The 58,560-nt window shown below is 42.0% G+C and overlaps 2 protein-coding genes across 2 annotated transcripts; both read left to right on the top strand.

Annotated features, from left to right (window-relative positions):
* Positions 1-13,275: 13,275 nt before the first annotated feature.
* On the top strand, positions 13,276-17,938 carry LOC108799098 (keratin, type II cytoskeletal cochleal-like). Its single transcript, XM_018570923.1, has 9 exons — positions 13,276-13,509; positions 13,866-14,074; positions 14,570-14,630; positions 14,745-14,840; positions 16,087-16,251; positions 16,332-16,457; positions 16,843-17,063; positions 17,290-17,314; positions 17,813-17,938. Exons 1-9 carry the CDS (start codon positions 13,276-13,278, stop codon positions 17,936-17,938), a joined length of 1,263 nt encoding a protein of 420 aa, XP_018426425.1.
* Positions 17,939-22,173: 4,235 nt separating this feature from the next.
* Positions 22,174-43,451, top strand: LOC108799097 (keratin, type II cytoskeletal cochleal-like). Its single transcript, XM_018570922.1, has 14 exons — positions 22,174-22,300; positions 22,888-23,000; positions 24,247-24,398; positions 24,669-24,843; positions 31,350-31,415; positions 31,564-31,622; positions 37,357-37,594; positions 38,276-38,484; positions 38,557-38,617; positions 39,486-39,581; positions 39,673-39,837; positions 39,937-40,062; positions 41,958-42,178; positions 43,415-43,451. The coding sequence occupies exons 1-14, from the start codon at positions 22,174-22,176 to the stop codon at positions 43,449-43,451; spliced, it is 1,845 nt and encodes a 614-aa protein (XP_018426424.1).
* The last annotated feature ends 15,109 nt before the right edge of the window (positions 43,452-58,560 follow it).

Raw genomic sequence — 58,560 nt, 5'->3', positions numbered from 1 at the left:
CTGGACGCCATCTCCCTACCCACTTTGACCGCTGAAGACCTAGACTCTATTAATCATGACATCTGTCCATTGTAAATCACGGAGGCCATCAAACACCTCCCGTGTTCCAAGGCCCCTGGACCTGATATTTTTGCCCGCCGAATTCTACCGCCTCTTGTCCCCTGACATATCTCCTGTATTGGGGAACCTTTATATTTTGACCAATCACAACTATCCCCCCACCTTCAATGATGCATACATTAGCCTGCTTCCCAAAAAAGACAAAGACCCTCTCCACCCAGGCTCTTACCGTCCGATATCACTACTAAATCTAGACGCCAAGTTGTTGTCAAAAATTTTAGCAAACAGGTTGGCTGCCGTGCTCCCGAGCTTATCTCCTCTGACTAGGTAGACTAGGTAGAGCTGCTGTATCTAATGTACGCAAGGTTCTTCTGGCTCTCGAAAGCCGCAGATTGCAAAAGCCTTCTTTGGCACTATTGGCCTTGGATGCGGAAAAGGCTTTTGACAATGTGAATTGGGAATGGTTATATGCTGTTATGAAACGCATGGGTATTGTAGGTACTTTTCTTGATTTTGTATCCACCATGTACACCTCACCTAAGGCCCGCATACTTACCTCCGCCGCTATATCACCACCCTTCTCCCTCCACAAGGGGACGAGGCAGGGTTGCCCACTATCCCCCCTACTCCTTAATTTAGCCCTGGAGCCACTCTCCCACTCACTGTCCTCCTCCCCACTCTTTCCATGCCTTAGTGTGGGACCGGATGACCTTAAAATAGCTTTGTTTGCAGATGACATCATTCTCCTGCTCTCCGACCCCTCCTCCCAAGTACCTAAAATAATACAACATATCACTAATTTTGGCTCCTTTTCGGGGCTGAGAATCAACTTTCATAAAAGTGAACTTTTAATGCTACCCCACAGTGCCCCCCTCGATACTTCCACATGGCCTTTGGATTGCACTATCAAGCTTCAGAAACACTCTGTTACATAATGTGGCAGTGCATGGCAATGCCACGGCGTTATCTCCATTCCTGTGTCCAGAATCTGAGTGGCCAGCGCATGCTGATGGCACAGGTGTGCGCAGCCTTTAAATTAAAGTTGTTGGGAAGGGTTCAAGACTCCACCTGGGAGACAGGAAGGCCCACCCAGGAGTCAGAGTGGAGTCCAGTGCAGCAGGGTACTGCGGATTGGGAAGAATCCCCCAGTGTGCAGGTTAGCACATGACTGAGGCTGTCTGGAGGAACAGACAGTGGGCTGAGGCCGGAGCAGCGGTGCTGCAAATGCAAAGCCAGGAGGCTTGATGGGCATGTGCTGCCATGAGATGCTAAAGAACCCCTGCGAGGGTAATTGTTCTGTTTTTGTGAACTTTCATTTAATAAAAGTGGGCAAGGAAGCCCTTGAATGAAGATTGCAGCAAGTGGATGCGTCCTTAATGCGCTACCATTGGAAGCTAAATCTCACAATACTTAGGCATTCACCTATCCGGAAATGCAGCGGAGTTATATCGCCTTAACTATGAACCCCTGTTTAAAAAGATTACTCAAGAACTACATAGGTGGTGGGATCTACCGCTTTCTTTGCTAGGGAGATGCCACCTGATCCGCATGATCAGTTTCGCAAGACTGTTATACCCGCTACAGACCATACCCTCCTCCTAAAGCATAAAGACATCAGCAATTTGAATACGGGCTTCTCCAAATTCATTTGGAGGGGGAAAAGACCTAGAATAGCTTTCCGCAAACTCCAACTTCCTACACAGCTTCTGGGGGCCATTTTACCTAATATTAGGTTGTACAATCTTGCTAGTCTGTTCAGGCATGTGAGGGACTGGATACAAGACACTTCGTTTTTCACCAATACACCAATAGAACAACATGCAGTGTCGCCTTGGACGCTCTCACACCCCCTGGCAGGCCCTTCCCCCCTACATTAAGGGGAACATTTTGTTGCGTGACACCATACTTGCCTGGAGGGAAGTGAGGAAACTTCTTAAGGTCCCAGGGGTAGTGTCCCCGTTGATGCGCTCACGTCCTCCCCGGCATTCCTCCCGGGGAAGGGCTCTAAGGTCTTCTCTATGTGGGAGTCCAGAGGCATTAGCAGACTGGGGGATTTACTAAATTCTAGGGGCCTCTGCAAACCATTTGAACAAATACGGGCCAGATACCGGCTACCTTCCACACACTTCCTTCAATATGCACAAATCCGACATTTTATCTCCAAGAACCTCCCGCTGCCCTGGTCATTGCCCTCTTCAGATCCTTTCCGGTCTCTGATGTACTCGCCAACCATGAAAATGCCCCTGTCCACTATTGTTCACACCATCCGCTCCTCCTACTGGACGAACCCTCCTGCTACTCTACACACACACGTCGTAAAATGGGCTGCGTTTCTTCAGTTGCCACCAGAGGAGGCAGACAGCTTGCTACTTTCAGGCTGGCTGGTGGTGCGGAAGGCTATAATTAGTGAAACTTGGAGGGAACTTCAATTCAAAATCGTACATAGAGCTTAGTACACCTTTAACTTAAAATACAGGTCCACCCCTCCTGAATGGCTACAATCTTGTCCTAAATGTCATGTCCCCTACCCTAATCTGGAACATTTACTCTGGTTATGCCCACACCAGTGGCTTAACTAGAACCTTCAGGGCCCCGGTGCAAGAAACCATGAAGGGCCGCCCCCCCCCAACTGCCATGGCACCGCATGGTTAACAGGAAGGCTGCCGAGGTCCCCAGCAAGCACGGGACCTCAGGCAGCCGCTTGTTTAAAATTTTAGTGCCGCTGTTCTGTGGAGAACGCCGACCCAGTACCTGCGTTTACGTACAGACGGGATTACTGAGGAAACCGACATTTATTTACAAAGTATTCGTTTGTAATGGTTAATTGTGACTGTTAATAATATGCCGTCCGTGGCAGTACATGGACAGAATATTATTAACAGTCACAATTAACGATTTAAACAAAATACTTTGTAAATAAATCCCGGTTTCCTCGATAATACTGGTCTGTGCGCAAGCAGACGCTGAGGTCAGCAAATTCGACTACGTCGGGGTTCGACAGAATAAGTGTGAGTACTCGTGAAAATGCCTAGTATTAACACTGGTGTATTCCTACTTAAAAATATAATGCATTGCTGGGACTTGTAGTCCTACATAGTTCCTTCCTTGCAACAACTTACAGACCTACTTAATAGGCTGATGTCGATGGACAAACTCGATGCTCAATACCACTGTACTTACACAGAGAAATTATTTGATAATTATTTGATACCTGGACCCCATACATAGTGTCAACCTTACAACCAACTCAGTTGAAAGAGATGGTATTCTTGTTTAAAGATACGGTATGGTACCACACAGCCAAACTGAATAGATCTTTGGGTGCCCTTGACGTCTTTTAACGACTCCCTACATTGTCAGTTCATGTCTGATATAGCAGCTAAAAATCCTCTTAACATCCTGCTACCACTTCTGAATATGCTGGGATCCCCCCTGTTCAGTCTGGTCCCATCTAATAGAGGGTGCGGAGGATCCTGCCAAATATACAAGGTGATTGCGAGACTTGCCTGTTGACGTTGATTCAAGCATGTTATATTCGTACCTTTGCAATGTTATCGTTTACACTACACTTTTGAATAGGTAACTTTATACCAATGTACTACTGTATCGCATCTCGTCTTCAGATATGTATCGCAGAATGGCACGTGTCCATGATGGGATGCAGAATGTACTTCGTCATATCTTATGTTATGTTTTTTATGAAAAACTTGAATAAAGACTACATGCTTAAAAAAAAAAAAAAAGACTGGCCTGTCAGCCGAAAATCTGGGTCTGAACGTGCAAATTGTGGCCGTCAGCGACTAGTCAATGTTAGGGCAGAACGGAGAGTGGCAAGACTGGTACAAGACAACAGAAGGGCAACAGTGCATCAAATTACTGCAGATCTTAATCAGGGATCCTCTCAAATGATCTTTGAACGCACTGTTCACCGTACACTGCATCATATGGGATATGGAAGCTGAAGGCCTGTTCGAACACCTTTGCTGTCTGCAGTTAACAAGATAAAACATATCCAATTCGCACAGCAACAGAAGGATTGGACAGTCGAGCATTGGAATCCGGGGACACCACTGCACACACACACACACACACACACACACACACTACATTGCCAAAAGTATTGGGACACCCCTCCATTGGATTCAGGTGTTCTGTGAAATTTCCTTGCAACGAAATATTCCACGATCAACTGTTGTGGTATTATAACAAAATAGAAGCAACTGGCAGCAACAGCAACTAGATCACGTAAAATGACAGAGCGGGGTCAGCACATGCAGCCAGGCCTTCTCGTCCAGCATCAGCACCTGACCTCACAAATGCGCTTCTTGAAGAATGGTCAAACAATCCCATAGACACACTCCTAAACCTTGTGGACGCCTTCCCAGAAGAGTTGCAATAATTTTGCATACTACTGGGCTCCTGTGTTTCAGGGGCTCTTGGAGATATTAGAGGTTAATTTCTACAAGTGGCCTATTATAACAAAGGAACCATAGTATCTACTGCTCCACCATTTCCTGGCACTTCTCACTTGGATCGGGGCATGCTGAACAGTCGAAAACCAGGGACCTGGAACAAGGGAGCCGGAGCAATCATTGAGCAGCTCGAGACAAGCACCGTCCAGCCACCACTGTTAAACCTTGAGAAGTGGCTGTGTTAAAGCAGCAATGGCAAGGTCTGGCGGGCCCAGGGGGTAGGAGACCCGCGATGAAGGGTACCTCTGCTAGAAGTGAGTGAAAGGGCAGAGGGGGCTCGGTGATGGACCCAGGGCTATCTTTAATATTCACTGGACCCTGGGCAAACATTTTCCTGGGTCCCCCTGCCCAGCCCCACCCCTGCCAAGTCCAGCTGCTTGGCATTACCTTTTTTTAGTGTCATGTTACAGTTTTTTTTGTGTGGTACCGTATCAAAAGCCTTTGAGAAATCCAGATATACCACATCTACCGGCCTCCCTCCATCCATATCTCTACTCACCCCCTCATAAAAAGTTAGCAAGTTAGTTAGGCAGGAACGGTCTTTCCTGAACCCATGCTGATTGTCATTAACTATCCCGTTTTCCTGAACAAATTCTACCAGATAATCCTTTATTATGCCCTCTAGCATTTTACAAACTACTAAAACAATAAAGACTAACAATTTTCGGACAGTGGTGGAGAGCCAGGGCCCGGTCGCAGCTACAACTGCTGCCACCCCTCTAGTTCTGCCACTAACTCCAAGCTGTACATTGACTACAAATCTCAGAAATATATTGAACAGCAGTAGAGAATACCACCAGCAATAGAGGACTACAGATCCCAGTGATACATTATACAGCAATGCAGAATACCACCAGCTATAGAGTACTACGAATACCAGCGATACATTATACAGCGACGCAGAATACCTACTACTACATAAAACAAAGTGCACCGAGCTATCTCCCACCTCTGCAGTCCTTCCCACATAAAAAAAACAGCGAGGGCTTGGTATATTCTAATCCAACAAGTGAATATAACTATGAATATAAAGTACCCCAAAATATGTCAAATAGTCAATACATGTATAAAAAATGTGATACTATTGACATAAAATGCTAAAGTTCATTACAATTTTCATGACATGCTAAAGAATTCAGGAATGTGATATTATCATAAAGTGCCACAGTTCATTAAGTGCAAAAAAAGTTAATAAACACAGTTGTATGGTTAAATCAATTCCAGTTGAAAGGTATTTTTTCTGTGCTCCACCTTCTTGTAATCAATCTTTCTTAAGGTCCCCACACACCTTACGATAATCGCGGGAAATCCCGCGATCGTACGATTATCGTAAGGTGTGTGGAAGCCGTGCGACCTCTACTACTGTAAGGTCGCATGATTTTTAACTTACGGACATGTTCGAGAACCCGCCGAGCATCGTACGATGTTCGGCGGGTTTGTGGCATGTTCGTACGATAAAAGCCGTACGGGCCGGTGTGCGCAATGCCCGTTCGGCATTGCGGTAATCGGAAGCCCGCCCCTCAGGGGGCGCGGCTTGCGATCATCGCAAGTACGGTCTGCCTATGCAAGATAGGCAGATCGTACGTTTTTTTAAGTACCTTACAACCATCGCAAGACAAAAGTCTTGCGATGGTTGTAAGGTGTGTGCCCAGCCTTAGCCACTCACCAGATCCTGCAGATTATACAGGCGTTCCTTAGAATACCTCCTCAACTCCTCTTCCTTTCAGTATTTAGATCTCTATCAAGATTCCACTTATTTTCATACGATTTAAAAAATGAATTGATTCATCCCCTCGTCTCATTGTGAGAGTGATCTCCCCACCAGAATCTCACAAATATTAATACCGATCAAGTTGTTGTTAATTCCCAGATATGTAAAAATCAGAGAAACCGCACATAGAATAAAATCCTTAGAATAAAATCCTTAGATACATTTTCTGTGCAAAAAAAACTACAAAACAAAATGACCATCTCCAATATATACAGTCAAACCTCTCAAACTTTCCACAATAAAGTCACACTATCACTTAGATCATTTGCAGGTAAGACAACGTGAGTGCTCATATCCGACGCGTTTCGTCCGAACGAACTTATCAAGGGAGGCAGGGCACTGTAGCTCTGTCTGTCTCCAAAGCACAGGGATCAGAGCCTGTAATGTTTGCTTAGACTGGCTGGCACGCCTACCCACGTCATCAGTTGCAAGGCCGAGGGTGGGTAAACAATTGTCCCAATCTCTGCTGTCTTTCTGCAAGAAACTCCATGAGTTAGACAGTGGCGTGGGAGGAGCAGTGCAGTGAGGCTCTGTCTGTCTCCAAATCACGGGGATCAGAGTCTGTAATGTTTGCTTAGACTGGCCGGCCCACCCATCCGCGTCATCAGTTGCTAGGCAGGGGGTGGGTAAACAATTGTCCCAATCTCCGATGTCTGCTGTCTTTCTGCAAGGAACAGCAGGGGGGGAGGAACAAGGGAAACCAGGAGGGAGATGGGGGATGCGATAATAGCATCCTGCATCTCCAGGTGGGATTAGGAAGCAAGCAGACTGGCCCCCTTATGGCTGTGGGCTCTCGGACAGTGCCCAAACACCCGAATGGTCAGTCTGCCCCTGTTAACCCTTGTAGGAAAGTCACTGGTCTTCAATCAGTATTTGGCAATAAATGCAGCTTTATTGCATGCAACGTAAAAGTCTCCTTTAAACAAACAATTTCCAGCAGAACTCAAAAGCAACACAAATAAAAAGGCCTACTCCACCTTAGGAGGCTAACTAAACAGTAGTGTCCCTCACTACGTCTTACTGGAGCGGCTAGTCCAGCTTCCAGTATAAAATAACAAAAACCACAGTCCAATACATACAGCTGTTCTGGCAGACCTTATTCCCCAGATATGCAGACACTCTCCAGTCTGTGTCCATCCAGTGCAGCCTGGATCTTGCTCTGAGCTCTCTCCCCCTCCCAGTCACTATCAGATGCAGGCTAATTAATAGAGAGAGAGAAGGTTTACCTGTTGGCCAGGCTTAACCCTTTCCTATACAAAGAAAAAGGGGATTAACTCGTTAAAAGGTAACGAGTCAGTAGCGGTCAACTGAGGGATCCGGACAAGCAGCCAATATGCAAAAATTAAATTTATTAGAAGAATACATTGAAACAACATACATTAAAGACAACACCTTCAAAACACCTCTCACCATTAAAAAACTCTTTGGTTACAGACATACATAAATAATTGCGGATCAATCCTCATAAATGATTAACCTAAAAACCCCCCGATACAGAAAAAAAGTGCTGAGTGCTTCTGCCTGTCATCTTCCATAGGAGCTCCCTGTAGAGCGTACCCTGATTATGCACCTGTAAACGTTATAGGATATAGAGAAGGAGGAGACTGCTCAAATCAGTAGATATCATTCACTTCGAGTGAGACATTGTAGCCTCATATAGATTATGTTAACATGCTGTTTAACAGTGAAGAAGTCTCGTTCTCAGTTTACAGAGTGTGCTTTCTTTTATTTGATCCCAGATTCTCTTTCTTAAAGATCCTTTATAAACTTGAATATTCCTTTGTATTCGATATTAATGTCGCCGGCACATTGGCCGCATGAATCATTGATTCCTTTTGTTCATAAATAATGAACTGTGACCACTTAGGAATAATCAGACGTATAACTGTTCGTTTGTTTAAGGAGAAAAGGAGAGATGGGTGATTATTTAGGGACGGACTGTCACTGTGTTAGACTACAATTCACTTAAACACCGGATCACTTTCCTTTATCTCCAAAGTGATGTAGAAATTATCTTGCAAAGTAAAGTTCAAACAGTGTCCTCAACGGACATATGTAACATAGTTCAATCACTCACGTTATTGGAGTTTCTCAAGGTCCAGGTAATTCAGAGATTTTTCAGTGTGATCCAGTGGTCCCACATAATTGGACCACTGGATCAAACTGAAAAATCTCTGTCCGAATCCGAATTCCGAATCCGAATTGACTTTCACACCCGAATCCCGAAAAACGAAATAACACAAATCCGAATTCAAAACGAAACGAAACAAATTTTTTGGCAGTGCACATGTCTAGCACTCAGCACTTTTTTTCTGTATCGGGGGGTTTTTAGGTTAATCATTTATGAGGATTGATCCGCAATTATTTATGTATGTCTGTAACCAAAGAGTTTTTTAATGGTGAGAGGTGTTTTGAAGGTGTTGTCTTTAATGTATGTTGTTTCAATGTATTCTTTTAATAAATTTAATTTTTGCATATTGGCTGCTTGTCCGGATCCCTCAGTTGACCGCTACTGACTCGTTACCTTTTAACGAGTTAATCCCCTTTTTCTTTGTACATGATTGTTTGGTCACGGATCGGTCTAAATAAGCAAATATGCAAACCTGAATTAGGGCGTATAATTAGTCGGATCTCCAGGTAGGAACACCAACCCCTTCTCTCTTAACCCTTTCCTAGCCAGGGAAAGCTGCACTTTTCAACCGCTCACTGACATACAAAGAATCGTGTACCCTGTCGCACCTCACTACACATGCATCTAGATGTTGGTAATGTAAGCATGTATTGTATATAGACATGCGCATTTCGTTTTGGAAAGATTCGTTATTTGGACAAATTTTCCTTATTCGGAGAGTCAGATATATCTGAATGACCGAAATTATGAATGCAAAGTAACCCAAATTTCTGACAGCGAAAATTTTGGACGAAATTTGTTAGTGGTAGTAAGTACGAATTTACATTCCAGACAAATTTTTGTTGCAGCAAAGTGACATTAGACAAAAGAAAAAAAAAGAAATTTTTTTTTACCGTCCGCAGAAGAAAAAAAAAGCATGAGGTTCCCCTGCCGATTCATACTAGACCCTTTAGCTTTGGTAGGAATGTTAGGAGAGACCCCCCCCAAGTTTGGGGTTCCCACCAAAAACCAAACCAGGCCCTTTAGGTCTGGTACGAATTTTAAGGGGGAATCCCAACCCCAAAAAATGGGGAAAAAACAGGGGGTCCCCACTGAAATTCCTACCAGACCCTTGATCCGAGCACAGGCGTGGAAGGGCAGGAAAGGGGGGCTATCAAGTGGTCCCCTATCCCTGTGCCTTACCAGGCCATGTGCCCTCGGCATTGGGAGGGTGTCCCCATGCTGATGGGGACAAGGGCCTCTTCCCCACAACTCTTACCCGGTGGTTGTGGGGGTCTGCGGGCAGGGGGGCTTATTTTCATAAGGGTAACCCTTTAATTAAGGGGGCACCCAGATGTCGCCCCCCCCCTTGTGAATGAGTAAGGGGTCCTTTTATCCCTACTCGTTCATTAAAGGGTTAAACCAAATGTAAATAAACACACCACACTTTTAGAATAAATCCTTTAATTGAAAAAAAATACAGTACATTTTTGACAATTCCTTTGTTAAAAAAAAAAATGCTCCATCAATGTAATCCAGCGTCAATCACAGGTGATACTGAATGCTATTGTGGTATTTGACAGCTGAGAATGTCAAATGGGTGGAAAGAGCCCCGTGATGTCCTGGCTCAGTCTGGCCAGAGATGTCATTTTGCCACGAGTCTTCATCAGGTTCGTACGAGTCGTTGTACGGCAGGACTTTTTTTATTTCGGCATGCGTCGTGCATCGTGATTGACGCATTATGATTTTTTTCTAAAAGTGTGGTGTGTTTATTAACATTTTGGTTTAACCCTTTAGTGAATTAGTAGTGGTAAAAGTACCCCTTACTCATTGACAGGGGGGTGGCATCTGTGTGCCCCTTGATTAAAAGGGTACCCCAATGCAAATAAGCCCCCTTGCCCACAGACCCCCACAACCACCGGGTAAGGGTTGTGGGGAAGAGTCCCTTGTCCCCACCAGCATGGGGGAACCCTCCCAATGTTGAGGGCACATGGTCTGGTAAGGCACAGGATGGGGGGCCGCTCAATCGTCCCTCCCCTTTCCTGCCCTTCCGGGCCTGTGCTCGGGTCAAGGGTCTGGTAGGAATGCTAGGGGGACCCCCTTTTCCCATTTTTGGGGTGAGGTTACCCCTTAAAATTCCTACCAGACATGAGGGGTCTGGTATGGCTTTTGGGGGGAAGCACACACACTTTTGTTTTTATTTTTAACTTGAGGGGGTCCATCCTAACATTCCTAGCAGACTTAAAGGGTCTGGTATGAATCAGAAGGGGAACCTCAAGCTTTTTTTTTTGTTCTGCGAAATGTTATCTCCAACTATATCTCCAACCTGGTCTCAAAGTATTACCCTAACCGTCCCCTCCACTCTTCACAAGACCTCCTGCTTTCCAGCTCCCTCATCAACTCCTCCCATGCTCGCCTCCAGGACTTCACTAGAGTGTCTCCCATCCTATGGAACTCTCTACCCAAACCTGTCCATCTATCTCCCACACTGACTGCCTTAAGACTCATCTCTTCAGGGAAGCCTATCCCACCTCAACCTAACCACTGAACAATACCTTTCTCAAACAATCATCCCCGAGCAGCTACCTCCTCATGTATTACTTGCCCCTCCCTTTTAGATTGTAAGCCCTCACGGGCAGGGCCCTCCTTACCATCTTGTCTTGAATTGTATTGTGACTGTAATGTCTTCCTTATATTGTAAAGCGCTGTGCAAACTATTGGCGCTTTATAAATCCTGCATAATTATAATAATAACAATGTTAAAAAAAAAATATTTTGTCTAATGTCACTTTGCTGCAACAAACATTTGTACGGAACGAAAATTCATACATAATAACACTAACAAATTTCGTCCGAAACCCAAAACAAATTGACTTTCGGGCCCGAATCCCGAAAAACGAAATATCAAAAAATCAGAATGAAAACGAAAAACAAAACAGATTTTTTCACCAGTGGACATGCCTATATGGTAATGTAAACTCCATTCCCAATTGTAAAACTTCACTGGGGTAAATCCATGCCAAGAAGGCAAACCCTGTCTCAGGGTGGATATTGTGGGATTGATTAAGAAAAGACAAATAGGCTGTTAACTTTGGAAGGGAATTTGCACTTTGCAGGGGAAGTTGTCCCTTAGTTTAATGAATGAGGTAAAGCTCCTCTGACTTCCGTTACCCAATCGTGCGCAAGCAAAATTCTTTTTTTTTTTTGTTTCCTTGCACATGATTGAGTATTCCTTGCAAACTTAAAATTCCCTACATTCACTAAGGGAAACTTCCCCTACAAAGTGCAAATTCCCTTGCAATGTGTACATCCTCTCACACAGGGATTGGGGAACAAATTGCCTGGGAGCTAAGTGACGTAAAAAATTTGGATTTGAACTGTTTGGGATATATTGAGTGCTTGATTTTTTGAATACTTGTTTTCTCCCTTCCTTTTAGACCCTTTTTTAGTATTTAAAAACTCTTTTTCCTTTTCTGTCAGTTTTTTTAAACTGTTCCCTTTTTTTTCCCCTCAGGTTGCAGTGCTCTTGTTAGGGGGAGGGGTTAATTGAGCTCAGGTGTCTCTCATTGATGGTACTCCTAGAATGAGATCCTAATAGGTTGGACTTGATGGACTAATGTCTTTATTCAACCTCAAATACTATGTAACTATATCCTATTTGCCTTTAGTAAATTAACCCATGTCCCAATCCATAGGAACTATGATAGGGTTGTCATAGAATGACTAGAATCAAGTCTTGTGGTTATTTTAGTCTCAGCAGGTATATTCAAATATAATTGCTATTACTATCTATCTTTTGTGGTACTTATCCATATAAAGAAGGTGGACAAGCCTTCTATTTTTGACCAGATTTCGATAGACCTGGACATGGTGTCATGTTGGAGCTCACACATGGCTATGAATGCCCAATAGCCCAGTGGTATAACATGGAGTGAGCCTTCTGCCCCTATAGGAGATCAGTAACAGGTATATCTTTTGGCTACCGACATAATATGGAGTGGTAGAGGAGCAAAGTAGGGTTAGTATAAGCTGCTTAGGAGGGCTTCATGTTATGAAATTTATATATAAATCATATATAAATCTCTAGGGGAAGTTTTCAGTTATAAAAAAACACATTTTATTCTCACAGCTTTAAAAAACTTTTTAGGGATTAAAAAAAAAAAAAAAAACTTTTGACACCATGTCCAGGTCTATCGAAATCTGGTCAATAATAGAAGGCTTGTCAACCTTCTTTATATGTTAAAGCAAGCCTGTTGCATTGCCCTAAATTTGTCCCAGAAATGGTATGCTTTAACTTCTTTAGGAGCCCATTAAGAGCTTTTACTCATCTTGTATTAATAATGTTAAAACACCCTGCACTAGTAATGCTATTCTTGGTAAAGACATGTTTAAATGGGCTTTATACTTGTTTTGAGATTGCTTATTGCTTCTAATTAAGTATTTATAGTAACAGTAAAGGTACGTTATATCATACACTATGACTGTTTTATGTCATATGAAACAAGGAGGATCTGATGCTACCTAGCTGGAATCGCAAGATGTCATAACAGGCTATGATGTTATGACTACACCCATTGCAGGTATAAAAAGGACCAGGCATCTGTTCAAAGACACAGCCTTAGGATCTCAAAGCTCCAAACACACTGCACCTTACATCCTTGGTGAGAAGATCTATCATGTCTCATCACTCCATCATGGCCTCCTCTGGACACAAGCATTTCAGCTCCTGTTCTGTTGCCTTACCCAAACATTCTTCACACAGTATCTTATCACACTCTTCTAAGCAGGCTGGGCATGGCCTCAATATGCAACATTCCTTCAGTAGTGCAAGTGCCCATAATATTGGATCAAAAGGACATAAGATGTCAGTCGGCAGTTATTGTTCAGGAAAAAGTGGACATGGATCTGGATTTGGTATTGTTGGGCTTGGTCGTGGATTTGGAGGTCAATGTGGAGGAATCACCCCTGTTACTGTGAACCAAGGCCTACTAGCTCCTCTTAATTTGGAGATTGACCCAAGTATTCAAAGAGTAAGAACCGAAGAGAAGGACCAAATTAAAGGACTCAACAATAAGTTTGCTTCCTTCATTGACAAGGTAAACCTTTTTTTCTCTAATCCTAATGGCTTGTGGTCACTTAATTTTAAACTATTTATAATGCTCTTTGGTTACCAATATTTAATCCCCCCGCCCCCCTCCCTCATTGTAAAGCTCTGTGCAAAGAGTTATCTACTGAACTGATTACCTGGGAAGGCTGAAAACCCCATTCTTTCCATGTCCACTTAAGATAAAATGTGATTCCAAAATTTATAGTTTTTCAAAGTTGCTGCAATGCAGTTGAAGCTCTAGTGAGCCATAACTGATTTTCACGTACCGATTATAAAAATGCAGAAAGGTATAAAGGCATTTTTTAAGATAGATTTTGTAGAATGATTGTGTTTTGTTTGATTTAGGTGAGATTCCTTGAACAGCAAAACAAGATGCTAGAGACCAAATGGGGTCTTCTGCAGGAGCAGAGGACAGCCAGGTGCCAGATTGACCCTCTGTTTGAGGCTTTTATCAGTAACCTCAGGAGACAGCTTGAGAGCCTGGAATGTGAGGGGGCTCGTCTGGCGGCTGAGAGGAACAGCATGGAAGGAACTGTAGAAGAACTGAAGAGAAGGTATGTCACAGAGTAAAAGTATATGTCGAACAATGCAAAGAGTTACCAGAATGCTTATTCTATCTTCTAGAATGTTTTTTTTACCCTTAACAATACACCATCATCAACTAACATAATCAAGTCTGAAAATAATGAAATGTAAGCAATAAGGTAAATATGTATTAAGCACAGCCTAAACTACACAAATCTTTTTTTAAAACATATTATTCAATAGATGAGTAGCTCATTCTAGCTCATTCTAGCAACAGACCTATGAAAACAGGTAGTCTAAGCCTAAAATGGATAGTAATTTACATTAAGACATCACTATTGAAGACTATTTTGACTGTTAGCAATTTCCCCTGGATTATGTTGGTTTCATATAATAACTGCATACAAAGTCTGTGTATGACAGCCACTCATTGTGTTTACATATTATCACATATGCAATGCTAATCTAATCTATGCAAAATAACTTTTTAGCATAGTTTTTTACCAAATGTGATTTCATTGCAGGTATGAAGATGAGGTGAACAGAAGAACAGCAGCAGAGAATGAATTTGTATCTCTGAAGAGGGTAAGTGATAATGATTTATTCCAGAATCTTTGTAATATACATTAACTAGAAGCATACATAAGCTAGAAGCATGCATTTCTTCAGAAGGAGATCATGACTGACATTTTATTGTAGGATGTTGATGCTGCTTTCATGAACAAAGCTGAGCTGCAGGCAAAGGCTGATTCCCTGACTGATGAGATCAACTTCCTGAGAACACTTTATGATGCGGTAAAATAAACATATATTCATATTTTAAAATATATTAACCTTGCTTTTGAAATGTGTAATTTACATTATTTGATGTTATAAAAACAGACCCTGTTTTATTTAAAAAAATAATTATGGGGTAAGTGTTTTTCCCCATAGTTCTCTTAAGGATCACGGGAGAACATATACTAACCGCCTCCCGTGACCCAAAGCTCACTATATCACGAGCTACAGCTCACGGTATACTCAGCACGCCGCAGCCGGGACGCATCCCGACAATGCTGTTGAGATACACCCAGCTGCATGAATGACAGCTGGCTCTGCCTATCTAGAGGCAGAGCTAGCTGTACCCGCCCCTCCCCATCCCTTCCTCCAGTCAGCGCTGGAGGATCGGAGCAGGGAGCGGGGGAATCCTTGCGGGGAGCCGTGACTGACAGTCACCGCTCTCTGCAGAGACATGATCAAGAAGTGAGCAAGTGACGGTATGTGTTCGCTCACTTCCCTATCTATTGAGCCGACATGTGACAGTTTCATTTTCACAGGTCGGCTAGAACTATGAGGATGAGTGATCACTCACCTCATAGTTCTCCTTTAAATGTTAAGCTTTAATTTATTTTTCTGCAACCATCACTATGTACACATGTATCCACTTTGGCTCATATTAGTTTCAGGTGGGGTAGAACCTCTGTTAACTTTCTATTGCTATCTGTGTCTATATTGGAGAGATTTATTCTCACTTCCTGCCCCAATGACTGTTATGACAAGTGCATAGATTGGTGGGAAATCCAAAATTTAGACATTGTCACCGGACCTGGTATAGAAAGGATATCTGCCACTAGAGACATCTGTCCCACTGACTTTTTTAATATCTTTTTAATTCCTGCTATGCCTTCAAGACAGAAAGTGTGGAAATCACTCTGCAGCAAGGACACAGGCACCAGTAAACAGCTGACTGAGGTTGTAACCCTTCCTTTCCTATCCAAAGCACAATTTTGTCTGGAGTGCTTATATAAGAGTGAGCTATTCATATTTACAGGCAATGGTTCACTCTCCACAGATGGAGCCTCTGTTTGATTTTACACTTGAGGTTTAGCAATTTCTTTCTGTAACTCAGCGGAAAGAACTGGCGTGAGTACATAGGACTGGGGAAGGAAAGGGAGCTGGTTATATATTAATTATAGGAAATGTATAATTAAATATTGACTGCATTTATTTAAAAAGCCTGAAAATGTCAAACTAATATAATATTAACTATTGCAACTTGCAGGAGATTTCTCAGCTCCAGGCTCAGATCTCAGACACTTCGGTAGTAGTTTCCATGGACAACAGCCGAGATCTGGACATGGGCAGTATCATTGCTGAGGTCAGAGCTCAGTATGAGGAGATTGCTAACAGAAGCAGAGCTGAAGCTGAGGCCATGTACCAGTCACGGGTGAGTGGCAATTTATCTCTTGGCACAAAGTGGCCATGAAAGTAGCCTGAGTTATTGATTATTGACTGTTTTGCAATCAGTTTGAAGACATGAGAATGGCAGCTGGAAGGAACGGCAATGACCTACAGAACAGTAGAAACGAGATTGCTGAACTTAATCGAACAATTCAGAGACTTAGAGGAGAAATTGAGTGTGCCAAATCTCAGGTATGGGATATTATTCTAACAACCTTTTTAACAACCATTTTTCTTGTTATATCATTTAAAGTTAACTGCACTTTTGGTATATTGTAATTTTGTTATAGTTTGCTTGTGTTTTAGTATATTTTCAATTAGTTAAAGTTTAGCTTTAGGCAGATATAGAGTACATGAGCTTCAAAGAATGCAGTTATGTTTTTATGTGAGGGAGGGGTAGTACTAAGAGCCAATCAAGTGCCTGTAGTGTACAAGTATTGACAAGAAGCATGCAGATACGGGGAGAGGTAGGAGGGGAGAGCAGAGAGGTGACCTCATCAGTCTGTGTAAAGTCAGGTTTATAATGTTTTATAGGAAATAAACTTTGGAAACAGTATCCCCTTCTCTTTTCTTCCAGCGTGCTGCACTGGAATCTGCCATCAGTGAAGCTGAGGAACGTGGTGAAGCTGCTGTCAGGGATGCAAAAAATAAGCTGGCTGAGCTGGAGGCTGCTCTACAGAAGGCCAAGCAGGACATGGCTCGACAAATGAGAGAATACCAGGAACTGATGAATGTCAAACTGGCTCTGGATATTGAGATTGCCACTTATAAAAAGATGCTGGAGGGAGAGGAGTACAGGTAAGTGTGATATTTCTTCAAATAATAGCAGTGTAAGGCAATTGAAAATGGTAAGAAAGAGAAATAAAAAAATACATAAATAGGTCATAGTAATTAGTAACATATTTAAATAGTAAATAGAAACACATTTTAAAATGTAACATTTTATTTTTGTTTAAATATTTGTTGGACCTTGTTAAAGTATTTTAGATGGTAATCCTGTTTATTATCATTATTTATTTTTCAGATTGGCTTCTGATGGTCATGTTAATGTTTGTAAGTAACCTTATAAGACAATATGAATTATTATGGAGATTTAAGTGACAGAATGCATTTTGGACAAACGCTACTTTAATGCACACAAGATTACATTAACCCTATGTCTGGGCAAAAGTTGCATACAATGAAATCAGGTTTAGGTTAACTGCCTATTGCTTGTGGTTTTTTAATTAAGTTTCTAACAAACAAACTCAAAGCTATTCTGTATATGATCATAGGTGTTCATAAATTAGTAAGCAGCCTATTTATTGGCGTGGATCATTCTCTCTATACTTCTTGGTTTTAAACTCTGGGCTACTTTAAACTGAATTATGGCCTGGTTAGTGTAAATATAGATTTGGTTTTTAGGCCCACATTATTCTGTGGAGTGCTTATTGCAATATTGTCCCATCAAATACTAAAAGATAGAATATTAGTTTTGGAAGCTTTTTAGAGCAATTCATAATTGCTTCCCACTGAATCCTAAAATGCTACCTACTTTATTTTTCTAGCTGTTCTACACTCCAGCACTGGAGGAAAACACCATTCGGGGGGACACCATGGAGGACACCATGGAGGACAACAACATCACCATCATAAAGGAGGATTCACCTCGGTCAGCCATGTCTCCAAAATGAAGCACCACTCTGGCCATGGGCACCACTGTTAAAGGGTCTAACCATGCCTGTAAATCACGCTTAAAGGACCAATAAACCTAAAATTAAGTTGCCTTGTATTAAAAAATATAATAAAAGAAGGGACAGAGAAAGATGGGGTTTTTTGGTGGCTCTAGAAAGAACAAGTCCAATAAACTTCAGTCTCATAGGTATATAAAAGATATACATTTATTGAACAAATATATACAACTTTTTATATTATATTTTCATTTTGTATACCTCAGAGGAAAATACCTCATGTATTTTCCTCTGAGGTATACGACTTTTTATATTATATTTTCATGCATATGCAATGCTTTTTTTTTTTTTAAACTATATATTTGTTCAATAAATGTATATCTTTTATATACATATGAGACTGAAGTTTATTGGACTTGTTCTTTCTGGAGCCACCAAAAAACCCCATCTTTCTCTGTCTCTTCTTTTATTATAATTTAACCAGGGGTTGGCCTCCAGAAAGGAAGGATCTGTGCATCATAAAACATTTTCGCTTATATTAACAAATAACTGAAAATATATGTTTATACATTCAGAAGCATATGCAGACAGGACATTCGATTTTAAATGTTGATTGTTGGGTAAATGTTTTCCCGTAGAGGTGACTTCTTCCTCAGTAATTCCACTGAAGAATAGAGCAATCAGCCTCTCCTAAGCCTAAAATGGCAGAACAAAGCTGTACTTTACCCTCAATTATATAAGAAATTAGAACACATTATTATATATGATGATTCATTCAGACTGTAAACATTTACATATATTTCTAATTGGTTTACGTTTATGTACGCCAACATTTTATATTTAATGGTCCTGTGAGACTCATACATATATTCATTTTTGCCACAGTTATATATGCTTGCTTATTTAAATCTTACCACAATGCACATCTAAAGATTATTTAGGAAATGGATGGTAGAGACAGTGCAGTCTACTCCTCTAATTACTTATCAGTCCACAGCAAAGATAATTGAAATGTTGTTGTTATTATTATTATTATTATTATTGATATTAATATTATTATTAATAAGAAAAAGAACAACAGAGCTTTAGATAAATATAAAGCCCAGTTAGAAAACAGGATGCTACTTTTAGTCAACAAATAATATGATTTTTTTTTCTAATTTCCCTCTCACATGATTGGGTATATAAAGTGAACACAAGTTCCCCCTATTTGCTATCAATCATTTTGCTAATTGAACATCCTTAATATATGGGCATTTCCCATCTTAAATGCTTTAAAAAAAAGTTATTCCATATTTAAGGATAATCAAAAGACTAAGATCTTCAATCCCACACACACACACACACACAATACTACTGATATACTGCATGGCTACAATGGGTCTGATTCACGTTGGCCACCATCTTTACCCGTGTTGTAATAGTATTCTGCGTGTAACAACTGTCCACAGCTTCTTTAGGCAAGTACAGCTAGGTAATTACATTTCTATTCAAAAGGGACAATGTAATGTATCTGCTGCTGTAAAGATCTTTGTGGTACTTGCGGTATTTTCAGTTTGTATTCCCTGTTTCAGTCAGGCTGTGTATGGTGACATACAGTACCATGAAAAACTTCAAAATGCTCTTTAAAAAGATAAGGGAAATACATAATCACTGTTCTAAACCTTTACCTGTCCAGTACCTTGGCAGATTTTCCTTCTTTAAAGACTTTAAAGCTGTGCCGATATATTTGAATTAATTCAAATTGGTTATTATATGTGTAAGTTACCAATGCTGTGCAACTGTTGAAGTAATTGTCATGTATGGGTGTATGTCAATAAATTTCTCTCTTTCACTCAATTCTGTCTCTTGTTTTGTAAATGGTTTAACTGAAATGTATACATTGAGCAAGCCTAGTATTAGCACCTTTTATTAAAACACAATATTAAAACATTAAATCTCACATAAAAGATCTAACACTATCATCTACCACTGCTTTTTTTTTGTTTTTTGTTTTTAGAGGGCTGGTATTCTTAGATCGCAATATCTTCAGTGAAAGATCATTCTAGGCACTGCTGTCTCTAAGTGCTAGTCTCAGGAGATGTAGGGTGAGATCATTACTCTGCTGCTCTTTGTTCTCCTCAGTGGAGAAGCAGCTGTGCCTGAAGACCTGCAGTGGAAGAATCTCTCTGCTTCTGCTGATTTTTAATAATTACCCCACTAGTGATTAGGTAGACACCTCGGACATCAGATAGCTAATCCCTGCTCCTCTACCAAGATAGCCATCTCCTCACTGTAACACAATGGAGAACAAGCCATGGTAAGTAATACTGGTGACTAGTCCTTTGATCTCTGCTTACCTTTTTGGGCACACCTTCCACAGTACTGATATTCTTTAAGGACTGGTAAGAATAAAATCAACTAGCAACAGAAAGCATGCATTGTCCTTAATTAGTCCAACCAAACACAATTATTGTGCTATTATTTTACATAAAAATTAGCAAACATAAGGAATAAGAAAATATGGCTGTCCACATGCGCATATATTTAAAAAAATAGAAAATAACTAGAAAAAGAGTTTTAAAAATCCTAACACACATGGGTCGGATCATTTCCATTAAAGCTGAACCCAGGCAAACATAAAAAACAAATCAATGCAGTTCTGTATTCATCAGTGCATCATTAAATGTATTTATTTTTTAAAGAAAGAACTGTATTAGCAGTCTGTTGTGCTGCAAAGTTCAGAGAGGGGGAAGGAGAAACAGCACAAGGAGCTGATCAATATAACAGTATAATGAGTTCTTTTAATAAAGACAAGAGTGATATCAACCAACTCAACCATGAGTTCTACCTAAACCTAAGCTGTTCACTGTTTGCCAGATGGGCAAACTATTTGGCCAGTTTGCCTGCCAACTGAACCTCCCTCCTAGCAACCAATGACGCTGTACGGGACACACAGATAAAAGAGCAAAAGTATGCAGTTCTTCAAAAGAAAGTCTTGGCACAATATCAGCCACAGTTTTAACATTCAGCTCAAATTATTTATTTTCTTTCCATGAATTCTAAGTTTAAGTCCCTTTTATACATCCTTTTACAGATAAACTTTCTATAGGAAGTAAGATTCTCATGACCATTGCTAAACATTTTTTGAAGAACACTGTATTAAATATTGCCGTTTCCTGAAAATTTAAAAAAAGTTGTCAATCGTTTTCTATTTTTATATTCACAATTAGGTTTCCAGCCATTCTAATTTATACATCTATCATTCAGACACTTGCTTTAAAGCTTGTGGCTAGTGGCTTGATGCAGCAAACATTAACATGGAGGCTCCAGCTGTATCTTCAATTTCAATGTACAGTATCTTCTTCGGGTATGAAACACTAACAGGGTTATTCACAAAAGGGTGAAGAGTTTGGAGAAGGCAGGAGAAGTGAATAATCTGGAACAACATAGTTGAAATGGAAAGTGAGCTGAATTGGAGAATGTTTCCAAATTTGGTGCCATTCATTCTGAATGAAATCTCAATGCACCTTGCCAATGGCCATGTGTTACAGCACAGCACAGCACAACTCTCAGCAATGCATTAATGCGAGTTGCAGCCCAGTGAGCTGCCAGAAGAGGCACATGCCCATTTTCTGCCATGTTGAGGTGCATTTCCAGCGCAATTATCTTTAGGGAACTCATTTTAATGTGCAAAAAACACGTATTACAAAGCATACTTTAATACAACACATATTAACAATGCAGACTAATTTTATGACAAAATGACAACTCTTTCCTGCCCTGAACTTGCCTCTTCTCTCTACAATAACTCACTCTCATCCTGTATGGACGCACTTGCCCCTCTCACCACTCACAGAATCAGGCCACATCCACTACAGCCTTGGCAGACAGATGACACTAGAAGACTCCGAAGACATTGAGCGACAATGGCATAAATCCAAATCCCAGCAAGACACCAAATATAAATCTGCCCTCCAAAAATACAGTAGCTGCCTCGACCCAACCAAACAGACCTATTTTTTTTACTTTTCAAAGTATTTTATTGATTTTTGACATTTTTTCAAAGAAAAAAAAAGATGTAACATTGATACATAAGCGTTTACATAGACATATACATACATTAATGTCTTATGCATGTACATACAATAGTATAACAAAACTGAACTGACAGTCTTGGGACAGCCACCATGGGAACCGATCGGTAGATATGGCAATATATACATATAACATCTCTAAGTGTCTGTCCGAAGAACTTAATGAAGCAAAAAGATCCAGAGGATCTTAAGGTGGGTCTAGGAAAACTGAGCAAAGAGGGAGAAACAGTGGGCAGCAGAAAGAGCGGGGGGGAGGGGAAAAGAAGAAAGCTTCCTACAGGCTTCCGTGGTGAGATCCAAATTTGATGTAGGTAAATTTGGAAAAACCTATCATTAAAGGGTCAAAAGGATGGAGGGAGGAAGTGAGTAACCCACGAGTCCCAGATTTTCTCAAATTTAGGCATGGAGTCCTACATGCGTGCAGAGAGCGTTTCCTTATAAAACGTCCAATGTATTTGTTCTTGACTTCTCCAAACAGACCTATTTAATCACACTCATTAACACCCTCTCATCTAGTCCTCATCATTGCCCAATGAATAAAATTCAGGATAATTTTAAAAACTGTTTTTTTTTTGTTTTTTTTTACTGTACTTTGACTGCTTACAAGCCCCCTCCCCCATGTGATAGCAGATGGTGGTGACAGGTACTCTTTAAGGTGATGCTGGGGGTCCAAAAGACCCCCAGTGTCAGCTTTACACTAGAAATAAGCTATTGAAGTGCAGATTGCACTTCAATAGCTTATAGCTGGGCTGCAGGAGCCCAGAACTGACAGCCCAGGGACCGGAAGTGATGCAATCTGCATAGCTCCCGGTACCATGGAACGGGGAGGGGATCGATGAACGGAAGTTCGTCGATCTCCTCCCCAGCTCCCCGCAGACACCAAGGAAGCCGGTCCTGGGGCCGTAGGAGGGGCAAAGGAGCCCATGAAGCACGGCGGGGTTGTCCGGCGGGGGGCCCTTCTACGGGACAGAGAAGCGATCTGGCGACAGGTAAGTCGCCAGAATCGCATCTGTTGTAAAGCCGACAGTCGACAGTCGGCTTTACAAGTTTAAACAGAGTCCCGGCTTCTGTTTAAACACCCCCGACGCTGGCGATGTACACTGTACGTCGTCAGTCACGAAGGGGTCAAAAGAAAGCACCTGGACGAATTTCGGTACTCGACCACACGTATTTTCATCTGCGCATGTGCAGTGTAAATCATACGAATTTTGACGTACGTAGATGCCACCAACCTTGCGAAAAATTTAGACGTATGTAAGTAAAAAATGTTTATTGTCCTGTCCAGTATTTTGCATAACTTAGATGATAAGGAAGGCCAGTTCCAACCAAATCTAATAATTTAGGTTTACATAATTATAGTAAACAAACTAAAAAACAAATTAATAAAAACTAACTAATACCATTTATCAATGTGTTTTAACTATGTTTATATGGATTCTTTTAGTAGCCAACCAACGGAATTGTGATCACTAGAAGTAGAGATCAAACTACTATAGAACAAACAATAAAAGCTTAATAGCGGACAATGAGCAGATGTAGTAATCATACATAGGTAGTGTTAAAAATGTGTGATTACTCTATACAATGAGGTATTACCTAAATCACTTTTGCAGAGATTAAAAGCAATATCTGAACTCACAAAAATCCAAATACATTAAGCCATAAGGTGAGTTGAATGTCCTGTAAGATAATTGAGAAAGAGGGTGGTCCCCTGAATATACATTACCTGGCAACAGTGATTGAAAATAAAGCTTGGAGCATAAGAATGGATTTGCTGATTCAGTACCAGATAATGTACAATAACACCTACGCCAGGTCCCTTCTGTGGAAGTTGTGCTTACTGTGGTACAGAAGCATTGCCAATGGCCTTGGCTGTCACCTGGCATACTCCCTTCTTCTCCCACGGAAGCATCTTAATGCTGGCAGCATATGGAAACTTGTGAGTAAAACAATTGCTTACAAGATATGCAAATAGGGTGTAAGCACAGTATTAGAATAGGTAGACATAATTATTTTATCATATCTTGAGGGTAAATCAGATGTTAGCTTCTTATACCTATGGGGGGATCCAGCAACAGGATACCCATTACCACACATCTAAGGTCTAGTTCACAGAGGCTTTAGCTTCTAAATTGTAATCTGAAGAGCACAAAAGACATTTAGAAACATTTCAGCAAGCTTACATCAGCTTTCTTAAAAACTCTTAATCCCGGCCATCCACATTGCAATTTTCAGGCAATTCCAATCACCTTCAACATGACTGGTGGAATTAAAGCAACCTGGTATGAGCAGTTTTGGTGGTTTAAAACGGCCGGCCCGGAGCTCTCTAGATCTGAGCGGGCTTCTTTAGGGCTTCTGGGCGCGCGCAAGCGGGAAACGGCCGAAATGTAAAAACAGGTTAAGTTCCCCCCCCCCAAAAAAAATGTAAAGTAAAAAAAATGTTTAAGTCCCCACCCATACATACACGCATGCACGCACGTATTTGCTCTTCCTTTGCCCTGGTGGTGTAGCGGGTAGCCCAGCAGCTGCAGGCATCAGAAAATGCAACCACATCCTCCACAGCCCTATTATATTATTTTTTTTAAATATACTATTTATAAATTATTGCCCTTGCCCAAGCTGGTTAATGATTTAATTATTACTGCCTGGCCTGCCAGTGCCACAAAGTGCCCAGCTCTCACCTGCCTCAGTCTTGTGACAATCTCTGCCTCAGTCAGAGCTTTCCGGATTTCACGTCTGACACTCATAGACGTGTGTGAGGCAGCCGGAAGGAACGGCGATATTGCCACGGGACGTCCACCTGTGAGCTTGCGTGAGACCTATCATGTCACGGTATGCGGGAAGGGGAGGAGCCACACGGAAATGTAGTACAGACTGTACTATGCGATGGCGCCGATCGCATAGAAAAATACGTTATGGCAGTGCAAGTTTCTGCAGGCTCAAGGGGCAGCTGGTTTGGGCCCCACAACAATGACTAGGCCCCGGGCAACTGCCCCTTTTGCCCCGCGTTAAAGACGGTCCTGCTACTATTATATAACAAAAGATCAGAGGGAGAGGGGAGAGTGGGCATGTATCAGAGTAAAGGAGAAAGACCAGAGAGGAGAGCAGGCATGTATAGAATCTGAGGAGAATCAGCATAAATGGGAAGAGAGTTGGAATATATGGGACAGGAAAACAGTGACCATAGAGAGAAAGGACATGGGTGAAAGATGTTGAGAATGACAAGAAAGGGGAGGAAAGTTGTCATGGATAGAAGAGGAGAAGAATGACATAGATTTAACAAGAGTGGGTGTGGATTTAACTATTTAACTAGTGGGTGACTATAGTAGGGATGGGCAAAAGAGGAGAAGAATAAAAAGAGAGGGGAAGAGACTTGTCATGGATAGAAAATGAAGTAAATGACCTAGGCTTAGAGGAAAGGAGAGCGCGAATGATTGAAGAGGAGCAGAATTACCATAGGAGGGCATGCATGGATGAAAGAGGTGGAGAATGATGAGAGAGGAGGAGAGTGAGCATAGATATAAGAGGAGGAAAAAAACAGAAAGTAGAACAGGGATTGATAGAAATTTAGGAAAATAAACAGAGATGGAATTGGAAGAGAACGAGCACAGAGGGGAGCAGAGTGGGCATTGAAAATTGGCTAATTAATGGTGCTCAGAGCATTGAACAATGAGACAAAGCAGCATAGCACTGAATGGTAATACAGACAGTGGTGGAACTACCGCCAGTGAGGGCGGTGCCGCCGCACCGGGGGCCTGAGGCTGTGGGGGGCCCAGTGGGTTCAGGTCCTGGGCACCCCCACAGTCTCAGTGGGGTCCAGTCCTGCAATATGGGGGCAGTGCAGGGTCCCAGTGTTAGAACACCGGGGCCTTGCACTGCCGACGGGCTTCCCAGTGAGAGGGCGGGTCCTGTGACTCACCTCCCCTCCCGGCTGCGTCCATAGTAACAGGCAGCGGGAGGGGAGGTGAGTCACAGGAGACGTGTATGTGTCACACATCCTGCCCCGCCCCCTGCAGTGCACATATCGACACATGGCTGCTGCTATCCTGGCAGGGTGAGTCCGAGCGGGGGAAGGGGGGGGCTCTTACTTCATATAATTAGACAAATGGATTATAATGGGGAATATTACACTGTAATGTTCCCCATTATAATCTATTTCTCTGATTAAATGATTACAGACAGGCCTCTGTTCTATCACAGTGTAGCGCTCACCCCCGAAGGAGCCGCTGGATGATCGGGTCTTCTGTTTCACCTCTGTGACACACCATAAGCAATGAACCCACAGCACATCAGCACACCTTGTGAAGTTTTATAACAGATTTAATGACTATGGAATAGAACAAACACTTAACGGCTCCCCAATCACATGTAATAAAACCAATAACAGGATAAGGCAATCTGTCACGCAGCAGCAATCTATTGCATGCAGGAAAGCCTGCAATGTCAGAATGTCTCATATAATACACTTAGATTGAATGCAATCAACATTAATATCTTTACTTAAAAGTATCTATCCCACTCTAAACTACTGGCCATTAGGACTGTCCTAGGCTAGCCAACGTTGGGGCCCTTGCTGTATAGCAGATGTAGAAAAGTACATTTGTTGCAATGGCCAGAGGCCTCTCACCACTTCCAGTGTTCCTTTGGGAAAAGGAGGATGATTGTCTGTGGAAGGTGAATGTCCCTCTTTCCTCAGACCGACATCTGTGAGATGGACGCAGTCTTCTAAGGCCTCCGGCAGGACATCTCAGCTCGTCTAGGGGCCGTCTAGGGTACCTGGCAATGAACTCAATCAGCTCCGTCGGCTCCACTCACTCTGCTGGGCAGGCTGGATTACTCCGGTGACTGGATCAACCATGCGACCAGGCCTCAGTTCGAGCGCTCAAAACACAGTCTCTCTCTCAGCAGGCGAACATCAGTCTCTCAAAGCACTACTGCATAGAGCCTGTGTGTCCCTATGTGTCAGTGACGACCACACAGCTCTGTAACACGCAGTCTTAAATCACCCTGTAACACAGATCTATCTTCTCCAGATGACTGTCCCAGACTGAGGCTGCTCCGCAGAGGCAACCCATAAACCTCCTGTTTCCTTCCCCACAGCCTCCTGGGAAACGCAGTTCTGTCCTCTTCAGTAGAAATGTATCCATATATCTGCTCTGTACTACAATCTCCACAATCTGTGCTCTCTGGTTCCACCTGCAGCTGTAATATATATTTCCTCTTAAAGGGCTGAAATCACAACAGGGCTACAACAGTTTGAGACTACGTTAGAATGTGTGACCAGTGACGTGGTCACACATTTAAACGTAATCTCGCCTAGTTTTTGGGCGGTGGAATAGGTGAATTCCAAAGCTTTCTCCGCTGTTCCAGGGCAGATCAGCATCGCAAATCGCATGTGCAGGGAACCGATCTGCCCTGGAACAGCTGATCGGTCCTGAAATGTCACTTCTATCCGACTTTGTGAGTGCGCCCCCCCTCGGCTTGGGAGGGGGGCCCAAGATAAAATCTTGCACCAGGGCCCTTTGGTTATTAGGTCTGCCACTGAATACAGATGTAGGACTGAATAAGTACTAAAGAAGGAATTGAGGAAATGATATGTCCCCATTGGTTCTTTCCTCCTTTGAGCATACAGTATGATTAGAAAGAATGGTGAAGGTGGATACCGTCAGTGTCATTTATTCTTAAGGAGAGGTAGATCAGGAAAGGTTTTTTTTTAACTGAGCTGTTGCCTGGTTGGTGTCTTATCACTCTGGCTGGATGAAGCTAATGTTATCTCATCTGTATGGGCTGCTTAATGTACACCTATCAATGCTAAATGCTAATACACTAATTCCAAGACAAATATGCAGGCAAGTATTGAGCACTGATGCATTTGTAGTAGCTCAGTCAAATCCTTCCTATAACATAAATATAGAGGATGGTTTACGATTTGGGTCCGAATAGTAGGTGCCACACCCATAGAATTTAAATTCAACAAGGACAGAAAGTGGGGTTTTGAGAGCACCAAAGGAACTTACTCCACAAAGAAATTCATATAGAAGTGTTAGTTTTAATTAAATTCATTTAAAACAAAAGCTAGATATACAATCCAAATTAAAATCAGCTAATTAGATAGCTCCCTGTGTGCTCTCTCCATATGTACCCTTCCTACAGCATGATTATAACATAACAAAATAAGTGTATAGTTTAGGAAACAAACTGATATTACAGACGATCAAGGATAAGGGATACCAATTCACTAGAAGCTTAAATGCTGTATGGAGTTAGTGGAGGTTCATAAATGGAGGAGCTGATACGACGTTTCGCGCACCCAGGCGCTTCTTCAGGTACAGCAGGTATCTGTGTGATTTGTAAAATATGAAAATCATAGTGAACGTTCTTAATTCTCTTTAGAGTAAAAATATAGTACATAGTCAAATTAACTTTTGCCTACCAATTTATATGCTCTGATGTGTGTATGTGTCTGGGCGGGTCTAGTCGAGCTACGCCCCTGCGTAGTCCCCCCTAAAAATAGGAGGGGTACTATGTCGGTCAAATCCAAATATTGAGTTTTAGGGGTAAGAGAAAGGAAGGAAAAAACAACCTAGAAGAGGAAAAAAGACAAGGGGTATGATGATAATAGGCCACAGTCTAGTTAGATTGGGAAAACATCACTCATAGGTGGAGGAATACTCCTTTCAGTTATACTAAGATGTATATGTATAAGGCACGGCGGCCAACGTATACTTACATGAAAGAGGTGTTTGAGTCAATCAGGCTGATGGCCACACAGTTTGAGGAAGCGAAAAAACGGAAAAGGCATGGACCAAGCAGAAGTCTCTGTCTGCTTGTCTTCCAAAATTAGGTCCTCCGATTACCCCTACGCCACCCACATCTACTACCGCTGCCTACCGGCCGCAGACTGATGTCGGTGGGTCACGCGGGCGCTATAACAGTATCTGGCGCGATGACGTCAGTTAAGTCGTTGCGCCGTCTGGGCATACTCCTCCCACATGATACGCCCCTGGCCGAGAACTAGGAAGAGGGAGGGACCTCTCTGTCTCGGCGAGTAGACCGAGAGAATGATTCAACAAATCATTGGATGATGATAAACAGTCAAACACCATAGGTGGAAGTATAGATTTGGGAGAGAGATGGTCTATATGCCCAGAGGTCTGATACCGGCCGGCCAGAATAAAAGGTTATTGGTAGGCAAAAGTTAATTTGACTATGTACTATATTTTTACTCTAAAGAGAATTAAGAACGTTCACTATGATTTTCATATTTTACAAATCACACAGATACCTGCTGTACCTGAAGAAGCGCCTGGGTGCGCGAAACGTCGTATCAGCTCCTCCATTTATGAACCTCCACTAACTCCATACAGCATTTAAGCTTCTAGTGAATTGGTATCCCTTATCCTTGATCGTCTGTAATATCAGTTTGTTTCCTAAACTATGCACTTATTTTGTTATGTTATAATCATGCTGTAGGAAGGGTACATATGGAGAGAGCACACAGGGAGCTATCTAATTAGCTGATTTTAATTTGGATTGTATATCTAGCTTTTGTTTTAAATGAATTTAATTAAAACTAACACTTCTATATGAATTTCTTTGTGGAGTAAGTTCCTTTGGTGCTCTCAAAACCCCACTTTCTGTCCTTGTTGAACTTCCTATAACATAGATAAGGAAAACTTAGCAAATGACTACCTACATATTGCCACATTAAAAAAAAAACTCTCTCAATAATTACTGTCTAGGTTTGTAGAGCAGTAGAGCAATCAGGGGCATAACTAGAAATCACAGCAAACCATAGCAAAATTTTGTAGGGGCTCAGCCAAAGATGAGTTCACTCCACCACTCACTGCCCACCATAGACCACACACAGACTACCAGAGACCTTGCAGAGCTAACCGGAGACCCCGCACAGCCCACCATAGAGTGACCCCGCACAGCCCACCTGAGAGTGAACCAGCAGAGCCCACCTGAGATCCCACAGAGTCTACCCGAGATCCTGCAGAGACCCCACACATACCAGAAACCCTGCACAGCCTACCTAAGACCCCACACAGCCCACCTGAGAATGACCCTGTTGAGTCCACCTGAGACTCTGCAGAGCCCACCATAGCCCCCCCCAAAGCCCACCTGAGACCCTGCAGAGCCCACATTAGGCCCTGCACAGCCCACCATAGACCCCTAGGTGCCCACCTGAGATCCTGCACAGCCCACCTGGGACACCGCACATACCAGAGATCCAGCCCACCTGAGACCCCACACAGCCCATGTGAGAGTGACCCTGCAGAGCCCACCTGAGACAAGGAAGAGCCAACCTGAGGCCCCACAGAGCGAACCTGAGGCCTGCAGAGCCCACTTAAGACCCCGCACATAGCAGAGACCCTCCACAGCCCACCTGAGACCCCACACAGCCCACCTGAGACCCTGCAGAGCCCACCTGAGACCCGGCAGAGCCCACCTGAGACCCGGCAGAGCCCCACTGAGAACCTGCGGAGCCCATCTGAGATCCCAAAGGGCCCACCTGAGATACCACACAGCCCACCTGAGACCCCGCACATACCAGAGACCCTGCACAGCCCACCTGAGAGTGACCCTGCAGAGCCCGTCTGAGACCCCGCACAGCCCACCATAGACCCTGCAGACCCCACCTGAGATCCTGCAAAGCTCACCTAGGACCCTGCACATACCAGAGATTTAACGTGTTGTTATGCTCTATAGCACATGTGTCAAACTCAAGGCCCAGGGGCCGAATCTGGCCCACCAGGCCATTTCCTAGACTTCTACTTTCAGATCTAGGTATTAAGTTATTACTAAAACCAGTGATAATCGAATGCAGAGGGAATTGTGATAAAGATTAGATACATTTATATAGTCTTACAGGCCCTTTGAGGGAAACCATAATGTTGATGCGGCCCTCGATTAAATTGACACCCCTGCTCTATAGGTTTTAGTGATTTCTATCAGTGATTTTTTTAAATATCCTAATGTCTAAGACACATAGCTGAGCATAAGTCTAGTTTTATATAGTTGATATAGGTGTTTATGTGATAGATCAAGTGAAAGATGAAAGAGGGAATTAGACAGACCGGACAATATGGGTAACTTTAAGAAATTAAGGGTATGTTGACATTCATATAAATATATTCTTGCTTGATGGAAGATCAAGTGAAAGTAGAAGAAGGATACCGGACTGACCAGAAAGTATGGATAATAGAGCAAGCTGACATCACTGAACATTTTTAGATCACGCCCTACAGGTACTTGGTGATATAAAGGCAGGATGTATTGGTAACACAGATTTATCTCTTTAAGTGCATTTGCATTTTTATTCCTGTTTTAAGGCTGCCCTGAGCAAATACTTTGACCTGATGTCCTCAAGATGGCCAAATCTTATGAATGAAGAGGAGGTGATGTAAATCACATCCTGTTCCTTCATTTATAACTGGGGACACATAGTACTATGTGTCCCCAGTTATTTACAAACACTGGAGTGATCAGCCGATCGCTCCAGTGTTTGTCCTGCACAGAGGATTGGTACATACTACTGACACGTACCGATCCTCTGCCGCTCGTCCACGCACGGGGGGCTGCAACTCCTCTGGATCCCCCTGCTCTCCCGGGCAAAGGCAGCGGGGGATACGACGAGCCGCGGGGGGGGGGGCGGAGCCGCTGTGACAGAACGGACGAGCAGTGAGGGGAGAGAGAGGCGCCGGCTGTCAGATCCTGGCCGAGCGTCTCTCTCTCTCTCTCCTCACCGCTCTGCATTAGTTCTGTGACAGCGGCTCCGTCCTCCGCCCTCCCCCGCCGCCGGTTCCTTCACTTCTTCTCGGATCCCCGCTGGGGAGAGCAGCGGGGATCCAGAGAAGCGGCGGGAGGAGAGGACATGGCGATCTACCAGTGATCGCTACGCGATCGACTGGTAGATCGCGATCGACCTTGTGGGCACCCCTGATCTACAGTATATGGGTACTCGGGAGGAAGAAACTCAACCATTTAAAGTTCAGTCATTCTTCCATTTCCTTTATATACTTTATTGGTATCCATAACTCCAAATCAAATAATAACATGAGTAGAAAAGAAACAAATAATAAATATGTGTTTAAATGTTGAAAAAAAATCTTGTGTACCCCTCTTTATTAACTTACTCTGCTTACCCTACTACACTTACTTTAATTACTTGTACCTCCCAATGCCGAGGGCACGTGGCCTAGTAAGGCGCAGGGAGGGGGGGCGCTCGATCGTCCCCCCCTTTCCTGCCCTTCCCCCCAAATTCATACCAGACCCTTTAGGTCTGGTAGGAATGTTAGGAGAATGCCAATTCAAAAGCAAAGGAAAAAAAAAAACTTTAAATAAATATTAGTTGACTTGCACGGGTTTTGAACCTGCAACCTTAGCTATGGCAAGCCTGTTCTCTACCCGCTACTCTATAGCCTCTGTACTTTAAGCATAGATGTGTTGTAGAGGTAAAATGGTGTCATTTTTTTTTTTCATAATGTCATTTTGCTGCAACGATATTCGTCCAATAACGAATTTTGGGAAATCGGGAATTTCGGATTCGTTTGCATTCGTCTTAGCTGTAATTCGGAATTCGGATGCATCCGAATCTCCGAATTTCCGAAAATTCGTCCGAAAGGTCCTGTTGTAGTGCAAATATCTCCTGTTTGGAGTTTACTGCTCTGCATAGTTTAGTATCATCTGCAAAAAACTAAATTGAGATATTTAGTCCAATCTCTATGTCATGGATGAAAAAGATGAACAGGATCGGTCCCAGGACTGAAATGCACATTTGGATATGTTTGCAAATTTTCAAAGTAATACTCTTCACATTTTTTTTTTTCTGTAAAAGAAAATATATGTTTCCTGTAGCATGGGATAAAACATAAACCTTCTAATCACTTTGGTGAAAAATTGCTCATTAAATTGATTGAGGTTTGATATTTGTCATTGTTTTAACAAGCTTGTTATTTAACAGATGACACAACAGCCAAAAACGTAGCTGACATAAACAATTTATATATATTAAAACAGGCAAACATCATAAATACGTAATGCCACTGACTAAACCAAATATATATATATTAATTTATCATGTTAGTCAGCAGTCTTTAACATTTTGCTGCACTGTCCATAATGTCAGAGAGTGTAATTGAAACCTACAGAGACAACAAATTCCCCTCATAATGGCTGGTGGTAGTAGCTAGGAGTTAAGGCACAGACATTGTAGCAATGGACTGAACCAGGCTTGGACCTACCAAGCTGTCTAGCAATGAGCCTACCCAAAATGGAAATGTCATAGCTGTGTGGGTTTAATCGCATTATGTACTTTTCATGTTAGATATAAATCTCCAAGCTAGGTCAGTATGACAAACGGCTCTAGTAAGAATTTACTGAACATTTATTGTTATTTAAACATTTGGTCCCACCAGCACGCATAAAAATAGGCATATGCCTGGGAGCACATTAACATTAACACCCCGGCTTTCACTCAATTTCTTAAACCAAACCTCTTCTTTTGATCTAACACAATGGTCAGACACTCCTACTCACTCTGATGGTAACATACTAGATCTTGTTTTCCCTCACCTATGCACTCCTTGCAACCGGTCCAACACCCCTTTCCGGCTCTCTGACCACAACCTTGTCAGTTTCACACTCACCCTGTCCCCAACCCTGAATCCCCCTACACGGCACACTGTCACCTGGAGAAACCTTCGCCACCTCAACCCTTCTCTTCTCTACTCTGCTACTGACTACCTCTACGACAAAATCTCACCCATGTCCGGCCCAGACCTGGCTATTTCTGTCTACAACATCTCACTTTCATCCTCTATAGACACTTTGGCTCCCTTCACTATACGCAGACTTAGACCACATCCACTACAACCGTGGCAAACAAAAGAATCCAGACATCTAAAAAGACATAGCCTGCAAGACTTCACCCTGTATAAAGCTGCCCTACTAAAATATAACTCCTTCCTCCATGCTGCCAAACAGACCTCGTCAACTCTTTTCTACTTTTAACTCTTTACTATGTCCACACCGCCATCACCCACTAACTCATTCACTGCCCAGGACATTGCCATCCATTTCAAAAACAAAATAGATACAATGCGGGATCAGATCGCCACGGTGCAGTCACCTTCCCCTATTCATGTACCAGACCCTCCATCACCTTTGTTACTTTCCTCTTTTGACCCTGTGACCACAGAGGTGGTTACAAAGCTTCTCTCTGACACCCACCTCACCACTTGCCCCTGGACCATGTTCCCTCACCACTACTTCGGTCACCCTCTTACTCTATCCTACACTCTCTTACTCACATTTTTAATTCTCTCACTCTCTACTGCCATCTTTCCCTCGCCTCTAAAGCATGCCCTGGTCACCCCAATACCCAAAAACCCCTCAATGGACTCTACCGACCTCAACAATCGCAGACCAATCTCCTTACTCCCATTCACCTCCAAACTCATAGAACGCCTTATCTGCAGCCGCCTGAGCCGCCATCTCGCTGATAACAGCCTTCTCCACCCTTTACAGTCCGGCTTTCGCCCCCTACACTCCACTGAAAATGCCCTCCTAAATCTAACTAGTGACTTACTAACAGCTAAAAACAATTGCCACTATTCCTTACTCTTGCTATTAGACCTTTTTGCTGCTTTTGACACTGTTGACCACCTGCTCCTCTTAAAAAAACTCTGCTCGCTTGGCCTACAAGACTCTCATGGTTCTCCTCCTACCTATCTAAGCGCTCCTTTAGTGTGACCTACAAATCTAACTCCTCTCCTCCTCTTCCTCTTTCTGTAGGGGTCCCCCAATACTCTGTCCTTGGATCCCTTCTCTTCTCTATCTACACCTCCTCCCTTGGTCTGTTAAAAACCTCACATGGCTTCCAATACCATCTCTATGCCGATGACACTCAAATATATCTTTGTACTCCACAACTCACCCCCTCAGTGTCCTTGCGTGCCACTAATCTACTAACTGACATATCAGTCTAGATGTTGCAACACTTCTCAAAAACTGAGCTCATGATATTTCCTCCCGCCTCTGCACCTTCCCCCAACTTTTCCCTTGAGATTGTTAACACAACTATCCAACTCTCCCCCTATGCCAAAGGTGCTAGCTGTCATCCTTCACTCGGACATCACCTTTCTTCCTCACATCCAATCACTATCCAAATCCTGCCGCCTTCACCTTCGTAACATCTCCAAAATATGCCCCTTCGTCACCAATGAAACAGCAAAATTACTCATCCACTCACTTGTTATATCTCGTCTTGACTATTGCAACTCCCTCCTCATTGGCCTAACTTAACACAGGCTATCCCCCCTTCAGTCTATCATGAATGCAGCTGCTAGACTCATTCACTTAACCAACCGCTCAGTGTCTGCAACCCCCCTCTGTCAATCCCTACACTAGCTTCCAATAGCCCAAAGGATAAAATTCAAAATATTAACAACCACTTACAAAGCCATCCACAACTCTGCCCCCGGATATATCTCAAACCTTGTCTCAAAGTATCAGCCTAACCGTCCCATGCGCTCTTCAAAAGACCTTCTGCTTTCCAGCTCCCTCATCAACTCCTCACATGCTCGCCTACAGGACTTCACTAGAGTCTCTCCCATCCTATGGAACTCTTTACCCCAACCTGTCTGACTATCTCCCACTTGGACTGCCTTTAGGCGATGGTTTAAGACTTATCTTTTCAGAGAAGCCTATCCCATCTCAAACTAACAACCCACTGAACTATCACTTTCTCAAACAATTAATCCCCACACATCTACCTCTTCATGTATCACTTCCCCCTCCCTTTTAGATTATAAGCCCTTACAGGCAGGGCCCTCCTTAGCATCTTGTCTTGAATTGTATTGTGATTGTAATGTCTTCCTTATATTGTATAGCACTGTGCAAACTGTTGGCGCTATATAAATCCTGTATAATAATAATAATAATTATAGATTGGAGTGTGGGCCTCTGAATAATTATAGCCATATTTTAATCCTTGTCCTAAAAGAACAGAAATTGCTGTGAAACGCATTGACATGGGCTCAGATATTGCATGTTGTTTATTGCAATTTCCACAATTGCTCACTATAATACATATATAGATGTGTACACCTAAAGGGCCTTTTATGAATTACTGTTTATGGTTAAAAAAAATGTATGTGCTTTAGAAATACATTTCTGGAAATTTTATATAATATCTTTAATGGTTTCTCAATGCTACATTTAGGTTTTTTGGATCTTTAATAATTTCACAAACTATAAGATGGTACCATATGAGATCTAGACATGCTTTTTAAGATACAGTGTCCAACTGCTTTTGTTCTTTATATTTTGTTTCTCAGGAGAGTTAGATTCTGCTGGGCATTGCACACTGCTTTAACAGATTTGGGAGACATCACAGATTGTTTTTCCTGGGAGATAAAACAGTTTTGTATGTCAGCAACAACTTCAGTTGCTGTTTGGCTGCTGTAACTCTTCTTGTTATATTTTTTGGAGGTGCTTTTTCCTTTCACATTTTCATTTTTTTTGTCTTTCAGTTAGGTTAAAAAAAGGGGTGGGTCCAATAAAAAATACGGCCTAGTCAAAGTGTTTAAAGACTGTGCACATACTAGAATATTTTGGGGGCTTTTTAGTGAAATGAATACACTCTAATTATTTTTTTGTATAAATAGCTGGGTCCTGTTCAAAATGTGGCCTGGTACTTAAATACTATGTACATACTCAATGTAATATTTTGGTGAATTTTTTCATTGAAATAAATTATTTTTAAATTAAAAAAAAAAATCATTTTGGTCATCCTTAATAATAGCAATAATCATTACAAATTATTAACAATAATAATAATTGACGTTTAGATTTCCTTTCCCTTTAACAATGGTGATTCTAAATCCAGCAAACACAATGCTACATTCCAGTAAAGTGCAGCTAATAAGATTCGAATGATTGTTTTGACAATGTAGGCGTGTTGCTAGTCTGCCTTCTATAAATTTGAAGAGATGATGTTACAAAACAAAACTCATGTGGTCATAATTTTTTACACGACTCTTTACAATCTGTTCAGGTATAAAAGCAGTATAACAGATCTTTGGATCATCAAGTCCTTGGAAAGACCTCCATTCAACATAGCCTGTGCATATCATCTTTGTGACAGAAAGGATCCATTATGTCTCATCACTCTATCCTGGCCTTTTCTGGAAAACCACACTTCAGTTCTTCTGTTGCATTACCCAAACATTCTGGCTCCCACTGTTTCTTCTCACACTCTTCTAAACAATTTGGACAAGGTCACAATACCCACCATTGTTATAGCAGCAAGAGTGCCCATAATATTGGATCAAAAGGATCCAAGATGTCAGTAGGAAGTTTTCATTTAGGTAAAGCTGGGCATGGTCATGGACATGGATTCGGTCATGATTTTGGGGGATCATATGGTTCTGGAGGCATTACCCCAGTAACTGTCAACCAGAGTCTTCTGGCTCCTCTCAACTTGGAGATAGATTCAAACATCCAAAGAGTGAGAACTGAGGAGAAAAATCAAATCAAAGGTCTCAACAATAAGTTTGCTTCTTTCATTGACAAGGTAAGAGTGTTTACTGAACAACAGTAAATACGTTAATTTTCATTTTCTTGATGCTCCAAGGATTTCAGATAAGTGTTTGTCTAGCAAAGACCTTATATGGTGGATATACAGAAATCCTAAATTTGACATGGTTTTATCTCTATGTTGATACTTCTAGGAAACATGAGCAGCTGTAAATTTATTTTAAAAGTGGTAATAAATCTGAATTGTTTGAGAGAATTACTTGTATTATATAAATATTTGTACAAATAATTTTGAGTGGAGTTTTCTAACATGATATAATGTTGTAAAAAATGAAAACAGACTCATCACCCAGTAACATTATTTTTAACATAGATCAATGTATGACCACATACGATGCAATTTTGATGTAAAATAAGACCATATTGTGCTAGTTAGTTGGAACACACAAGACACACTGAAATTTATGTCTGCTACCTCTCCCCATAATATACCCCAATATGGACTTGCTGGACATTTGCCCCAGTTTTTCAACAGCTCTAGAACATAGAATCTCTTTGATTCGTCAGACATCTGGGAATGTAACTGTCGATACTAATAATACAATGATCACAATACCATACAAATATCACTTTGAGGCAAACCACTATCTTATTAGTATTTTGCTAACTGTTATGTAGTATTACAAGACTATTGTACTTCAGTACATTCTTGTTACAGGTGAGATTCCTGGAACAGCAGAACAAGATGCTGGAGACCAAGTGGGATTTACTACAAGAGCAGAAGACAGCCCGGTGTCAGATTGAACCTTTGTTTGAGGCTTTCATTGGCAATCTCAGAAGACATCTGGATAGCCTAGAATGTGAGAGTGCTCGGCTAGAAGCAGAACGGAGCAGCATGGAAGACATGATGGAAGGATTTAAAAGAAAGTAAGTCAGTTATTGTTAGTTTGCTTTCATTTAAAAAAAAAAAACATAAAGTATAGTGTGTTTTGTTGTCAGATATGAAGAAGAAATGAACAGGCGCACTGCCGCAGAGAATGAATTTGTCCTGCTGAAGAGGGTAAGAATGTAATTACTGCTGCTATTTCATTTATGCAGCACAAAGATGTTCCAGATGTAAAATAATACAAAAATAAAGGCCCCTGAATGTCATGTAATTTTGGGAATAATACATACCCTACTAAAAAAAGATAGCATAATAGAGGTGACCTTGAGGTTTTTCAGCTTCCATTTATACATTTCCACTGAAAGGTCATGTTTATCATATGGTCTCCTCTAGCACATCTAATATATTGAGGAGCATGTACACACTTTTCTTTAACCTTATGTTAAGAAAAATAAAATAAAACATATTTGTAAAAACAACTCCTAGCCCAGCACCTCCCACATTTTACTGGAAAGGTGTGTGTGGCATGCTGCCTAGGATTGGGGGCACTGAATTGTTAGGGAGCCTAATAACCTTCCTTGCATATACGTGCTGGGTTCCCCCAGCATGTTTAATGCCTCAAGTTAAAAAAAAAAAATCTACCCATGCAGCGGAGCTATCCCTGCACTGTAAGGCTAAACTGTTCGCTTTTACCTAGGGGACTTTTGTAAAGCACTTTTACTTACCTGATCCCAGCTCCTGTTGGCTCCAAGACCAGCACTATAACATAATATCAGAAATGTAACATAGGCAATGCAACCAATATGACCATTCCACCACTGTAGTTTATCTCTTAAACAAGTGAGCACCATAAAATATCTTGGATAAGAAACCATTGTTGCTATGTGCAAGCTATTATAATTTATGAATATAGTTCTTTGCTAGAGCTGGCAAAAAGCATTTTTTTAATGGCATTAATTATTTAAGCTTTCTGTATGCTCGCTTTTGAATATATCATTTATTTTTTTGTTCTCAACACAAATCTAACTGATGTTCATTTTAGGATGTTGATGCTGCATTTATGAACAAAGCTGAACTACAAGCAAAGGCTGATGCTTTGACCGATGAAATTAGCTTTCTGAGGACACTGTATGATGCGGTAAAAATCTATTAACCTATTGCTAAAAGATTATTCTCTTATATTGATTTAAATTTCCAGTATTAATGATTGGTTACTATCCACTCTGCAGGAAATCAGTCAGCTCCAAGCTCAGATCTCAGACACTTCAGTCATTGTGTCTATGGACAACAGCAGAGACCTGGACTTGGACAGCATTGTTGCTGAGGTCAGAGCTCAGTATGAAGAAATCGCCAACAGAAGTAGAGCTGAGGCAGAGTCCATGTACCAGTCAAGGGTAAGTCTAAAAAACTAACTGCCTGGTACACAGCAAGCTCCTCATACAGCATGAATACCGATGTTAGGAAGTAAATAACATATCAATGCTTTTTTCTAGTTTGATGACTTGCGCATGGCATCCGGCAGAAATGGAAATGATCTGGAGAGCAGTAGAAATGAGATCGCTGAGCTGAATCGAGCAATTCAAGCGCTTAAGGGAGAAATCGTATGTGCCAAATCACAGGTAAAATTAGATTTTTTTCCAGATGAAAGAATGGTGGAATATTAATACATTTCCTCAACTGGTCTAGAATTTAACCATCATACCTGGACTGCCCTGATCGCAATCCTGAGAAGGAGATCTGTGAGAAATGTGAGTGCACAGAGTGTGGGGAACAACTCTGCCCCAGAGTTTCCCTCTACTCCCCAAAGCCACCCTACGATCCCTCAGATTCTTCCAGCTCTCCTCTCTCTATTAGAGCCACACATGGCCCCTATGTTAAATACCCCCACAATGTAGCTCAAACATGGGCATTTTTTTCATTCCAGTGACACCACTGACGCAGGGACTTTTTATTCTTCGAATGACAACACCAACACAAGGACTTTTTTACATTTAAACATTATTATCCCCACCACCTGTTCTGCCCAGGGAGGGAGGAAGCAGCTTGGCATCTTTGTCCTGGGTGCTGAATGACCCTGTCTATATAGGGCATTTTAAATAAATATTTTATATATATATATACACACACACACCTATTTTGTTGCCTAATTCTATGTCATAAAACTTTGAATGGAATATACACTTTCTCATTCCTCTCCCAATTCCACCCCTACTCCCCCTCCCAGTAACAGCACTATGCACTGCAAGTTAGCCTAACTGACTCAAATTGCACAAGCTTCAAGTCTGATTTATGCTGTGGATGTTTACCAAAAAATAAAATATATGATACTTAACTGGTAAAGGGGTGTTTTTGTACATTTACCTGGCTTTCTCCTTCAAAGTGACCCTATCGCCATAGTAAATATTTTAAACCCAGTCATGCCTGTTAAAGGATTCTTTGAATACTTACTTGTCTCATTGCCAACACCACTGAATTCTGCTTCAATGCTGGGAAATTTTCTTCGAAAATCTGAAGGGTAACTGACACTTGCATGAGTGTCAAACTCCTATGTCCCCTGTAGCTCTCAGTAGTGGTTGTTCCCTCTGACCTTCAGTCATTATATGATACAGGAGTGATGAGTCAGCAGGAGAAACCACTAAGAGCTGTAGGGGACCCAGGAGGTCAACACTCCCAGAATTTTCAGTGCAGATTTCAATAGAAGAGTTCTGAAGTATGAAGAGGTGTAAAGCAACATGGGCAACAGGAAAGGTGAGCATGTTCTGTCTTTTTTTCACAGGTATTTCTGGTTTTACAGTATTTACTAAAGTGACAGGGTCCCTTTAACTCAATAACGTTCCGAGCAGTAGATCTACACTACATCTATGTTGGGTGTCATGAGAGTATGAATTATTGCTAGTGGATAGTTGCCCTTTACTGCAAACATGCACAATCCCAGAGACTACATACCAATTGCATTCTGTCACCAACGGTCATAATAACAGTGAAGCGATTGGCAGCCAGACGCACAAAAACACCAGAGACTGTAGACATCCTTCAGGAGATGGTCAGAGGTTGTGAATTTGTACAGGTGTGGTGGGAGACAGAAAAAAATGCTTCAGGAGACAGTCATGAGACTTGGGACTATTACACCACAGCCTCTCTACAAACCAGCAATCCCACTCCTTCTACAGACTGCTGGGATCTGAGGGCAGCACAGGAACCAAAAGGAAGCAGGTTGGGTAGTGGGGCAGTTGTATCTACAAGATCTGACAGCTCTCCCTTAGAGTGGTTAGATTGTGCTTGGGCACATAATGGCCTTAAACTCAAACTTCAACTATCAAAGGAATTAGTTTGAAACTTAGATGTTTGTGGGAAAATGTGTGTCAAACCTTTTAGAGGAACAGTATATTAGTCTCCTGTTTATTTATAAATGTTTTAATTTGTCCAGCTAAACACAAAGGCCATAAGAAAACTAGTGTCCTATATATATAACTTTTAGCTTCTACACAATCAATACTTTTTTGTATTCTCCTAGCGTGCTGCACTGGAAGCTGCCATTAATGAGGCTGAGGAACGTGGTGAGGCTGCTATCAGGGATGCCAAGCATAAACTGGCTGAACTGGAGGCTGCCCTACAGAAGGCCAAGCAGGACATGGCTCGCCAACTGAGAGAATATCAGGAACTGATGAATGTCAAACTGGCTCTGGATATCGAGATTGCAACTTATAAGAAGATGCTCGAGGGTGAGGAGCACAGGTGAGTGTGTTATTATTCTACTATTGCAGGTAAATAGATTATACAGTATATGCTTTTACATGTAACAAAATCCTATCACATGTCTAGATCAAAAGATCACCAATTTGTAGAAATTGTTTTCATTCATGCTCACTAACCATTAGTAGTATATTGGCTCCTCTCATTTAAATCTCCAGCGCTATGATTAAAGGCTACAAAGGCTTTGTAGCTCATATTTAAAATGGTTGCACCCAGTATGACTTTAGAATGAATCCAAACACTTTATCTAATTATTAACTTCTGCATGTCCAGATGCCCTTTTCTGGTTGCAGACAATCATCAACACAGACTTTGATCAGAATACATATTCATGCAGCTATATCCTGTAAATAGCTTCTTTTTTTTTTTTTAAAGCTGTACCTTTTATCTTTCAATATGTTCATTGTTTTTAATACAATACAAAAGACTCAACACATTATAATCACATAGCAAAGCCATGTCAACTGAGGGCCGGTGTTAGACTATTTTGCGCCCTAGGCAAGACCAGCTACTTGCACCCCCCCCTCCCGTGGCGCAACCCCCAATCCCCCCGCCCTGCGCAGCCCCATTCTCCTGCGGGTTAGCTTCTGCAGGCAACCGGTGGATGTAATTTAATTTAAAATAGCCAATAGCAGACTGACTATTGAAACCCCACCCACTGAGCAGAGGAGTGAACCTGAGAAAGTTGTCTCTTAGTTACGCTCCTCTGCTCAGTGGGCAGTTTTTTTTGGAAATAGATGGGGGGGCGCCGGGGGGGGGGGAATGGTCAAGGCTGAGCACTAGGCAGCAGTGCGCCCTAGGCGGCTGCCTAGTTTGCCTAGTGGCAGCACCGGCCCTGTGTCAACCTATTAGATATCCACTACCCAGAAACATTTAATGTCATCAATCAGCACAGAGTATGCTCGATACAGCTGTACCTTTTATCTTTAAAAATCAGTCCTGAAAGTGGCTGTGCCTTGGCTCAGAGAAGTAGATGCTGACAGTACAGGATGTCTGAACAAAGACTGTGTAATGCCAAAAACATAGTGAGAAAGGGAGATGAAGACATTGTAAAGCGGATTTCTGATTCTGTTTAGAAGTAGTAAATACTGGCAACGGCTGCATACACACTACCTTTTAGACAGGTCTGCTTTAAAAACACATTCATTTATTTAAAACAAAATAATATAACATACATTGCTATACATGTTTCATCATAAATGTTATATTTTGTTTCAGATTGACTTCAGATGGCAATGTGAATATCTGTAAGTAAACAAACTAATAAAACATTTTTAGTTTAAAGAGACCCTGTCACCAACCTAAAAAAATGTTTATCGTTTTAATTTCAAGGAACAATGCATTTACTTTTTGGTATTCTTTCATTTTCTTTAGCAATCCTGCACTCTAGCCATGGGGGTAAACCACATTCAGGAGGAATGTCCCACGGAGGGCGCCATCATCTTAAGGGCAGATTCAGCTCAAACAGTGGAAGAAGCCACGGTCATGTTTACACAAGCAAGCACCATTCCAGCCATGGCCACTGCTAATAGAATAGGAATATAGATATATTGTATTCACTATTAATAGTGCATTTAAAACTGCTACTCTATTTCTCTATTCTGCTGTATTGCTCTTCTGCTGTTGCCGTGTACTACATTTAGAAGCTTCATGCTTGCATTGCCATAAATACAGCCAGGCCTTGTGTTGATGGGCTTTTGTTCACGTCATAGTTGCTTCTGTCCCCTTACAAGTCAATTTGAATGCAAAACCATTTTAAAGCGTGTTAATGCAGCTTAGAAGGAGATCAAATGTAGGTCAGGAGGAGGTGAACTGCAGGTCAAATGCACCTGTCCATGTATTCTGAATGATTTCAGTATTGGCTTAACTGGATGTTAAATGCTAGCTGAAGGCACCTAGAAGCTAGCTGCACTTGCTTATCACAAGCCCATAGCCCACCAACACAGGCCCTAGTATTGTTACCTGTTTCTCAATAAACTGTTGTTTACAGATTTGTGCAAAAGCTTGTTTCTTTTCTTTTAAAACATTTGTTATTGGTATCCAAAGGGTTTTCAACAAACAGTAAAAAATATAAGAGCAATATATCTAAGTACAACAAATACCTTCTAATGCAGTATGCAATACCATTTGGTCCATATTTCAACCAAACAAAAGAACACAAAATAGGGAAAAGGACTTCTGTCCTTGATGATGTCAGTGTCCACATGACATGTTGCTGATTTATTCTGAAGGACAGAGACTCCAATTATATGGGCTACAATTCTTTCTCTAGTTTAAACTATGCTTCCTTAGACATGCATAAACTTTCATAGTAAAAATTTGCAACGCTAAATTAAATATATGAACTGGAGTACAATTATGTATTAATACAATACTGCATAAATGTAAACCCCTAAAATACAATATATTTGGAAAAGGACAAAAACTCATACAAAATGCAAGCAATGCAGTTCAGTGAAAAGTTTAAAAAGAGATTTTCAGTTTGTGATAACGGTGATGCCTATATTTATTCACCAACGTTTATTTCCGTGCTCTATCATTCTTGTTATCACATATGCCAATCAGCCATAGCATTATGACCATTGAGAGGTGAAATGAATAATGATGATTATCTCGTTACGATGGCACCTGGAAATTACACTTTCTTGGTGCTATAGCAGCACCAAACTCCTCCACTTGTCTGATCATTTGGTTGGTTCCATTACACAACAGCCTGGTCTGATGAATCACATTTTCTTTACATCATTTAGATGGCTGAGTGCGCGTGTGGCTTTCCTGGGGGAACAGATGGCACCAGAATGCACTATGGGAAGAAGACAAGCTGACAGAGGCAGTGTGGTGCTTTGGACAATGTTCTGCTGGGAAATCTTGGGTCCTGCCATTCATGTGGATGTTACATGTACTACCTACCTAAACATTTTTGCTGATGAAGTACACCCCTTCATGGAAACAGTATTTGCTGATGGCAGTGGCCTCTTTCAGCAGGATAATGTGTCCTGCCAAACTACAAAAATGGTTCAAGAATTGTTTAAAAAACATATTCAACGGGTTTGAGGTGTTAAATTGGCCTCCAAATTCTCCAGATCTCAATTCAGTTGAGCACCTGTGGGATGTGCTGGAAAAACAAGTCTGATCCATGGAGGCCACACCTTGCAACTTATAAGACTTTTAAGGACTTTCTGCTGACGGCTAGGTGCCAGATACCACAGCATACTATCAGATATCTAGGGGAGTCCATACCTCCACAGGTCAGGGCTGATTTAGTGGCAAAAGGGAGATCTATTCAAAATTAGGCAGGTGGTATAAACCACGGGAAACAACAACCACGGGAAACAACAACCATATGGGTGCAGTACACCATCTCCCCCAGATAGTAATTTCTTTATGATGAAATGCTTCCCCAACTGTAAAACACTCCCTGTCACAAACAACTTATTGTCCCAGTTTAACCTCCTGTGAACTTGCTGCTACCTACACCTCTACATTCCTTCCCATGCTGTTTTGTTGTTTTCTTTTATTCTGACGGCAGCAGCACTCAAAAAATGCAGATAGCAAGGGAAGCATTAGCTTCTTTGCTATCTGCCATCATTTCAGGGGGGTGCTCTCTTCCTTGTTATTGCAGGGGGGGGGAGGCGAACAGAGGGTGCCATACAGGGGGCAGGCGAACAGAGGGTACAACACACAGGGACCATGGGGAACAAAAGTAGCCACCATCCAGAAGGAAGGACAGTGTCAGCACACATACAGCACATACAGAGATGATTTGAGGATCTACACCTGAGTGATACACAAATAAACACTACTGTCACTAGATTGCACTGTGGGGCATAGGAGATTCCTATGCTTCTCACCTCCATCTAGTGGAGATAGTCCCAGATAGCAAGGATAACTTGCCACAAACCTGTGCCAGGGTTAAATTGTAATTCTTTCTAACTTGCTGCACACATTCCTGGCAAGTTGTAGACTTGCAGAACACTTGCAGCACAAGTTCTAGTTGACACTTTTTGAATTTGAAGCAAATTTGCTTAGCAAGTCTACAGCGAGTCCTGCAGGTCCTAGCAAGAACTCTGCAAGCTCGCTGGTCTGGAGACTTGCAATGCAGACTTGCTGTAATTGTGCAACAAAATTGTGAAGTTTGGCAAGTCTGCAATAGTTTAGCAAGTCATTTTCAATCTTGCAGCTCAATTGCTTGCTATCTGGGAGTGCTGCACAAACGGCATTTGCCCAGCTATATGCGGCCCACAATTAATTTCTCTTATTTGTTCCCTTTTGGCTTGTTAAATATACAGTTGGAATTGTTTTTATTGTATCTGTTCAGTTACTGCAAAAAAAATACCTGTTGATCCTGCTAAAAAAACCTTGTCAGCAGATAACCTCCTGTGCTCTCTGCTTCTGCTGACTGTTATCAGTTACATTGTTCTCAGCAACAACTGTAGAGTACTAAGAGTACACTTACCTTTTAACCACCTCCCATCTATGGCCTATCTGAACGGCCGGACGGTGAAATTAAAACAGCCAGAGATGGCTGTTTACATTCAGGCGATCGGGTGTCTCTAGAGGTGTGCCGCCTCCCCCAACCCGTACCGCCGCCGCTGTCGGTCCCGAGATCCGCTGTGCCCGGTGTGGCTGGGACCGGCATGGCGACTCTCTTACTGGAGATCAAAGGGATATCTGTACACGATCTCCCTTTGATCTCCTCTCTGGTCCCCGAATGTAGGAAGTGATGTATATTACATCACTTCCGCATTCAGTGTCACTCTCCGGCGGCAGATGCCGGTGCGAAGCTGCTGAAGCAGATCTCTGCTTCATCAGCTTCTCTGGGGGTCCCTAGGTGACATTAGGGGTCTTGGAGACCCCTGATGTCTCCATAAAGAGGACCTGTTAAGTGAATTGGCTATCACATAGGGGGTTTCTAAGCCCCTTATGTGATAGCAATAAAGTTAAGTGTAAAAAAAAAGTTTAAAAAAATGAAAGCATAAAAAAAATAAAGAAGCTTTCAAAAATAGTTACAGATAAAAAAAAAGTAAAATAACACAATTTTTTTGTTAAGTCCCCCACCACCCCCACATACACACGCAAACATGCGCCAGGTGCGCCTATGTGCAAAAACGACGCTTCCACCTATTGTGCCGCACATGTTACATATCGCATATCATATTTCAGGTGGGCGCAATTTTAAGACTTGACATGTTTGGTGTCTATTTACCCGATGTGACCCTGTCTTTTATATTTTACCAAAAAATTGGGGTGATAATAAATGTTTCATAACATTTCATAGGGAAACAGGTTTTTTTTTTTCAAAATTTAGGGTACTTTTTTGATATATAGTAAAAAATTAATTAAATACAACCAAAAGAAAGCTCTATCTGCCCCCAAAAAACGGTATAACATTTGTTTCAGTACAGCATTGCATGACTGAATAAACGTCAGTCAAAGTACCGCAGCGCTGAATACTGAAAAATGGCCTGGCCAGGAAGGGGGTTCAACACCCTGGTCTTCAAGTGGTTAATGAATCAGACACTTTATGTGGTTTGCTCAAATATGTTGGCAGGCATTATTCAGGGATACTAAACACACATCCAGAAGAGGGATAATTGACATACTTCCATAAGAATTCCCATTATGAACATATGGAGCATGTTGTATGAAACATGTGAAAGTCATAATAAATATGTTACAGTCTTGACTATATGAGTATACTCACAGAAAATACAATATACTACAACTAAACTATATACAAAATCCAGGTTGCATGTTAATATCTATGTCCGGTCTGTGCTATCCAACAAGAATAGCGATTATTGTAAGTAAACCAGAAATGTATCTTCATGGATTAATATTAAATTGCCTAATAATGTGCACTGCCTAATCTTGTGACAACAGATCCTTTGTAAGGGAGTTCAACAAAGCTATTTCGGTATTTACCCAAGTCATGCTTTTGGCTTGTAGGTTAAGTTCATAGGAATGTCTGCGGTTAGAACCTTTTACTAAAGAAGAACTCCAACCTTAATAATTAATTTAAAAAAATAGATTATAGGCAAAGGGAATAGGCACAGTTTTAATCAGTTAACTTTACCAAGCAACATTTTTACCTGCTTTCAAATTCGATGAATCTTTATTCGCAGGAACAAATATTTTTTAGCAATGCTGATCCAGCATTTATGGAACAGAGACTGAGCCATACGCATCTCCCCACCTGGCTCTTAGCAAACTGGGACACGCTGGCCACCGTCCCACGTTCATATACATCTCCCCGCCCGCTCTGGTTGCTAAGAACTGGACGAGGAGATGTGTATGATCCCTCCACATCTTCCCGCCCGGCTCTTAGAGACTTGGGACATTCTGGCTTGTCCCGTCCTGCTCCCTGCAACCAGTGACATCACTGGTTGCCATAAGCTGGGCCGACGCCGACCAGAGCATCCCTTTTTTTTGCTAAGAGCCGGGCAGGGAGATCTGTATGGAAGAAAGGTGGGGAGAGAAAAATGTCAGCGGTCTCCAAAAGTTTGGCGAACAAGCCATGTGTCATATGTGCCATACCTTGGAAACACCACTGGCTACAAATGTCCTCGAAAAAAATGATCCAGCTGCCTGCTGACTTGTTTTAAATTGTAAACAAAATTGTAAACAAACCTGTGTGCATACTGGGCAACATCACTGACCACTCCACTGGGTGGTGACAACGATCGTCACTTGCAGCTTGCCGTGTTCGTGATGACAGGCTGATGTTCATCGTGATTGAGGATGGATCTACGTCACTGGACAATGTGATTCTATAATTGATGATAGATTTACATGATTGGACATGCGTGATCAATGCTCCCCTCCTTTTCCTGGACTGCCAGGTTGCATGCCTGGATAGGGGTCTGGTATAATTTTGGGGGACCCTCTGCTGTTGCTTTTGATTTTGTGTACGGCTCCCACCCCAAAAAAAATGGTGTGGTATGATATTTAGTGGGGATCCAATGGTGTTTATTTGTTTCTTCCTTGCGGTCCCCCCCTTAAATATTTACCAGACCCTTAGCCAGGCACGCAACCTGGGTGACCAGGAAAGGGGAGGCTACAAGCATGCCCCCCACACTCCTGAACCATACCAGACCAATGACCTGAAGAAAAAAAATGTGGGGTCCCCCTCAAAATCCATACCAGACCCAAAATACCAATCTGGTATTTTGTATCTCTAATGTTGCCCCTAAAGCCTTTTTAAAACAGCTGCTCATCCCACTATGGTAATTTTTCATTATTTATGTATTTATTTGTAGCCCAGCTCCCCATGCCCTATGCTTGCCAGACAGTTTACTTGTTAGCCTTCTAAACAGAGATAATTGATTCGTTTATTGACTTCTCTGAGGTTGGAAGAAAGTTCACAATTTGCACATTTTTTTAACTCATTTGCTGAATACTCCTGCAAATCAAACCCAAGCATATTCACTCATCACTACGATGTCTGGTAGGTTTTTGCATTTAATGTAATTTAAATTAATTTAGTAGGTTATTTAAGGGGAGAAAAGAAGAAAAAAAAATGTCAAAGTTTGCCATTTTATTACATTTATGTACGAACCTATAAAAATGTGTCTTTTCTGCAAAGCATTTCTGACAATTGCTTTTTTGTTTTGTTTTTAAACATAAACTACAGATAGTCTGCAGTTTGTCGATGTAACTGTGGGTGACTGCTGCCCTCTAGAGGATTCTTACTGTATAGCTGCAGTGAAAACACAAGTATGGTACAGTATATCAGCATTTCTCTGTCCAATGAACCAACAAATACCACAGCACAGACATATACATAGACATATAGATCATTTGAGAAAAGACAGGTGAGCACCACATTTCTAGTGTTGTGGGGGACATTAATGATAAGCAAATCTGAACCTGCATGGGATTGTACACCCCATTAACACCCATCATACCATAACAATAAGCCTAAATATTAAAGTAAAACACAACGATTGTGGGAAAACTATAGGCCCCTTTATTGGGTTTTAATCAATGTTAACTACAAAAAATAGGGCTTGCTCTATTTTTTGCATTTGCAGTGGAACGGAAGGCAGGCAACGTTTTGCCATGCGTCTGATCACACTGCGGGGCGGGGGCGGTGTGCGCGGAAGCAGTGCCATTGAATTTAATGCACCGCCACGCCCCCTCCTGCCCCAGAATGCAGGGGGAAATTTGGTGAGGGATCGCGGCGCGTTCCAGCAGCTACCGCTCTGGAACGCACCACAGTCGGTGTGAACAAGCCCTAAGGGGTTCATAAACATATATATTTTATTTTTCTTTATAAACATTACAAGTGTAACCATGCGGCATAGGGAGCTTTGTTGGACCCAAGTAGTGCTTGTCCGCTGATAAGCAGCGTTGGTTCATGAGATGTACGGACCTGTTGCCGCAATGTACTTATGCGCAGGGTCGAGCACTTCACACGCCCCTGGACAGACCCCCGGAAGTCTGATGATGTTACGAGTCTGAAGGATTGATAGAACACCGGCAGAGAGAGGAGGGGACATTCACCCAGCAGGATAAGGGGCTCTGCCTATCTAGAGGCAGAGCCAGCTGTACCCGCCCCCTCCCCAGTCCGTTCCGCCAGTCAGCGCTGGAGGATCAGAGCGGCGAGGGGGGAATCCAGCCCCTCCCCTGTCACGGCTCTCTGCCGTGACAAGATCGAGAAGTGAGCGAACGCCGGTATGTGTTCGCTCACTTCCCGATCTACTGAGCCGACCTGTGACAGTTTAATTGTCACAGGTCGGCTAGAACTATGAGGCGAGTGAAAAGCACTCACCTCATAGTTCTCCTTTAGGGCCTGTTCACACGACGTCCGTTTTCTGTGCTGACCTGATCCGTACACTCCTGCACTAAAAATGCATTCCAATGTATCCCTATGTGTTTTATGGGCTACAGTTCTCACATGCGCAGTCAGTTCAGGTTACGGCAGAAAAATACTGCATGTCACATTTTGTTCGGTCAGGAAACGCAAAACGCATCAAAACACATCAAAAACGCACTGCACTGCAGCTAACATACTGACAGCCCCACTCCAGCAAAAAAAAATAATTTTTAAACTGGAACGCATCAAAAACGCGGCAAAAACGCAGCAAAACACATAGCACCGCGTCTGCTGATCCTCACCTGATCCGGACCTGATCAGGACCTGAAACTCATGTGAACAGGCCCTTAAGGTACTGGGATACAGCATTTTGGGTTGAAATATTGCCATTAACATTGTATGTGTGGATGTACAGTATGTAATACTGTTGATAAATTGGAATTAATAGATATTTGAAGTACAAAAAAAAAATAATCTGTGCAGGGGTTGCTGAGCAGCATTCTCAGATACCTCACCCTCCTTCCTCCCATAACTAATCAACAATGCTGGACAAATGAGAGGGCAGTTGTGACTGAAAGCGCAGAGGAGGGGGGGCGCACACACAGCCCACACAGCCCACACAGCCCATACAGCACCATTCCCCCTCCTCTGAAAGCTGCTTGACGGAACTTCTGCAGCTCTCCTTGCCAGGCACCCCTGTGCCTCCCCTGCTCCCTTTGTACTTATAAAAGACTCAGCACACAATCTCCTGTAGTCATCAGCTATTTCTTAGCATTGCAGCAGTTGTAACTGTTGCCTTGTTTTGTTGTGAATGACAGCAGCTGCACAGTAGCCCTGTCGTTTACAAAAACACAAGCCTAAAACAACACAATTCAGTTACTACATTTGTCCAACAGAGACTAGTATAGTGTCTGCCGTGCTCTTTTGAAGGCTTGTGTTTTTGTGAACGACGGCGCTCCTCTGCAGTTGCTGTCATTCACAACAACACAAGCTGACAGTTACTACTGTAGTATTCTCTTTCAAATTAGCTGGTGGCTGCAGGAGGTTGTGGGCTTGGTATTTTATCAGTACAAAGTGAGCAAAGAGGCACAGGGCTGCACAGCATGGATGGCTGCAGATTGAAGATGGGGCTGCGTCTTCAGTGCTTGCTGTACCTCCCCTCTAGGGATGTCCATAAATTGGGCTTCAACCTGGGGTGGCTCTACAGCCAGCACTGATAGAAATAAAGATCACATGTTTTTTTCCAAACCACTGTACAGTGTTAAATGGGAACAAGTGCTTTGGGCACTGGATCCCATGGGGCATGTAACAATCCTTTTAGTCAAAGGTAAATACCTGTCACAGTCCTCTAAACAACACAGTCCTGGTAAATGGCTTTCTATCTGTCTGTGCTTAAAAAGACCCAATTCCACTGAAAAGACAAAAATATCCAGAAATATAAAAACAAATATCACGGACCGGCAGCGGCGACGAGCAGACAAAGGGACGGGGGGAAGGGGGGGGGGCGCACACCCGCAGCTCCTGCAAGCGATCGCTTGTATGTAAACAGCCATCGCTGGCTGTTTACATGCTTACAGTTTTCCCTCTCGTGTGCGCGCTGAGTGCCGCACACGAGAAGGGGGAGGGGCAGGACGTCTCAAGACGCCCTCCCGCTCCTAGCAGACGTCCGTCCGGCCGTTCACAAACGGCCATGGACGGAAGGTAGTTAATAAATACTGTACAGCAAAATAAAAGCTCTATAACATAAGATAAAACAAAAATGAATACACAAAAAACTAGAAACAAAAAATGTGCCATAAAGATTACAATTTAAAAGGAGGAGAGATAGTCAGGGAAAGTTGGCAGTTGTAGCTGTGCCATAGATACTGATGTAGAGATTATGCAACTCCCCATTGACAAGCCTGAAAATGTAGGATCAGGATTAATTTATATATAGATATTCCAGTCCTCACTGTCTCCAAACTTACACTAATGTGACCAGCTATTCCACATACTGTAAACTTCAAGGTGGATGAATAACTATATAACACAACCTGTGCAATCCACTACTGGCAATGCCATTTTTCGAATTACAACAGGCTCACTGTCCAGTAATAGAAGCTTCTCATAGCTAACTCAGGTTTCACTAGTTACAGATTCATCTGGCTGTAGCAGAGCTGCAGCTAATAAAACCCGAGGAGCTCTTATACAGGAATATTGGGATTTCATTATCTGTATACGGTATTTATCAGGGGATCCACATGCTGTCCAGTACAAACTAACTGTATTTTGGGATACATGACAATACCTAGGTGGAAGATTATCCTTCAGAACGTGGTGTTTACCCACTTATGTAGTTAAAGCCTTCTCCAAAACTGAAAGCCCAAACCTTGACAGCAATGTAAATGGCTATAATGATGTGTAATGTGTGGTAACATTGCAGCAAATCATAGTTCAGTTACAGGAATCAAATCAGTTAAAAGACAATTTCTGATTGGATGTTCTGGGCCATTTTCATTATTGCTCTTTGTACTAACCTATAGAATTAAAATGAACATAATCTGTGGGCTGAGTGAGAAATTCCGGGCTTGATTCCCCCATCCACACACAACAGAAGATGAATCCCCCTTCCCTCTCAGGCTATTGAATTCCGACAGTGACGGGTGTGCCACTATCAGATTACCTGAATATTGACTACAGCTGATTGATTGCAGTACTTTGAGACTGGCTCCATCAACAAAAGTGTCGACGGGGGTCACATCGGGGCCAAATTGTGGTCCTGACATCACCAAAAGGCAAAACATAAAGTATAGGGTATATAATGCCACAGAAAATGGTCAGAGACTGGACAGACTACAACAGATGGTCAGAGACTGTGGGCAAGTTACAGGGGATTGTTAAAGACTGCAGATGTTCTACAGACATGTTTGGAGACTAGGGACATGTAGGTAACTATCAGACATGTTACAAGAGATTACTAGAATTCACTGCCAATACAGTCAATGCTCCCTAGAGCCACCTTATATATAGTGATGGGCCGAACACCCCCGTGCTCATTTCGAATTTGAACTTTTGAACATGGAAAAATTTTAATTTGAACTTGAACTCAATGCAAGTCTATGGGGGCAGAACTTTAAAAATCAATTGTACCCTTTTTGAAGGCGTATATGCAAGTTATTGGCCATAAAAAGAGTATGGGGAGTCGGGTACTGCCCTGGGGGACATGTATTAATGAAATAAACACTTTTAAGAAATACCGTTTTTAAAGGAGCAGTGATTTTAACATTGCTTAAAGTGAAACAATAAAAATGAAAAATTCCTTTAAATATAGTGCCTGGGGGGTCCCCTTAAACTGCCTGTAAAGTGGCACATCTGTACGATGTGTAGAACCTGCTGCAGCAAACGTGACATTTAAGATGAAAAAAATTACATTTGAAAAAAAAATAAAGCGTGTGGTTCACCCTCCCAAACAATACCAAACCCTTTAGGTCTGGTAGGAAAGCTAGGAGGGACCCCATTTAAAAGAAAAAGCATGGGGTTCCCTTAAAAGTCATACCAGACCCTTTAGGTCTAAAAGGAATTTTAGGATGGACCCCAAGTTACAATTTTAAAATAAAAGTGTGTGTGGTTCATGTCACCCCTGGAAAAGCACCTTGTCCCTGTGCCGATGGGGACAAGGACCTCTTCCCCACAAGCCCTGGGACATTGGTTGTGGGGGTGTGGGCAGGGGGCTTATTCACATCAGGGTACCCCTTTAATAAAGTGGCACCCAGATATGTCCCCCTCCCGTGAATGAGTAAGGGATACTTGTGCCCATACCCATTCACTAAAGGGTTAAATTAAAGTTATTAAAAAGGACAAGTTTTTTGTTAACAAAAAATTACGTAATCCAGGGTCAGTCACGATGTCGAGCGTTGTCCACAGCAACGATGACTCGACAAAATAAAAAATAAAACAAGAAAAAATAAATAAACATAATTTTTTTCCTAAACGACGCCCGCCGACCCGTCCACTCGCAACGAACTGCCGCTGCAGAATGGCATTCTGACAGATGCGGGCAAAATATAAACAAGTGGGCGGAGCTAGTGGGGACAGCTAGCTAGCTCCATCCAACTGTTTACAACTGTACGGCATCTGACAGGTGAGCCATGATTGGGCAAAGTCATCATGACTTTGTCCAATCATGGCACTTACAGAGTACTGTGCCCTGATTGGGCAAAGTCTTGGACCTGACCCAGGTCCAAGGCTTTAGCCAATCAGGGTTCACAAGGCACTGTGAGGAGCGCAGTCCCTTGTGGGGCACTCGGCGAACACACAACACAAACTCCCGATGTTCGAGTCGAACTCTTGCTCGACTCAAACATCGAGCCCACCCCTACTTATAAATTTAGTGGCACCCCATTAAATAAATCTCCCAGCAAAAAAAATTAAGAAAAGAATGGACAGCACAGAAAAAGTAAGAAAGTGTAAAAAAAAAACAAATCACTCAGCTAGTAGAATTCAGTTTAATGAATATTTTCCTTCACTGCCTTTGAGTAAGCACCTAGGCAAAGAGAACACTAACTACTGCTTGGTGGGGTCGAAGGGTAGCACATTAGGTACCAGAAATGTGGCCCTTAAAAAAGAAAACTCATGGGCAATTCAATATTAAATTCTGGTCTATAGATTCATGTTGAAATACCTGAACATTGAAATGCTGAATGATTGTATAGTAAATACATTACTTTTCTCTTGCCATTGCTGCCCTTCAGCTCCTCCCCTGGAGCTATCAGTCTCCTATGTGATAGCAATAAAGTTATGTGAAAAAAAGTTGTAGAAATGAAAGCTAAATAAAGTTAATTAAACACCCCCCAAAAAAAATATTTAACCTCTTCCCAGCAGGCTGTTGTAATTAAATGGCCGGCCGGGAGCTTCTTGACTGTAACTGGGCGTTTAAAAATGTTCTTTTAGCCCAGCCCACTTGTGCACATTGAGGCAGCATGCACAAGCTGGAGATTGTCAAAATGTAAAACAGACAACAATGCCTGTTTACATACAAGTGTTCAGGCAGTTGTAGAGCTGCCTGATCGCTTGTATGTGGTGCCGCCCCCCCATCCAACTGTGCCCGGTGTGGACCCTGGACCAGCACGGCAGCTGTGTGACTGGAGATAAGATGTAGATTGGTACATGATCTCCCTCTGACCTCCTCCCCAGTCTCTGAATGCAGGAGTGATGTATTTTATATCACTTCCGCATTCAGCTGTCACTCCCCAGCTTCAGAAGCTGGAAATAAGCTAATGAAGCAGGTCTCCACTTATCAGCTTCTTTGGGGGTCCCTAGGTGACATTAGGGGTCTTAAAGACCTCTGATGTCTCCATATAGAGGATCTGTCACATCGTCTTTGCTATCACATAGGGCAGTGGTCCCCAACCCCTGGGCCACGGACTGGTACCGGTCCGTGGATCAAATGGTACCGGGCCGACCACGGAACATTAACAGGGGTGTGGAATTCGTATCGCCCGACACCCGGGACATGTAGTTCCGGGCGCCATGCAAGTGCTTTTTACACTGTTTTAGCCCTGCTAAAAAAATATTAAAAACGTAACAAAATAAAAATGTAAAAAATAAAAATAATAAAACAAAACAAATAAAATGTTTCCAAAGTAAATAAAAATTGAATAAATGAAAACCAGCCCCGCTGCCCCCATCTGCACGCAAATAAACGCGCAGTGTTTTCAACTGCGATTGTGTGCAACCGCACGGGCAGGGCTGTATTGCAGCAGGAAAACGCTCGATCTGCCTGGCACGACTGTGGTGTCATTAGAAAATAATGGCACTGACAGCACAAAGGGACATGTAGTTCCGGGCGCCATGCAAGTGCTTTTTACACTGTTTTAGCCCTGCTAACAAAATATTAAAAACGTAACAAAATAAAAATGTAAAAAATAAAAATAATAAAACAAAACAAATAAAATGTTTCCAAAGTAAATAAAAATGGAATAAATGAAAACCAGCCCCGCTGCCCCCATCTGCACGCAAATAAACGCGCAGTGTTTTCAACTGCGATTGTGTGCAACCGCACGGGCAGGGCTGTATTGCAGCAGGAAAACGCTCGATCTGCCTGGCATGACTGTGGTGTCATTAGAAAATAATGGCACTGACAGCACAAATTAAAATTATTAAATCAAAACAATATAAAATATAAACAATCAACGTCCCCCCTCAGCGAGCCGCGGTAAAATTATCAAACGTTGACCGGTCCGCTGCGATAAAAAGGTTGGGGAGCACTGACATAGGGGACTTATTAGCCCCCTATGTGAGATCAGTTAAGTGAGCCTATTATGATTGCACCTATTACACCACTCATGTTACATATCACAGTAAACATCAGGGTGTAAGCAATAATTCTAGGGCCATCAATCACTGATATCACTAAACAAATAAGCGGTACAAGCTTTTAAATATGTCGCCTATGGCCAATTTTGAATTTTGTAAGTTTTTGCGATTTCGCAGGCATGCACAATTTTAAGGCTTGACATGTTTGGTGTTTATTTAACTGACATGACCCCGTCTTTTATAGTTTACCAAAAAATTGGGTAATAATAAATGTTTCTTAAAATAATGTAGCAAAAACAGTTTTTTTTTTAAATGGCAATTTTTCCTTAATATAGTAAAAAATAAAAAAATACAGTGGTGATTAAATACCCCCCAAAAAAGCTCTAACTGTCCCCAAAAAATGGTATAAAATTAATTTTAGTACAGCATTGCATGACTGAATAAATTAGTCAAAGTACTGCATGGCTAAATACTGAAAAATTGGCCTGGCCAGGAAGGGGGTGTAAACACCCCGGTCATCAAGTCATTAAAGCCCCCTGTCCCCGTGTACACACATATAAGAACACAAATCCATGCATCGCGTGCGCCTACGTATAAAAATAGCGATTGCTGTGTTGGTTATTGCCACACTTGCCAGAGTGAGAAAAATAATTACAGGGCCATTGTTCAAGGTTGTCTCTAAACTGATGACCTGTACAGGCTAACCCTTTCGCTGCCAAGCCCTCCGGAACATTTTTCAAATCAGCTGGCCAAGCCATTTTTTAATTTTCTGCAATTTTTTCCTATTGGTTTGATTTTCAACTGCTGCGTTGCTAGCGTTTGTAAAAGACCCCCCAAACCATATATTTTCTGAAAGCGCAGGCCCGGTAGAATAAAAAGATGGTGATACTAAATTTGTAGGCCCTGCGATAATTGCGCAAATGTTTCTCAAATTAATATTAAACCGATAAAAATACACAATTCAATTGTTAAAACACACCAAAATCAGTATCCGTGCACAAAAAAAAATATTTTTTGACTAAATCTAAAAGATAAAACTGTATTGAGTTAATAAATAACAAATATTAGCAAATTTGTAATTGCGCCTTTTTGCGAAAAGGTAAAAAAATGAAGGTATGCAAAACTGTAAATAATCGACTTATGTAAAAAATAGTTTTGGTGTTTGTGTTGTGATAAAATGATACAGGTGTATATTTAATTGCAACACAAGGTATCACAACGCATGGCAATGAGTCACAAAGCTTTGCCATGC

The sequence above is a fragment of the Nanorana parkeri genome, unplaced genomic scaffold, assembly GCF_000935625.1.
Source record: "Nanorana parkeri isolate BGI_ZX_2015 unplaced genomic scaffold, ASM93562v1 scaffold1632, whole genome shotgun sequence".
NCBI lineage: Eukaryota > Metazoa > Chordata > Amphibia > Anura > Dicroglossidae > Nanorana > Nanorana parkeri.
Note: the sequence above shows the minus strand (reverse complement) of the source record. Positions and strands in the feature narration are given on the sequence as shown.

What these genes read in the sequence shown, in the direction of transcription:
- LOC108799098 (XM_018570923.1), top strand. Translation starts at nt 13,276, where the DNA reads ATGTCAGTCGGCAGTTATTGTTCAGGAAAAAGTGGACATGGATCTGGA. An exon ending in AATTTGTATCTCTGAAGAGG is followed by an intron (nt 14,631 to 14,744) that starts GTAAGTGATAAT and finishes ATTTTATTGTAG; the next exon opens with GATGTTGATGCTGCTTTCAT. An exon ending in TTGAGTGTGCCAAATCTCAG is followed by an intron (nt 16,458 to 16,842) that starts GTATGGGATATT and finishes CTTTTCTTCCAG; the next exon opens with CGTGCTGCACTGGAATCTGC.
- LOC108799097 (XM_018570922.1), top strand. Translation starts at nt 22,174, where the DNA reads ATGAAGCAAAAAGATCCAGAGGATCTTAAGGTGGGTCTAGGAAAACTG. An exon ending in ATCTTATGAATGAAGAGGAG is followed by an intron (nt 31,416 to 31,563) that starts GTGATGTAAATC and finishes ACTGACACGTAC; the next exon opens with CGATCCTCTGCCGCTCGTCC. An exon ending in AGTCCATGTACCAGTCAAGG is followed by an intron (nt 39,838 to 39,936) that starts GTAAGTCTAAAA and finishes GCTTTTTTCTAG; the next exon opens with TTTGATGACTTGCGCATGGC.